Raw genomic sequence first — 72,089 nt, 5'->3', positions numbered from 1 at the left:
AGGACATGCAGCTCAGCGGCTCTCCCGCTCGCTTAAGTGGGCTAGATGCGCATCCAAGAAGTGGGCCAGGGGCCGGAAGCGTCCCGGCGAAGTGGTCGCTAACTGTCGAGCTATTGTTGATATCGGATATCCTTGACTTAACGGAGGAGGTTCGAGCGCTCTCGTCTCCCGAGCTCCTCCTGCGATCATTTGTCAAGGAACGTCTTTCTGACGAGTACAAGAAACTTGACGTCTACTGGCGGCAACAGTATGCTTACCCACTCTGCAAACTTGGAGATGGCAACACTTCTTTCTTCCATGCTGGCGCCTCTGCCCGACTATGGAAAAATCAAATTTAGGTATTTCATATTGATGGGGTCGCCCACTCCAACCATAGTGACAAAGCACGACTGCTGTTGGATTTCTACACATCTCTCTTGGGCACTGTAGCCCCCTCCTCCTGGAGCTTTGACCCTCGTATTTACCTGGATCGGGTACCCCACCTAGATGAGCTTGAAAAACCTTTCACCATGGAGGAGCTAAAAAAGGCGGTCTGGGCTATGCGTGCGAACAGTAGCCCCGGTCCAGATGGGTTCGGTCCTGTTTCCTTCAAAACCTTCTGGGACACGGTCTCGCATGATTTATTGGACTTCTTAAATCATTTCTATTCTAGTGTTGCAGACCTTGATGGGGTTAACCGTGCTTTTATCACCCTGCTGCCCAAGTGCGACGTGGTGCTCTCTGCGGAAGGGTTCGGACCCATTTCCCTCCAGAACTGTGTCATGAAGATTATCTCCCGGATATTGACCACACGACTGCAGGAGTTTATTGAGCTACCCGTGTCATTCGAGCAGTCTGGATTTATTGCTGGGAGGTGCATTGCTGACAATTTCTTGTATGCTGCTGATTTGGTACAGAGTTGCCGTCTCCGCAAACCACCCACAATCGCCTTGAAGTTGGATTTCAAAAAAAAAGACTTTGATTCAATTCAGTTGGGACCGCTCTGGATATAATGCAAGCACGTGGCTTTGGCGAACCCTGGCGCACCTGGATCCGCAATATCCTTGCCACCGGCAAAACTGTAGTCTTGCTGAATGGGGTGCCTGGCAATGGATTCAGTGTAAAAAAGGTTTGCGCCAAGGGGACTCTTTGTCGCCTTACCTTTTCTTGATTGTTGTAGAGCTTCTTCGCCAGTTGATTGCCAAGGATACCTCCTCCTCCAGGTTGGTACACCCGCTTGTCGATGACCTGCCATGTCCTGTTATTCAGTATGCATACGACACCCTCCTCTTGATCCGGGCTGAACATGGACAACTCTCGCGACTGAAATCTATTCTGGATGCATTCTCCGCCGCCACGGGGCTGTCTATCAACTTCCACAAGAGCACTTTCGTTCTGGTGGGCATTGACCCCGCCCATGCTGCCTCCTTGGCTGCTGAGCTTGGCTGCCCACTATCGACGTTCCCCCAGACGTACCTCGGCTTACCTCTCTCTGATGTGAAGCTCCCCGCTAGCACCCTGGACTTCTTGCCGATCAAGATTGAGCGACGTATCCCCGGGTGGCGCACACATGCCCTCGATCTAGGGGGCGTTTGACTTTGACACTTAGTTCTGCGGTGCTCTCTGCCATCCCTACTCATGCCATGTCCGTACTCCCCCTCTCCAAGGGCACTGTGGCCAGGATGGACCTATTGGGAAACGTAGCAATAATTCAAAATTTTCCTACGTGTCACCAAGATCAATCTAGGAGATGCTAGAAACGAGAGGGGAGGAGTGCATCTACATACCCTTGTAGATCGCGAGCGGAAGCGTTCAAGAGAACGGGGTTGATGGAGTCGTACTCGTCGTGATCCAAATCACCGATGATCCTAGCGCCGAACGGACGGCACCTCCGCGTTCAACACACGTACGGAGCAGCGACGTCCCCTCCTTCTTGATCCAGCAAGGGGGGAGGAGAGGTTAATGGAGATCCAGCAGCACGACGGCGTGGTGGTGGAAGTAGCGGGATTCCAACAGGGCTTCGCCAAGCGCTGCGGGAGGAGGGAGATGTGTCACGGGAGGGAGAGGGAGGCGCCAGGGCTTGGGGTGCTGCTCCCATGCGCCTCCCCACTATATATAGGGGTGGAGGGGGCTGGTTTCTTGCCCTCCAAGTCCATTGGGGCGTTGGCAAAGGTGGGGGAAAGAAATCCCATCATTTCCCTTCCCCACCGATTGTTATCCCCCTTTTTTAGGGATCTTGATCTTATCCCTTCGGGATATGATCTTATTCCTTCTAAGGTGGGATCTTGGTGCGCCTTGACCAGGGGTGTGGGGCCTTGCCCCCACTACCCACGTTCATGTGGGTCCCCCCATGCAGGTGGGACCCACTTCGGAACCTTCTAGAACCTTTCCGGTACAATACCGAAAAATCCCGAACATTTTCCGGTGGCCAAAATAGGACTTCCCATATATAAATCTTTACCTCCGGACCATTCTGGAACTCCTCGTGACGTCCGGGATCTCATCCGGGACTCCGAACAACTTTCGGTTAACCGCATACTAATATCTCTACAACTCTAGCGTCACCGAACCTTAAGTGTGTAGACCCTACGGGTTCGGGAGACATGCAGACATGACCGAGACGACTCTCTGGTCAATAACCAACAGCGGGATCTGGATACCCATGTTGGCTCCCACATGTTCCACGATGATCTCATCGGATGAACCACGATGTCGAGGATTCAATCAATCCCGTATACAATTCCCTTTGTCAATCGGTACGTTACTTGCCCGAGATTCGATCGTCGGTATCCCAATACCTTGTTCAATCTCGTTACCGGCAAGTCACTTTACTCGTACCGTAATGCATGATCCCGTGGCTAACTCCTTAGTCACATTGAGCTCTTTATGATGATGCATTACCGAGTGGGCCCAGAGATACCTCTCCGTCATACGGAGTGACAAATCCCAGTCTCGATTCATGCCAACCCAACAGACACTTTCGGAGATACCTGTAGTGCACCTTTATAGCCACCCAGTTACGTTGTGACGTTTGGTACACCCAAAGCATTCCTACGGTACCCGGGAGTTGCACAATCTCATGGTCTAAGGAAATGATACTTGACATTAGAAAAGCTCTAGCAAACGAACTACACGATCTTGTGCTATGCTTAGGATTGGGTCTTGTCCATCACATCATTCTCCTAATGATGTGATCCCGTTATCAATGACATCCAATGTCCATGGTCAGGAAACCATAACCATCTATTGATCAACGAGCTAGTCAACTAGAGGCTTACTAGGGACATGTTGTGGTCTATGTATTCACACATGTATTACGGTTTCCAGTTAATACAATTATAGCATGAACAATAGACAATTATCATGAACAAGGAAATATAATAATAACCATTTTATTATTGCCTCTAGGGCATATTTCCAACAGTCTCCCACTTGCAGTAGAGTCAATAATCTAGTTCACATCACCATGTGACTAACACTCAAAGTTCACATCACCATGTAACTAATACCCATGAGTTTACTAGACTCAATAATCTAGTTCACATCACCATGTGATTAACACTCAATGAGTTCTAGAGTTTGATCATGTTATGCTTACGAGAGAGGTTTTAGTCAATGGGTCTGCAACATTCAGATCCGTGGGTGCTTTATAAATCTCTATGTCATCTTGTAGATGTAGCTACCACGCACCACTTGGAACTATTCCAAATAACTGCTCTACTATACGAATCCGGTTTACTACTCAGAGTCATTCGGATTAGTGTCAAAGTTTGCATCGACGTAACCCTTTACGATGAACTCCTTTTTCCACCTCCATAATCGAGAAAATTCCTTAGTCCACTAGATACTAAGGATAAGTTCGACCGCTGTCATGTGATCCCTTCCTGGATCACTATTGTACCCCTTGACTAACTCATGGCAAGGCACACTTCAGGTGCGGTACACATCATAGCATATTGTAGAGCCTACGTCTAAAGCATAGGGGACGACCTTCATCCTTTCTCTCTCTTCTGCCGTGGTCAGGTCTTGAGTCTTACTCAATACTCACACCTTGTAACACAGCCAAGAACTCCTTTGCTGATCTATTTTGAACTCCTTCAGAATCTTGTAATGGTATGTATTCATTTGAAAGTACTATTAAGCGTTTTTTTGATCTATCCTTATAGATCTTGATGCTCAATGTTCAAGTAGCTTAATCCAGGTTTTCCATTAAAAAACACTTTTCAAATAACCCTAGATGCTTTCCAGAAATTCTACATCATTTCTGATCAACAATATGTTAACGACATATACTCATCAAAAATTCTATAGTGCTCCCACTCACTTCTTTGGAAATACAAGTTTCTCATGAACTTTGTATAAACCCAAAATCTTTGATCATCTCATCAAAGCGTTCATTCCAACTCCGAGATGCTTACTCCAATCCTTAGAAGGATTGCTGGAGCTTTGCATACTTGTTAGCATCTTTCAGGATTGACAAAACCTTCTGGTTGTATCACATACAACCTTTCCTCAAGAAAAATCATCGAGGAAACAATGTTTTGACATCCTATCTGCAAAATTTCATAAATAATGCAGTAACTGCTAATATAATTTTAAGAGACTCTTAGCATCGCTACGAGTGAGAAAGTCTCATCGCAGTCAACTCCTTGAACTTGCCGGAAAACATCTTAACGACAAGTCGAGCTTTCTTAATGGTGACACTTACCATCATTGTCTGTCTTCCCTTTAAAATCCATCTGCACCCAACAGCCTTACGACCATCAAGTAGTTCTTCCAAAGTCTATACTTTGTTTTTATACATGGATCCTCTCTCGGATTTTATGGCCTCGAGCCATTCGTCGGAATCTGGGCCCACCATCGCTTCTCCATAGCTCGTAGGTTCATTGTTGTCTAGCAACATGACTTCCAAGACAGGATTACGTACCACTCTGAAGTAGTACGCATCCTTGTCGTCCTATGAGGTTTGGTAGTAACTTGATCTGAAGTTTCATGATCACTATCATAAGCTTCCACTTCAATTGGTGTAGGTGCCACAGGAACAACTTCCTGTGCCCTGCTACACATTAGTTGAAGTGACGGTTCAATGACCTCATCAAGTCTCCACCATCCTCCCACTCAATTCTTTCGAGAGAAACTTTTCCTCGAGAAAGGAGCCGTTTCTAGAAACAATCACTTTTGCTTCCAGATCTGAAATAGGAGGTATACCCAACTGTTTTGGGTATTCTATGAAGATGCATTTATCCGCTTTGGGTTCGAGCTTATCAGCCTGAAACTTTTTCACATAAGTGTCGCAGCCCCAAACTTTTAAGAAACGACAGCTTAGGTTTCTCTAAACCATAGTTCATACGGTGTCGTCTCAACGGAATTGCGTGGTGCCCTATTTAAAGTGAATGCGGTTGTCTCTAATGCCTAACCCATAAACGATAGTGGTAATTCGATAGGAGACATCATGGTATGCACCATATCCAATAGGGTGCAGTTATGATGTTCGGACACACCATCACACTATGGTGTTCCAGGCGGTATTAGTTGTGAAACAATTTCCACAATTTCTTAATTGTGTGCCAAACTCGTAACTCAGATATTCATCTCTATGATCATATCATAGACATTTTATCCTCTTGTCACGACGATCTTCAACTTCACTCTGAAATTACTTGAACCTTTCAATAATTCAGACTTGTGTTTCATCAAGTAAATATACTCAGCATCTACTCAAATCATCTGTGAAGCAAGAACATAACGATATCCACTGCATGCCTCAGCACTCATTGGACTGCACACATCAAAATGTATTACTTCCAACAAGTTGCTTTCTTGTTCCATCTTACTGAAAACGAGGCCTTTCAGTCATCTTGCCCATGTGGTATGATTTGCATGTCTCAAGTGATTCAAAATCAAGTGAGTCCAAACGATCCATCTGTATGGACTTTCTTCATGCATATATACTAATAGACATGGTTCGCATGTCTCAATCTTTTCAAAAACGAGTGAGTCCAAAGATCCATCAACATGGAGCTTCTTCATGCGTTTTATACCAATATGACTCAAGTGGCAGTGCCACAAGTATGTGGTACTATCATTATTATCTTATATCTTTTGGCATGAACATGTGTATCACTACGATCGAGATTCAATAAACCATTCATTTTAGGTACAAGACCATTGAAGGTATTATTCAAATAGACAGAGTAACCATTATTCTCCTTTAATGAATAACCGTATTGCGATAAACATAATCCAATCATGTCTATGCTCAACGCAAACACCAAATAACAATTATTCAGGTTTAACCCCAATCTCGATGGTAGAGGGAGCATGCGATGCTTGATCACATCAACCTTGGAAACACTTCCAACACATATCGTCATCTCACCTTTAGCTAGTCTTCGTTTATTCCGCAGCTTTTATTTCGAGTTACTAACACTTAGCAACCGAACCGGTATCTAATACCCTGGTGCTACTAGGAGTAGTAGTAAAGTACACATTAATATAATGTATATCCAATATACTTCTTCCGACCTTGCCAGCCTTCTCATCTACGAAGTATCTAGGGTAGTTCTGCTTCAGTGACCGTTCCCCTCATTTCAAAAGCACTTAGTCTCGGGTTTGGGTTCAACCTTGGGTTTCTTCACTAGAGCAGCAACTGATTTGCCATTTCATGAAGTATCCCTTCTTGCCCTTGCCCTTCTAGAAACTAGTGGTTTTACTAACCATCAACAATTGATGTTCCTACTTGATTTCTACTTTCGCGGTGTCAAACATCGCGAGTTGCTCAAGGATCATCATGTCTATCCCTGATATGTTATAGTTCATCACGAAGCTCTAATAGCTTGGTGGCAGTGACTATGGAGAACCATCACTATCTCATCTGAAGATTAACTCCCACTCGATTCAAGTGATTGTAGTACTCAGACAATCTGAGCACATGCTCAACGATTGAGCTTTTCTCCCTTAGTTTGCAGGCTTAAGAAACTTGTCAGAGGTCTCATACCTCTTGACGTGGGCACTAGTCTGAAATCCCAATTTCAGTCTTTGGAACATCTCATATGTTCTGCGACGTTTCAAAACCGTCTTTGGTGCCACAATTTTAAACCGTTAGCATCACACACTGAACTATCACGTAGTCATCAAAACGTGTATGTCAGATGTTTCGCAACATCTACAGACGATGCTCGAGGTTCAGCACACCGAGCGGTGCATTAAGGACATAAGCCTTCTGTGCAGCAATGAGGACAATCCTCAGTTTACGGACCCAGTCCGCATAATTGCTACTATCAACTTTCAACTAAATTTTCTCTAGGAACATATCTTAGTAGAACTAAAGCGTAAGCTACGACATTATTTGCAAAGACCTTTTGACTATGTTCATGATAATTAAGTTCATCTGATTATTTAATTAACTCCCACTTAGATAGACATCCCTCTAGTCATCTAAGTGATACATGATCCGAATCGACTAGGCCGTGTCCGATCATCACGTGAGACGGACTAGTCATCATCGGTGAACATCTCCATGTTGATCGTATCTACTATACGACTCATGTTCGACCTTTCGGTCTCTTGTGTTCCGAGGCCATGTCTGTACATGCTAGGCTCGTCAAGTCAATCTAAGTGTTTTGCTTGTGTTCCGAGGCCATGTCTGTACATGCTAGGCTCGTCAACACCCGTTGTATGCGAACGTTAGAATCTATCACACCCGATCATCACGTGGTGCTTCGAAACAACGAACCTTCGCAACGGTGCACAGTTAGGGGGAACACATCTCTTGAAATTTTAGTGAGAGATCATCTTACTTATGCTACCGTCGTTCTAAGCAAATAAGATGTAAACATGACAAACATCACATGCAAATCATAAAGTGACATGATATGGCCAATATCATCTTGCGCCTTTTGATCTCCATCTTCGAGGCGCGGCATGATCACCTTCATCACCGGCATGACACCATGATCTCCATCATCGTGTCTTCATGAAGTTGTCTCGCCAACTATTACTTCTACTACTATGGCTAACGGTTAGCAATAAAGTAAAGTAATTACATGGCGTTTTTCATTGACACGCAGGTCATACAATAAATTAAGACAACTCCTATGGCTCCTCCCGGTTGTCATACTCATCGACATGCAAGTCGTGATTCCTATTACAAGAACATGATCAATCTCATACATCGCATATATAATTCATCAGATCCTTTTGGCCATATCACATCACATAGCATACCCTGCAAAAACAAGTTAGACGTCCTCTAATTGCTGTTGCATGTTTTACGTGGCTGTTATGGGTTTCTAGCAAGAACGTTTCTTACCTACGCAAAAGCCACAACGGTGATATGCCAATTGCTATTTACCCTTCATAAGGACCCTCTTCATCGAATCCGATCCGACTAAAGTGGGAGAGACAGACACCCGCTAGCCACCTTATGCATCAAGTGCATGTCAATCGGTGGAACCTGTCTCACGTAAGAGTACGTGCAAGGACGGTCCGGGCCGCTTCATCCCACAATGCCGCCGAATCAAGATAAGACTAGTAACGGTAAGAAAATTGAACAAATCATCGCTCACAACTAATTTGTGTTCTACTCGTGCATAGAATCTACGCATAGACCTGGCTCATGATGCCACTTTTGGGAAACGTAGCAATAATTCAAAATTTTCCTACGTGTCACCAAGATCAATCTAGGAGATGCTAGCAACGAGAGGGGAGGAGTGCATCTACATACCCTTGTAGATCGCGAGCGGAAGCGTTCAAGAGAACGGGGTTGATGGAGTCGTACTCGTCGTGATCCAAATCACCGATGATCCTAGCGCCGAACGGACGGCACCTCCGCGTTCAACACACGTACGGAGCAGCGACGTCCCCTCCTTCTTGATCCAGCAAGGGGGGAGGAGAGGTTGATGGAGATCCAGCAGCACGACGGCGTGGTGGTGGAAGTAGCGGGATTCCAACAGGGCTTCGCCAAGCGCTGCGGGAGGAGGGAGATGTGTCACGGGAGGGAGAGGGAGGCGCCAGGGCTTGGGGTGCTGCTCCCATGCGCCTCCCCACTATATATAGGGGTGGAGGGGGCTGGTTTCTTGCCCTCCAAGTCCATTGGGGCTGGTTTCTTGCCCTCCAAGTCCATTGGGGCGTTGGCAAAGGTGGGGGAAAGAAATCCCATCATTTCCCTTCCCCACCGATTGTTATCCCCCTTTTTTAGGGATCTTGATCTTATCCCTTCGGGATATGATCTTATTCCTTCTAAGGTGGGATCTTGGTGCGCCTTGACCAGGGGTGTGGGGCCTTGCCCCCACTACCCACGTTCATGTGGGTCCCCCCATGCAGGTGGGACCCACTTCGGAACCTTCTAGAACCTTCCCGGTACAATACCGAAAAATCCCGAACATTTTCCGGTGGCCAAAATAGGACTTCCCATATATAAATCTTTACCTCCGGACCATTCCGGAACTCCTCGTGACGTCCGGGATCTCATTCGGGACTCCGAACAACTTTCGGTTAACCGCATACTAATATCTCTACAACTCTAGCGTCACCGAACCTTAAGTGTGTAGACCCTACGGGTTCGGGAGACATGCAGACATGACCGAGACGACTCTCCGGTCAATAACCAACAGCGGGATCTGGATACCCATGTTGGCTCCCACATGTTCCACGATGATCTCATCGAATGAACCACGATGTCGAGGATTCAATCAATCCCGTATACAATTCCCTTTGTCAATTGGTACGTTACTTGCCCGAGATTCGATCGTCGGTATCCCAATACCTTGTTCAATCTCGTTACCGGCAAGTCACTTTACTCGTACCGTAATGCATGATCCCATGGCTAACTCCTTAGTCACATTGAGCTCATTATGATGATGCATTACCGAGTGGGCCCAGAGATACCTCTCCGTCATACGGAGTGACAAATCCCAGTCTCGATTCGTGCCAACCCAACAGACACTTTCGGAGATACCTGTAGTGCACCTTTATAGCCACCCAGTTACGTTGTGACGTTTGGTACACCCAAAGCATTCCTACGGTATCCGGGAGTTGCACAATCTCATGGTCTAAGGAAATGATACTTGACATTAGAAAAGCTCTAGCAAACGAACTACACGATCTTGTGCTATGCTTAGGATTGGGTCTTGTCCATCACATCATTCTCCTAATGATGTGATCCCGTTATCAATGACATCCAATGTCCATGGTCAGGAAACCATAACCATCTATTGATCAACGAGCTAGTCAACTAGAGGCTTACTAGGGACATGTTGTGGTCTATGTATTCACACGTGTATTACGGTTTCCAGTTAATACAATTATAGCATGAACAATAGACAATTATCATGAACAAGGAAATATAATAATAACCATTTTATTATTGCCTCTAGGGCATATTTCCAACAGGACCGTCCCCGTAGGGCCATGTTCTGGAAAGGGGCAAGTGAATGCTCTGGAGGAGACTGTCAGGTGGCCTGGCATGATGCTTGTCGTCTCCGCTCAGAGGGAGGGGGGCTTGGCTTGGTGGACATTGGGGTCCAGTATACATGCCTCCTTCTGAAAATGGTTCATAAAATCTTCAGTGGCGTGCGTAACCCGTGGACTGTCTGGGTGACATTGGTACTTAGGTGGTCATCCGGCTCCCTCGACCCCACTTGGAAAGTTTTCGCCTCACTTGTCCTGCTCTATCGTTCGCTCACATCGATGAGGGTTTGCAATGGTGAGCGCACCTCCATCTGGCATGACAATTGGACCTCGTTGGGTGATTTGGCGGCTGCTCTCCCTGTAGCGTATTCGCATTGTCTCCAGCCCGACGCAACCCTGGGGGACTTTAATCTGCTTGGTGTCGATGCGATACCTGCTCATGATTGTCTGTCCAGAACTGCGGATTTGGAACTTTGCTTGCTCCGGTCAGCGCTTGATCGAGTTCAGTTCTCTGAGGTGAACGACGAGCGGTTCCTGGCATGGGGTGAGTGTCTTCAGTTCAAGACGCGTGCGGTGTACCGCATGATCAAGCTCTCTGGGCGGGCTCCCCCTGCATGGCCTAAACTAGGACAGTTTCATCCCCGTTAAGGTCAAGGTGTTCACCTGGATTCTGCGCCATGGCAACACTCGTAAGAGGGAGTTTCTTCATCGGATCAGCTTCCTCGAGCATGACGACTGCCATTTTTGCCCAGGGCGGTCGGAGACGACCGTGCACCTCTTCCTCGAGTGCCCTCGTATACGTCCAGTGTGGGCGCGCATCCTCGGTCGTCGTAGTATACTCGTCGATAGCAGCATCGAAAGTTTGTTTGGCGGGTATTCTCTACATGTCACGCCTCCCTGAACCCTCCTCTCCTCAACACGGCGATGTGTTGTGTCCTTTGGGTCATCTGGAAGACCAGGAACTGGATGGTGTTCGATAGCATCCGTACCTCTGATCTTGACTTGCGGTGTTTGATCCAGGAGCATCTTATGTTATGGGTGGTCTGGGCTCCCTCCCGTGTCGATTGTAACCCGTTGCTCCAGTGGTGCATTAGCTGTCTGTAGCTAACCCTAGACCCCTACTTTCTCCCGCTCATTGAGCTCTGCAAAGCTATGTACTGACCGACCCATGTCTTTTTATTAATATAAAAAAAAATGTTCAGGTGGGCGATCACCCCCGGTTGATTGTTCAAAAAAAAGATGACAGACAAGTCTTCTTTTTCAAGATGATAGACAATTCTTACATGATATGCGGTGAGTTTTCTGTCTGCAAATATAAAACAGTGACAAGTAAACAACCAATTAATAATAGTGGAAGAAGCAACATCCTCGCCAAAAGGAAAGAAGGAAAAATACCTATCCTGTAGTTTCAGGAATGCAACAGATCCTCTGCATCTGCTTCTTCATCAGGGTGTGAATTGGTCCAATGCTAGAATAGACTAGACAAGGCAGAAGATATTAGCAGTAGCGAGGGGCAGTGAGTAGCAGCAGCGCTGGCTTAGTAGTAGCGCGTGTTCCACAGCCACGCTGCAGGTAGTTAGCAGTAGTGCCGGTGGGACCCGTGCTACTGCTATGTATGAGCACCAGTAGCGCGGGATAAAACCCCCGTTATTGCAAAAAGTTAGCTGCCTTTAACCCGCGCTACAACTAGGATTTTCCCTAGTAGTGTTTTTGATAACTACTCCCTCCGATCCAAACTAAGCGTCGTGGATCTGAGGGAGTAGATAGTGACCTATTATAGATATACATGATGCCTAATTGTACGAGTAATTTTCTGTTTTTTCATGATTTATGCAAAACCGCTAAATGGGGCTTAGCCCGCTATAGCTTTTCATAGCTCCTGGAGAAGCCGACGCTAAATGTCATTGCCCAATATTTAAAACATTGCTAGGGCATAGCATTGATGTGATAACATACTTGGTACAAAATGGATTTTACTCCAAGCACTAGTTATTATTCTGAAGCAATGATCAAAGTATGTAAGTACTACTCCCTTCGTTCCAAATTACTCGTCGTGGTTTTAGTTTAAATTTTAACTAAAACCACGATGAATAATTTGGAACGGAGGGAGTGGTTGCAAGATGACGGACAAGTCTTCTTTTTCTATATGACAGACAAGTCTTACATGATTTGCGTGAGTGGCCGGTAATACTTTTTAAGCTATTCCAAGTCAAAAATGCTACCCTAGAGCTTCGCTGCCGTGGCAGGACTTCTCAGACTTCAGTCAAGTCTTCTTTTCTGCTTTCGAGCTGAAGTTGGCTTTTCTGTCCACAAAATATGAAACAGTGACAAGCAAACAACCAATTAATAATAGTGAAAGAAGCAATATCCTAGCCAGAAGGGAAGAAGGAAAAACACCTATCCTGTTGTTTTAGGAATGCAGCAGGTCCTGTGCATCTGCTTCTTCATCAGGGAGTGAATTGGTGCAATGCTAGAATATACTACCTCCGTCCGAAAATTCTTGTCTTAAATTTGTCTAGATACGGATGTATCTAACACTAAAACGTGACTAGATACTTACACAAATCTAAGACAAGAATTTTCGGACGAAGGGAGTACTAGACAAGGCAGAAGAGAGAAAAACAAACAAAGGATCCAAATCTGTCACATGCAGTTTGCCTGTATAGATGGTTAGGTTGGGAGGGCTGCCTCTGGGAGGCTAAGAGCATCTCCAGCCGTTGGAGCCCCCAGGAACACCACCGAACCACAAAAGTTGGTGTCTTGGGGTGCCAAATGCTTTATCCGGCTGAAATAGGGGTGCATGGGGAGGACATCTTCCCGGCCACACCTCACCCGAAGCAAAAGTTTGTGAGGGAGATGATTAAGTGGGCCAAGAAAAAGGACACGTGGGGCGACACGATTCGCCGAAACTTCTGCCGGCGCCCCCAAAAGGCCCCCAACGTGCTGGGTTTCGCCTGGGTTTGCCTACGCTATTTCGACGTCCAGGGGGGGGGGGGGGGGGGCGCTGGGGCGTGACTGGGCCGTTTTTCGGCAAAAAACGTCGTCCGAGCTAAAAGGATGTCCTGGGGGGACGGGTGGAGATGCTCTGATGGAGGTGGCTGTTGTGATCTGAGAGCCGGACATGACCAAACTTCTTTGCTGAATGGGCAATGCAGAACCGAATGATTTACAATTTGAGCACCTGATCACAAAGCTTGCAAGCAAGAACTGGCACTTCCCTTCCACCTTGGCTTCTCCACTTGATATGAATTCTGCTTCTGTGAATTCTAGCAAGAAATTGGAAATCATCGGTCTTTGCCGTATACTGTCCACCGGTGGTAAGCTTCCTGGAAATTGAGCATGGTTGCTGACCAAGAACGACACCCTGAGTCAAGTTTCACAGTCCAAGGAATTGCTTGAGTTAATAATTTCTACATATGGCATGTGTGATCTGGGGGCATTATCATGGGGATGGATTTTTTTATCTCAGATGGCATCATGTATTTGATAGTGCCGTTAACTGCTTGAATTTTTTTTGAGCAAAAGAGGGTTTTCCCTCCGATTTCCATTAAAGAAATAATCATAAATCCAGGTATGCGGCGATAACATACCTGGTAAAACGTGGATTTTACTCCAACCTCTAGTTATAATTCTGAAGCAGTGAGCAAGATGGCAGGCAAGTCTTTTTTTAGGGGGAGATTTAGACAGACAAGTCTTACAGGATTTACATGTTAGCTATTCCAAGTCAAAGATACTACCCTAGCTAGAGCTTTCGCTGGCGTGCCATGACTTGTCTGCCTTGAGACAAGTCTTTCTTTTTTGCTTTCCAGCTAAAGTCATTATCAGAGCAGAAGTTGGCTTTTGTGTCCACAAATATATAGCAGTGGTAAGCAAATACTACCATTTTGATAATAATGAAAGAAGCAGTATGCCCTCCAATTCGACCTAGAAATTGCTTAAGTTGAGCTGGAATGAATGAAATAGGCAGAGCAATTTATCAAGGGAAAAACAACACAGTCAATCCTCTCTTAATTTTCAACACGAATGACTAGTTTGCAATCTGTTAATTGACCCATCATTCAGCACCATAGTGGCGTTGGGTGTGTGTACCTTTCAATCAGCTTACCTAGTGCCAAAGAAGGATCCTTTCTATTGAGGTGGAGTCTTGTTGCTCACCAACCAAGAAACCTAGTATATCATATCCAAGCACCACCACCAGTTACTCAGAAAGTTAAACTCCGACGCTCCTTCCAGCTCTTGGTGGCTGGGTATTCTTCCTGTTAGAATAAATCCGAGGCCACCGTCGATCATCTGAGGACCAAGCAATCATACGAGGCACGACATTGAGATTTGTTAACGAGGTTCACCGATATGGCTACATCTCCGGGGCCTGACTATGGGCGCTCCTACACCGTTACAATACCGCACCCGGTCTCCTTGGGCACCGGCACATGCCGCCGGCTTCCCCTGCGTTCCGGTGCTATTATGTTGGCATAGGTTACATCGTGTGTCTACCCTCGCTATATATGAGAGGTCTAGGATACAAGTGTCCTATTAGGACACGGCTCCATATCCTATCTAAACACAATACAACTACAAGTCCAACTGTAACCTACCTTGTACACAATATTCGACACAACTCTAACAAACTCCACCTTGGCGAATATTCCCCACCACCTTGAATTCGTCAATGTGTCAAACTTGCATGTACATTGGACTTGAGCTTATCCCGTGAGCACCGCTGCTACTCCAAAGACTCCATATGACACCACCTGCAACTTGTAGCCCCTCCTTTCCTTGACCACAGTCAATACTCGAGCAAAGTTAAGTTCCACATTACTCTAGTTTGCGGTCCCAACTTCCAGAGTATCAGTCCAACGCCATCACACACTGATCACTGACCTGCGTGAAAGTGAACAACTCACATATTGGGTGTCACACATAAGAGTTACCTGAACTCAACATCACCGCTCCTTTCTTGACCGTCTGTCTGAAACTTGAAGGAATTTCACCATTGCTTGTAACCATCCCGAGTCAAATTTGCAGTTGTCTCGCCACATGTATGACCACCAGAGCCCTGGCCCGTCTCCATGTCCCGTGCGTACTGCACGCCTCGCCACTATTACCGTGTCGAGCCTCCGCTGTCCCGGTCGAGTCTCAAGGGTCGCGAACCCACACCACTCAACCCCCACTGCAGAGTACCACCGATCATCACCGACTGATGACGAATTTCATGCTTCCATCAGACCACTGGGCTCCAGTCCAAACTGCATGTCACTCGCTTTTCCTTCTTGCTGAATAGGCTTCGATTCCCTGGATCCTTATATCGTAGCCCCTCAATCCAGCTCCACCTTCAACATGACTCCATGATGGTTGTACTTGCCACCCCGCGCCTCGTCGACTCCAAGCTCTCGTGTGCACCGTCTTGAATTAACCCCGCGCCATAGTCTTGTTGAAGCCACACAAACCCTCAGGCCTATGCCACGTGTTTCCACGCCCAGAAGTCGGCCACCATCAGCATCACGCACCTATGTCGTCATCGCCGATCCCACCACCGTCTTCTGTACCAACCGACTTGCGTCGATCCCGTCAGACTGTCCAGTCCGACCCAGCCGAAGTTCTTCGACTGTAACCATGCTCCACCCTGCACCATGACTGCTCGTACATCCGTGCATATCTTGGACGCCATGTGTATGCATGATCCCATATACGCTTGTCCGTGCGCGTCCGCAACCTATCCACGTGTTCCAAGCTATCTCAGCAGATTGACCCAGAAAAAACTTTGATGCAAACTGCACAATTTTTCTTTTTTCTGTCACTATTTGCTGTTGCTTCTCTGTGTACCTTAGCAGAACAGGACCGAACTTGGTCCATCCACAAACTGCTCTCGTGCACACACACGTGGTCCTGGTAGCCCTTTTCTTTTTGTCTCAAACAAATCATCGGTCTTGATTATGGCCTGCACGCAACGCGCTGCACCGCTTGGAGTTTCAGTCAAACGTGGACTCCTCGTGCCGGTTCCACATGGGCCTCAGGACTCAGCCTTGCCTCCGCCACGCACGGGCCTCCGCTTGGCCTCCTGCCGCATGAGTATCCGCCTGGTCTAGCACTGGCCACCACGTCGCCCCACACCCGCGACACACGAACACACCAAGCCGCACGCGCTTGCACCGGCTGGGCCGCTGCCCTAGCGCTTTGCTTGCGCGCCCTTGCGGCTACGTGTTACGCTGCCGCCGCACGCTTCCGATCTCGCCGAGATTCCGTGTCCACGTGCCACGCGCCGCCAGCCTGCTCGCATACGATCGATTGCTGCTCGAAGATCAAAACACGACCAACTCTGCATCTGCAAATTTCTGTCGATACTTTCTTCCTCCTCTGATCAACTCGACCGCCTCTCGTGACTTTTTCAACCTTGCTCATGATACCATTTGTTAGAATAAATCCGAGGCCACCGTCGATCATCCAAGGATCAAGTAATCACACGAGGCACGACACCGAGATTTGTTAACGAGGTTCACCGATATGGCTACATCCCCGGGGCCTGACTATGGGCGCTCCTCCCCATGACACCGTTACAATACCGCAGCCGGTCGCCCGGGACACCGGCACATGCTGCCGGCTTCCCCTGCGTTCCGGTGCTATTATGTTGGCAGGTTACATCGTGTGTCTACCCTCGCTATATATGAGAGGTCTAGGATACAAGTGTCCTATTAGGACACGGCTCCATATCCTATCTAAACACAATACAACTACAAGTCCAACTGTAACCTACCTTGTACACAATATTCGACACAACTCTAACACTTCCAAGCTCCCATCCATGGCTCCTCTCGTCTTCCTCCTCCTATTCGGCCAAATCTTACTCTACACAGCCATCGACACCATCAACTCCACCACACCGTTTTCCGGGTCACAGAAGATTGTGTCCCAGGGCAGCAAGTTCACCTTGGGCTTCTACTCCCCACTGAAAGAATAGGTTGAAGCGTATGCCTCTGGCAGGGACGCGCTGCGTGTTATATAGGCATCGACAGATTACAGGGTTTGGTGGTTCGGTAGAGCTGGATTGATCCTTAAGAAAAGCTATACAAGATGAGGATAAATCCTAACTACCTGTCTGTCGGTGTCAAAACCGGCGGATCTCGGGTAGGGGGTCCCGAACTGTGCGTCTAAGGCGGATGGTAACAAGAGGCGGGGGACACAATATTTACCCAGGTTCGGGCCCTCTCGATGGAGGTAATACCCTACTTCCTGCTTGACTGATCTTGATGATATGACTATTACAAGAGTTGATCTACCACGAGATCGTAGAGGCTGAACCCTAGAAGCTAGCCTATGATTATGATTGTTCTTGTCCTACGGACTAAAACCCTCCGGTTTATATAGACACCGGAGGGAGCTAGGGTTACACAGAGTTGGTTATAAGGGAGGAGATCTACATATCCGAATTGCCAAGCTTCCCTTCCACGCCAAGGAGAGTACCACCCGGACACGGGACGAAGTCTTCAATCTTGTATCTTCATAGTCCAACAGTCCGGCCAAAGGATATAGTCCGGTTGTCCGAGGACCCCCTAATCTAGGACTCCCTCAGTAGCCCCTGAACCAGGCCTCAATGACGATGAGTCCGATGCGCAGATTGTCTTCGGCATTGCAAGGCGGGTTCTTCCTCCGAATACTCCATAGAAGATTTTGAACACAAGGATTGTGTCCGGCTCTGCAAAATAAATTTCACATACCACCGTAGAGAGTACAATATTCCACAAATCTAATCTGCTAACATCACGCCACGGCCCGGTCGTTATTCGAACCGTTTTTTCCCAACCAGCTACTGCACATATTGCGAGGCGGTTTTCTTGGCACGTCTTGTTGAAGCAAAGATTGTGTCTCTTTATCACGGGATTCTCATCAATACGGGTGTGGGTAACCCAACCGTGCCATCAATTACGGCGTTTGGGGAATAAGCGGGTTTACCAGGCAAGCGGGGAGGCGCACAGTTTCCACCGCCTTTATAAAGGGACAAGGATTCATCTTTTTCACCCATGCCTTCCTCTTCCCCTGCCCACTCATACGCACTCGAGCTCCAGCGCCCAAGTACTCATCCTCTCCGCAAAGCCATTCCAAGCATGTCCGGAGCAGGGGGCAAGTGGATGGTCTCCTCCGTCATGGAGGAGGACAATACGAAGCTCCGGGGAGCCGGATACCTAGCCGCAGATATCGCGCACCGGCTCCCAGACGCAGGGCAGATCATCCCTACTCCAGAACCCCATGAGAGGGTGGTATTTCTTACCCACTTCGTCCGCGGACTGGGATTTCCCCTCCACCCGTTTGTCCGCGGGCTCATGTTTTACTATGGGCTAGACTTCCATGATCTGGCCCCTAACTTCATCCTCAACATCTCGGCGTTTATCGTCGTGTGCGAGGCCTTCCTTCGCATCAAGCCCCACTTCCGCCTATGGCTGAAGACCTTCAACGTGAAGCCAAAGGTGGTAGTCGGTCAGCAGGCGGAGTGCGGAGGCGCCATGGTGGGCAAAATGCCCAACGTCACCTGGCTCGAAGGCTCCTATGTGGAGACCGTGAAGGGGGTGGCAATCGGGGTGGTTCTACATCACCGAGCCGCGCGACACCAACTGGGTGGCGGCCCCCGAATTTCGATCCGGCATCCCCATGCGGCTCACCTCCTGGAAAGAGAAGGGCCTGTCCTGGGGTTCGTCGGTGGAGCTGACCGGACTACAGAAATGTATCAAAAATATGATAAGTAAGAAAATCAAGCTCGTCAACGTGGTCCAGGTCATGCTCTTCCGCCGAATCCTCCCGTGCCAAAGACGGGCATTCAATATGTGGGAGTTTGACCCGGCCGAGCACCAGATGTTGCGAGAGCTTTTTGACACGACGCACAAAGACGTCTGGAAGGTGCTGTTCAAGGGCGCCGAGGTACCACCTCCTCTCACCGAGGATCGTGGACTCAGCGCAAAGCGCCCCTGCAAATCCGGTAGGTCTTTTATATCTCACAAAATGTTTCTTTGCCCAGCATAATAGTGTGAGGGGTCTGAGCCTCCATGCCATTTTAACATGACTGGGTAGCGACAGCGGAGCAGATCGACTGTCCAGCCCCCCTGCCCGAAGATCCAGCAGATGCGCTCCTAACGGAGATGCTGGTTCCAGCGCCTTATGAGGCGCCAGAGAAGAAGGCCAAGAAGAAGGCCACGGGGACCAGGAAAGGTCTCCGGCGCAAGGTCATATCGGACTCATCGTCTGAAAACACCGAGGCGCACTCCTCCCACGAAAACTAGGAGGAGGAAGAGGAAAGTTCTCCCCCCCCCCCCCAGTCGGGGGAGACAAGAAAAGGAAGGCCGCCCCATCTGGGGAGGCCGAAGGGTCCAAGAAGGGAAGGACCCTCCTTCCGGACTGCTCCACAACAGCCGCTTTCAGCGACGAGGAGTGGTTGCCCAGGGACAAGCCCCTAGCGAAGTCGTAAGTATTCGGATACCATAATAGTCCTATTATGTTCTGTTTTACTGCTTCTCATCATGCCGAACATGATCATGCAGTCCCTCCAAAGCCCATATCGACGTATCCTCTTCGGATGGGTCTTTGGGCCCGTCGGCGATGAACAACGATTCACTCCCGACCGCCACCTCTCCCCGTCCTACGGACGACGCCGAGGTGTTGTCTCAAAGGGTATTGATCCAAGGGGAGATAGCCCTGGAGGCGCCCCAAGTCGACATCCCGGACTCTAGGCGCATGGGGGGCAAGACTCCCATGGGTTCTAATGACGGGGGCAACAAGTATGGCCCCCAGCCGAACACTGCGCCGGAACCTCCAGTGGTTCCGGACTCTGTCAGGCGACCCCTCGCTAAGAGGGGCAAGCCGTCCGTGCCGATGGCCTCTGTCCATCCAGAGGCATCCGGCAACTTGCTGGAAGCGCTTCGCGGTGCTTCCATTGACGAAGAGCACCACACTATCATGAGTGCGGTGGTAAAGAAGGTTCAGTCCGCCAAAAGCGGACTGACTGAAGCCTGTGCCAGCCTCCTAACAGGCTTTGAGGTAAGTAATCAAATTATGAGAAAATGTTACAGCATAGACAGTAGCCCCTGATGCTCTGCTTGGTGTTCGCAAAGAAAGGCCGAACAGAGGATCAAATAATAATCACATGAGTCTAATCAAAATATGTCTATGTGAATAAGCAGGCTTCGCTACTGGCCGCTGCTGCTCGCACGGCGGAGGTCACCGCACTGAAGCGGGACCTTGAGCGGTCCAAGGAAGAGCTCGGGAGCTCGGCCTTACCAAGAGGCAGCTCGAAGAGAACAAAGGTAAGTAATACCCCGTCTGTTTATTGATAAAGAAAAAGAAAGGTGGTTTGTTAGATCACAGGATCGTCATAAATTTTACTAGGGGCCACGACCGAAGTGGCGGCCCTGAAGAAGGCCCTGTCCTAAGCCGAAGGCAAGGCGGCCACGGAGTGCGCCGAGCGTGAGAAGCAAGAGGCCCGAGTCGGCGAGGTGCAGCAAGAGCTCCAGGACTATGTCAAGAAGTATGAGTCCTTGGAGCGTTACTCTAAGACGCAAGGGTCTGAGCTTGCAAAGGCCCGCGAGAACGCACAAAATGCCAAGGCCGAAGCCCAGAAGGCCCTCCAGGAAATTGAGGCGGTTAAGAAGATAGCGGCGGGTAAGGCATTCATTATGCAAAGCAAGCATGTGAAGGAAACTTTCCTTTTACTTACCCGAATTCAGAGCTCTCCAGAAGCGTTCGCAGATCTACCCCGCAGTGTGTCGGATGCCGCGGAGTTCTACCGGGCCGAGGAAGGGAGCTCGACGGAGAAGTTGTTCTGGTCTCAGTATACTGGGACCGAACATCCGATGCCCTTGAGCGACCATATGAAGCAACTGGTCGAGCTTCACAAGGCGGCCGAACTGGCCATGAGGGGCCTCATAGTCCGGATGTGGCCTAGCGAGCCCTGCCTGGCAGCTATTTCGGCCTGGTAAGGCGACTTGTGAATGCCTGCCCACGGCATGAAGTCATGAAGCGGTCCGTCTGCATTGAGGGTGCGCGCAGGGCTTTTGCCCGGGCGAAAGTGCACTGGGCTAAGATGGACGCCGAAAAGCTGGTGAAGGAGGGGCCGCCGGAGGGCAAGGAGCATCGCCATCCCGAAAAGTATTATGACAGTGTCCTGAAGGGTGCTCGCCTTGTGGCAGAGGAATGTGATAAGGATGTAATATTTGAATGAATGTACTCATGTGATCCTCTAATATGAAACGAGTTCATGTGCGGTATGTAACGCTTTGTTAATTTAAAATATTACCTTCTGTGCGGCCGTTTATAAAATCTGAGAGTTGGCCAGTCGTCGGCTTCTGCCCCCATGTAACTAGTACTGAGGTGTTCGGGATAAACCTGATCACTCTTTATCCCAGTTGTGGGTTCTTCGAAGGAGGTGTTCAGCACAGCGAACCAGGCAATCGGACTATAAAGCTTTATCACTCTTACTTAGCCATAGAAGTCTACATTTTAAATTTTGGCGAAGCCCCTAGTATTCGGAAGGCCGAACTTGGGGCGCTATGTACGCCTAAATCGGACAAGGCCGACTCCTCGCCCGAAGCGGAAAAAATCTTTAAGGATTTGAGACCTCTCGAACAGCGACCAGCTCTCGCCGCATCATGACAGTCAGTTTTCGGCTTTCTCTACTGAGGTGCTCGTCCGGAAGAACCGGGACACAATCGCAGTAGTTCTCCCAGTGCTACCTTAGCCGATATAGCGGAACATAAGGTACCAAAACATGGGAGCCGGGCAAACCCAACTATTGACCCAAGACATGATTCGGAGCTGATGCATATAATGCTATAAGTTCGGGGTGCCGCACTGTCGAAAGTATTCGGACTTTGCATGCCGTGTTATGGGGTACACTGAAGCCCCTGGCGCACTGGTCGTACCAGAATGTACGAGTGCCATTTGTCGTAAATAAGCAGACAAGGAAAAAAAGAAAAGCAATAATAGGCTAATGCTATACATTGTTATTTAAATAATACGTCAAAGCGTACGTATACAATTACTGCAATAAGTAAAAAAATAGGACTATCCAAGGGCAAGCTGCGTATGGGTATGTAAAAATAGGTACATCGATCGTTATCAGAGACCACCTGGGAATTCCCTTGTATGTCAGAGCTTCTTGCTTCCTTGGTATTTCCTTCCCGTAATGGGTCCAACAATCAGACTGCCGGAAAGGGCTTCCAGAGAGTAAGGTCCTGAAAAAGAGAAAATGATAAGGGTATATGGCCCCTGGGGCGGTTGAGCCGCATTGTGGGACGTGCCATAGTCGTGCCTCCGCCTATGCCCATGGTATCTTAAGTGCGTAGTTATGTACGCGCGGCACAAATTTCGCCGCTTGACTGGGACTAGGACGGAGGCCGAATTGCTAGGCGAGCTCTAAACGTGCCTGGCGATCCTCCTGCAGGGTACTCCGGACTCGCTTGAAGGTATCCGGGGTCTTTTTCGCCGAATTAGCGGTTTGACTCATAAGGCTGCTTTGCGCTTCTGCTGCGAGGGCCGCAGTGTGCTCCTCCGTGCGGAGCGAGCGTTCTGTGTTTCCATTGACTGTTATAACCCCACGAGGTCCTGGCATTTTGAGATTGAGGTATGCATAATGCGGTACCGCATTGAATCTGGCAAATGCGGTTTGTTCGAGCAGTGCATGATAGCCACTGCGGAACGGGACGATATCGAAGATTAACTTGCTTCGGAAGTTGTCCGGAGATCCGAAGACCACTTCCAGTGTGATTGAGCTCGTGCAACAGGCCTCTACACCTGGGATGACACCTTTAAAGGTGGTTTTAGTGGGTTTGATCCTCGAGGGGTCTATACCCATTTTGCGCACTGTATCCTGATAAAGCAGGTTCAGGCTGCTGCCACCGTCCATAAGGAATCGGGTGAGGTGAAATCCGTCAATGATGGGGTCAAGGACCAATGCGGCAGAACCGCCATGACGGATACTAGTGGGGTGGTCCCTGCGATCGAAAGTGATCGAACAAGAAGACCATGGGTTGAACTTTGGGACGATTGGCTCCATCGCATAGACGTCCCTCAGTGCATGTTTCCGCTCCCGCTTGGGAATATGGGTTGCGTATATCATGTTTACCGTTTTTACTTGGGGAGGAAATTTCTTCTGTCCTCCTGTGTTCAGCGGCCGGGGCTCCTCCTCGTCGTCGCTATGCAGCCCCTTTTCCTTGTTTTCGGCATTCAACTTGTCAGCCTATTTGAACACCCAGCATTCTCTGTTGGTGTGGTTGGCTGGTTTATCGGGGGTGCCGTGAATTTGACACGAGCGATCGAGTATGCGGTCCAAGCTGGACGGGCCCGGATTGCTTTTTTTGAACGGCTTTTTCCGCTGACCGGATTTAGAGCCACTGAATCCGGCATTAACTGCCGTGTCTTCGGCGTTGTCGCCGTTGTTGCGGCGCTTGTGTCTGTTGCGACGTGGCCTGCCGTTGCTATCTTTGGCATCTGAATTGCCAGGGTTTCTTGATGTGTTGTTGCTGCGAGCCAGCCAGCTATCCTCGCCCGCACAAAAGCGGGTCATGAGTGTCGTGAGGGCTGCCATGGACTTCTGCTTTTCTTGGCCGAGGTGTCGGGCGAGCCACTCATCGCGGATGTTATGCTTAAATGCCGCTAACGCCTCGGCATCCGGACAGTCGACAATTTGGTTCTTTTTAGTTTGGAACCGAGTCCAGAATTTCCTGGCTGATTCCCCTGGCTGTTGGGTTATGTGGCTCAAGTCATCGGCATCCGGTGGTCGCACATAAGTCCCCTGGAAGTTGTCAAGGAATGCGTCCTCCAAATTCTCCCAACTGCCAATGGAGTTTGCCGGTAGGCTATTGAGCCAATGCCGAGAAGGTCCTTTGAGTTTTAATGGGAGGTACTTGATGGCGTGTAGATCGTCACCGTGGATGTGGAGGAGGAAATCTTCAATCCATACCGCGGGGTCTGTTGTACCATCATATGACTCAATGTTCACGGGTTTAAAACCCTCTGGGAATTCGTGATCCATTACTTCATCAGTGAAGCATTGGGGGTGTGCGGCGCCTCTGTGCCGGGCTATATCACGACACAGTTCATACGAGTCTTGTCTGCTGTATTCGGCCCGGCCGGATTAGCTTTTAGTATATCCGGCGTGACGGTCATCGTCACGCGTTGGGGCGCGCCCCCGTGATTCATAGATCGGTCTTGCATGTCCTGCTTTGTTTTCCAATACGTCTCGCAGGTCCTGTGTGTTGCCCCGGGCCTTGGAATTTTTGTTTGACTGGCGGCGGGGTGCGGGCTGGACTTCGGCCTGATATGCCGCTTTGTCTCGGCCACGAGGTGGCCGGTCAACCACATCATACGCTGGGAGCGTAGGTTTTAATGCTTCCTCCTCGAGTTGGGGTAGCAACCTGCGCTTTGGATAACTTTTGGTTGGGCGTTCGAGTTCGTATTCCTCGACCGCTAGGACCTCAGTCTACCTATCCGTTAGCAGATCTTGGTCAGCTTTAAGCTGCGGTTGCTTTTTCTTCAGGCTTTTTGCTGTGGCTATAAGCCGGCCCTGAAAGCGCTCCTGTTCGACGGGATCCTCAGGCACGATAAATTCTTCGTCGCCGAGGCTCACCTCGTCTTCGGAGAGAGGCATGTAATTGCCATCCTCTGATTCTCCATCTGCTGCTTGTTCCTTAGGGCTAGCTTGCCCATCCTCCCGCTCGAAGCCTGGCTGGAGGGGATTGTCTTCGTCTTCGGCACTATCCGCAACGTTATTGTTTCTTGTGCCGGCATCACAGTTTTTGCTATGGCGGGGCTTAGAGCGGCACCGTTGACGCCGGTGCTTAGATTGCTTCTCGAGGGGATTATCCTTTGTTGCCTTATTGCCATCGCTTTCTTTGGGGGTGTCCACCATGTATATATCATATGATGAGGTGGCGGTCCAGCGCCCTGTGGGCGGTGGTTCCTGTTCTTCTCCTACATCGTCGTCCATACCGTCGATGTCATCGGAGCCGAAATCAAGCATGTCGGTTAAGTCGTCGACAGTGGCTATTAAGTGGGTGGTGGGTGGGGAACGAATTTCTTCGTCGTCTGCTTCCCACTCAAGCTGGACACAGTTCGGCCAAGGGCCTCCTGACAAGGAGAGAGACCTTAATGAATTTAGCACATCGCCCAGGGGCGAGTGCTGAAAGATATCCGCGGAGGAAAACTCCATGATCGGCGCCCAATCCGATTCGATAGGCACTGACACAGGCAGTTCGGAGCCCGTGGCCGAGGAAGAATCCAAGAGTCCGGCAACACAAGTCTCGTAGGAGGTGAAGTCAGTATTCGGCTCTATCGCCACTGAGTGTGCGGCCTCCGTGGCGGGGTCCATCCACCGTCCTCGGACGGCGTAGTCTGCTCCGGATTGAGGGCCGGAGTAGCCATAGGTGTGATTTCCCGAACACCGTCCGACGACAGAGCTAAGTCGTGCCCGTCGTGACTGTGCGGCGCACCTGACATGGGCTCGAATCCGTCAAAGATCAAGTCTCCCGGATGTCGGCAGTATAGTTTAAGCTTCCAAACCTGACCTGACGGCCAGGGGAGTAGCTCTCGATCTGCTCCAGATGGCCAAGCGAGTTGGCCCGCAGTGCGAAGCCGCCGAATACAAAGATCTGTCCGGGGAGAAAAACTTCACCCTGGATCGCATCATTGTCGATGATCGAAGGAGCCATCAAGCCTTATGGTGACGGCACAGTGGAACTCTCAATGAAAGCACCAATGTCGGTGTCAAAACCGGCGGATCTCGGGTAGGGGGTCCCGAACTGTGCGTCTAAGGCGGATGGTAACAGGAGGCGGGGGACACAATGTTTACCCAGGTTCGGGCCCCCTCGATGGAGGTAATACCCTACTTCCTGCTTGATTGATCTTGATGATATGAGTATTACAAGAGTTGATCTACCACGAGATCGTAGAGGCTGAACCCTAGTTGATCTACGGACTAAAACCCTCCGGTTTATATAGACACCGGAGGGGGCTAGGGTTATAGAGAGTCAGTTACAAGGGAGGAGATCTACAGATCCGAATTGCCAAGCTTGCCTTCCACGCCAAGGAGAGTCCCACCCGGACATGGGATGAAGTCTTCAATCTTGTATCTTCATAGTCCAACAGTCCGGCCAAAGGATATAGTCCGGCTGTTCGAGGACCCCCTAATCCAGGACTCCCTCACTAACCACCTGATTACAATCAACTCACGCAACACCAGATCCTACCAGATGTATATACGGCTTATAACTATACCGTATATACGTGTACAATACTTTCTAACACGCCCCCTCAATCATAACTTCACCAAGTTGAGATTGCTCTTAAAGTCTTCCAATTTTCGCCATGATAAGGCCTTGGTAAAGCCATCCGCAATTTGATCACCTGTGGGAATAAAGCGAATATCCAGTAGCTTGCTAGCTACTCTTTCTCGAACAAAATGATAATCAACTTCTATATGTTTAGTCCTTGCATGGAATACTGGATTTGCTGACAAATATGTGGCACCAATGTTGTCACACCAAATACGAGCAACTGGTGAATGAGCTACTCCAAGTTCATGCAGAAGAGTTTGAACCCAAATAATCTCAGCTGTAGCATTAGCCAAAGATTTATACTCAGCCTCAGTACTTGATCTAGAAATAGTAGCCTGTTTACGTGCACTCCAAGAGATTAGATTGGGACCATAAAACACACAGAAACCCCCTGTTGATCTTCTATCATCAGGACATCCTGCCCAGCCAGCTCCGAGAAAGCACTAACAAAATTGTAAGTTGACTTGGTGAATTTAAGGCCTATACTCATAGTACCTCTAAGATATCTTAAAATCCTTTTAACTGTTGTCATGTGTTGAGAGGTAGGAGAATGCAAAAACGGACATACTTTTTTTACAGGGAAACAAATGTTAGGTCTTGGTAAGGTTAAATATTGTAAAGCTCCTACCATGCTTCTATACCTTGTTGACTCTTCGGCCCCCAAAGGTTCTCCTTCTTCTCTTGACAACTTTTCGGATGTAGAGAGAGGCATGATTGAAACCTTGCAGCTCATCATACCTGCACGTTTCAATATATCCATGACATATTTTTCTTGGGTCAGAAGAATGCCATCTTTCACCTTCTTAACTTCAATTCCCAATAAATAATGTAAGTCACCCAGATCTTTTAAGGCAAAATCTTTCCTTAAATCTTCCAGCAATGCTACTGTTGCATCCTGTGATGAGCTAGCAACAATAATATCATCAACATAGACCAACATAAAAATGATAATCTTTCCTCTTCTATAAAAGAACAAGGAAGTATCCCCCTTTGATGGTTTGAAACGAAGTGCTTGAAGTTTGTCACATAACCTAGAGTACCATGCTCGAGGTGCCTGTTTCAGTCCATACAAAGCTTTGTCAAGTTTGCAGATATAATTTTCTTTACCCTTTATCTCATATCCAGGTGGTTGTCTCATATAGACTTCTTCCTCTAGAACGCCATGAAGAAACACATTCTGAACATCCAATTGCCTAAGGCTCCAGTCACTTGAAACTGCAACAGAGAGAACAAGTCTGATAGTAGCTGCCTTAACAACAGGACTAAAAGTATCTTCATAATCTATACCGTATCTTTGTTTAAAACCCTTTGCTACTAATCTTGCCTTGTATCTGTCAATTTGACCATCTGCCTTTCTCTTAATCCTATAGACCCACCTACAATCAATAATATTTTTATTTCTTGTCGGTGGAACTAGTTGCCAAGTTTTATTTCTAATAAGAGCATCATACTCATCATTCATAGCCATTTTCCATTTTTTGTCACTTAAAGCTTCCTGCAAATTTCTTGGCTCACTAGTGATTGTCAATCCTCCAAAACGAGGTTTTAACTTGTCATACCTGACCGTACCGTCTGTACGTACTTGAGGTTTCACAATACCATGTTGTGATCTGGTTACCCGGGTTGACACACCAGATGCTGTAGTGGAGGGTGCCACAGACGATCTCATAGAGGAGGGAGCAGCGACACGGGATCCCGTGACAGATCCGCTGTCAGCGCCAGAGGATCGCGCGTCCCGTCGTTCAGAAGCCGCGCCAGACGCGCCACATGCCGCTTCTGCATGGGGTTCGTCCAGAGACGATCGCTGCGCGGGTTCACGTGGGCCATCTTGCGCAACGCGTCCTCCAACTGCTGGCCCGCCAGGGGAGACAGGAGCGGCGTCCTCCCTGGGTGGCGAGCCCGAGGCAGATTCGCCGCCTGGGCCGCCTGCGTCTGCTGCTGAGCCCGAGGCGGATTCGCCGCCTGGGCCACCTGCGCCTGCTGCTGCCTCGGGATCGGTTGCCACAGCACCTGGATCCTCCTCGTGCTCAGCGCTATTTTTGTCTTGTTCTGACTACATAAAATGACGAAAAATAGCTGGATTTTCTCCAGAATTAGTACGAAAATTAGTCTGTTGATCAACTACAAGTTCGCCCTCGTGATCAATAGATTCAGAGAGAGATGTTTCAGGAAGCAACAATACTTCGGAACGAAGAGGGGTGCCTGCATTTGGGTTTAAGGATGCAAATGGAAATATTGTCTCATCAAATATGACATCACGGGATATATAAACACGTCCGGCAGCAACATCTAGGCACTTAAAACCTTTGTGAAGATTGTTGTATCCAAGGAATACACACTATTTAGAACGGAAAGCTAACTTTTTGGAATTGTATGGACGGAGATTTGGCCAACAAGCACATCCAAAAACACGAAGTGAATGATAATTTGGTTTCTCTTGAAACAAACGAGCTAATAGAGTTTCAAAATTAATTACTTTGCTGGGGGTGCAGTTTATCAGATATGTGGCTGAAAGAAAAGCTTCATCCCAGAATTTCAAGGGCATAGAAGCATGAGCTAAGAGGGAGAGGCCTACATCAACAATGTGTCGATGTTTCCTTTTAGCTGATCCGTTCTGCTGATGAGCATGCGGACAGGAGACATGATGAGTGATTCCTAATTGGCAAAAGAAGGAATTAAGGCGCTCATACTCGCCACCCCAATCTGTTTGCATAGTAATGATTTTCTTATTGAATAACCTTTCAACAAGAGTTTGAAACTCATAAAAAACTTTGAACACTTCAGATCGATGTTTAAGGAGGTATATCCATGTGAATTTACTGTAATCATCAATAAATGAGACATAATAGTTTTTCTTATTGATAGAATCACGGGCAGGCCCCCATACATCGGAAAACACTTGCTCTAAAGGAGCTTTGGAAACACTTAATGAACTAGGATAAGATAGTTGGTGACTTTTGCCCATTTGGCATGCATGACAAACACCTTCTTTATTCAACTCACTACTTGAGAAAGGAATGTTGTTTTGGCTAAGGACATGACGCACTATGGTGGATGAAGGGTGTCCTAGCCGGCTGTGCCACCTCTCGGTGGGCAGTTTATTGACGCCAAAAGCTTGCTTGTTTGAACTCAAAGGAGCCGATGACAGGGGGTAGAGACCACGTCTACATCTGCCCCGGAGAAGGGTTTTCCTCGTTCCCTGTTCCTTAACAAAAAAGAAACTTGGGTGAACTTCGAGATAAGTATGATTATCAGTGGACAAACGATGAACGGAAATTAGATTTTTGGTGGCATCAGGTACATGCAAGATGTCTTTTAGATGAAGATCACGAGTTGGAGTACGAACAGTAGATTGACCAATATGACTAATTTCCATACCTTCTCCGTTTGCAGTGTGGACTTGTTCATTGCCATTGTACTTGTTGCGGACCGTCAGCTTGTCGAGTGTAACACCCCGCATGTAACTTGCAATAATTGTAACTCCGACTCTTGCCATTTTCGGCTATGTGTTATGATATTCCCTCCGTGGTCGGGTTTTGTTTTTCGTTTTTGCATTTTGTTCATGTCATGCATTTCATATCATGTCATCATGTGCATTGCATTTGCATACGTGTTCGTCTCTTGCATCCGAGCATTTTCCCCGTTGTTCGTTTTGCAATCCGGCGCTCCTATCTCCTCCGGCGCACCCCTCTTGTTTTCTTTCGTGAGCGGGTGTCAAACTTTCTCGGAATGGACCGAGGCTTGTCAAGTGGCCCTAGCTGAAGGAAATATGCCCTAGAGGCAATAATAAAGTTATTATTTATTTCCTTATATCATGATAAATGTTTATTATTCATGCTAGAATTGTATTAACCGGAAACATAATACATGTGTGAATACATAGACAAACAGAGTGTCACTAGTATGCCTCTACTTGACTAGCTCGTTAATCAAAGATGGTTATGTTTCCTAGCCATAGACATAAGTTGTCATTTGATTAACGAGATCACCTCATTAGGAGAATGACGTGATTGACTTGACCCATTCCGTTAGCTTAGCACCCGATCGTTTAGTATGTTGATATTGCTTTCTTCATGACTTATACATGTTCCTCTGACTATGAGATTATGCAACTCCCGTTTACCGGAGGAACACTTTGTGTGCTACAAAACGTCACAACGTAAATGGGTGATTATAAAGGTGCTCTACAGGTGTCTCCAAAGGTACATGTTGGGTTGGCGTATTTCGAGATTAGGTTTTGTCACTCCGATTGTCGGAGAGGTATCTCTGGGCCCACTCGGTAATGCACATCACTATAAGCCTTGCAAGCATTGTGACTAATAAGTTAGTTGCGGGATGATGTGTTACGGAACGAGTAAAGAGACTTGCCGGTAACAAGATTGAACTAGGTATCGAGATACCGACGATCGAATCTCGGGCAAGTAACATACTGATGACAAAGGGAACAACGTATGTTGTTATGCGGTCTGACCGATAAAGATCTTCGTAGAATATGTGGGAGCCAATATGGGCATCCAGGTCCCGCTATTGGTTATTGACCGGAGACGTGTCTCGGTCATGTCTACATAGTTCTCGAACCCGTAGGGTCCGCACGCTTAAAGTTACGATGACAGTTTTATTATGAGTTTATGTATGTTGATGTACCGAAGGAGTTCGGAGTCCCGGATGAGATCGGGGACATGACGAGGAGTCTCGAAATGGTCGAGACGTAAAGATCGATATATTGGACGACTATATTCGGACTTCGGAAAGGTTCCGAGTGATTCGGGTATTTTTCGGAGTACCGGAGAGTTACGCGAATACGTATTGGGCCTTATTGGGCCATACGGGAAAGAAGAAAAAGGGCCTCAAGGGTGGCCGCACCCCTCCCCTTGGTCTGGTCCGAATTGGACTAGGGAAGGGGGGCGCCCCCTTCCTTCGTTCTCTTTTTCCCTTCCTCTTTTCCTATTCCATATGGGAGGTGGAATCCTACTAGGACTAGGGAGTCCTAGTAGGACTCCACACTTGGTGCGCCCCCTCCTAGGGCCGGCCGCCTCCTCCCTTGCTCCTTTATATAAGGGGGCAGGGGGGCACCCCAGACACACAACAATTGATCCTTGAGATCTCTTAGCCGTGTGCGGTGCCCCCCTCCACCATATTACACCTCGATAATACCGTTGCGGAGCTTAGGCGAAGCCCTGCGTCGGTGGAACATCATCATCGTCACCACGCCGTCGTGCTGACGAAACTCTCCCTCAACACTCGGCTGGATCGGAGTTCGAGGGACGTCATCGAGCTGAACGTGTGTAGAACTCGGAGGTGCCGTACGTTTGGTACTTGATCGGTCGGATCGTGAAGACGTACGACTACATCAACCGCGTTGTGATAACGCTTCCGCTGTCGGTCTACGAGGGTACGTGGACAACACTCTCCCCTCTTGTTGCTATGCATCACCATGATCTTGCGTGTGCGTAGGAATTTTTTTGAAATTACTACGTTCCCCAACAGTGGCATCCGAGCCTGGTTTTATGCGTTGATGCTATGCACGAGTAGAACACAAGTGAGTTGTGGGCGATATAAGTCATACTGCTTACCAGCATGTCATACTTTGGTTCAGCGGTATTGTGAGATGAAGCGGCCCGGACCGACATTACGCGTACGCTTACGCGAGACTGGTTTCACCGTTCGGAGCACTCGTTGCTTAAAGGTGACTGGCGGGTGTCTGTCTCTCTCACTTTAGTTGAACCGAGTGTGGCTACGCCCGGTCCTTGCTAAGGTTAAAACAGCACCAACTTGACAGACTATCGTTGTGGTTTTGATGCGTAGGTAAGAACGGTTCTTGCTAAGCCCGTAGCAGCCACGTAAAACTTGCAACAACAAAGTAGAGGACGTCTAACTTGTTTTTGCAGGGCATGTTGTGATGTGATATGGTCAAGACATGATGTGATATAATGTGTTGTATGAGATGATCATGTTTTGTAACCGAGTTATCGGCAACTGGCAGGAGCCATATGGTTGTCGCTTTATTGTATGAAATGCCATCGTCATGTAATAGTTTTACTTTATCGCTAAGCGGTGGCGATAGTCGTAAAAGCAATAAGTTGGTGAGACGACAATGATGCTACGATGGAGATCAAGGTGTCGCGCCGGTGACGATGGTGATCATGACGGTGCTTCGGAGATGGAGATCACAAGCACGGTGCTTCGGAGATGGAGATCACAAGCACAAGATGATGATGGCCATATCATATCACTTATATTGATTGCAAGTGATGTTAATCCTTTATGCATCTTATCTTGCTTTGATTGACGGTAGCATTATAATATGATCTCTCACTAAAATTTCAAGATAAAAGTGTTCTCCCTGAGTATGCACCGTTGCAAAAGTTCTTCGTGCTGAGATACCACGTGTTAATCGGGTGTGATAGGCTCTACGTTCAAATACAATGGGTGCAAAACAGTTGCACACGCGGAATACTCAGGTTAAACTTGACGAGCCTAGCATATACAGATATGGCCTCGGAACACAGAGACCGAAAGGTCGAGCGTGAATCATATAGTAGATATGATCAACATAGTGATGTTCACCATTGAAACTACTCCATCTCACGTGTTAATCGGACATGGTTTAGTAGCTTTGGATCACGTAATCACTTAGATGATTAGAGAGATGTCTATCTAAGTGGGAGTTCTTAAGTAATATGATTAATTGAACTTAAATTTATCATGAACTTAGTCCTGATAGTATTTTGCAAATTATGTTGTAGATCAATAGCTCGCGTTGTTGCTTCCCTGTGTTTATTTTTTGTTCCTAGAGAAAAATTATGTTGAAAGATGTTAGTAGCAAAGATGCGGATTGGATCCGTGATCTCAGGATTATCCTCATTGCTGCACAGAAAAATTATGTCCTTGATGCACCGCTAGGTGACAGACCTATTGCAGGAGCAGATGCAGACGTTATGAACGTTTGGCTAGCTCAATATGATGACTACTTGATAGTTTAGTGCACCATGCTTAACGGCTTAGAATCGGGACTTCAAAGACGTTTTAAACGTCATGGACCATATGAGATGTTCCAGGAGTTGAAGTTAATATTTCAAGAAAATACCCGAGTTGAGAGATATGAAGTCTCCAACAAGTTCTATAGCTAAAGATGGAGGAGAATCGCTCAACTAGTGAGCATATGCTCAGATTGTCTGGGTACTACAATCGCTTGAATCAAGTGGGAGTTAATCTTCCAGATAAAATAGTGATTGACAGAATTCTCTAGTCACCATCACCAAGTTAGTAGAACTTCGTGATGAACTATAGTATGCAAGGGATGACGAAAGTAATTCCCGAACTCTTCGTGATGCTGAAATCGACGAAGGTAGAAATCAAGAAAAACATCAAGTGTTGATGGTTGACGAGACCACTAGTTTCAAGAAAAGGGCAAAGGGAAGAAGGGGAACTTCAAGAAGAACGGCAAGCAAGTTGCTGCTCAATTGAAGAAGCCTAAGTCTGGTCCTAAGCCTGAGACTAAGTGCTTCTACTGCAAAGGGACTGGTCACTGGAAGCGGAACTACCCCAACTATTTGGTGGATAAGAAGGATGGTAAAAGTGAACAAAGGTATATTTGATATACAGATTATTGATGTGTACTTTACTAGTGTTTATAGCAACCCCTCGGTAATTGATACTGGTTCAGTTGCTAAAGAGTAGTAACTCGAAAACGGGAGTTGCAGAATAAACAGAGACTAGTAAAAGGCGAGGTGACGATGTGTGTTGGAAGTAGTTCCAAGATTGATATGATCATCATCGCACACTCCCTGTACTTTCGGGATTAGTGTTGAAACTAAATAAGTGTTATTTGGTGTTTGCGTTGAGCATGAATATGATCTGATCATGTTTATTGCAATACGGTTATTCATTTAAGTTAAAGAACAATTGTTGTTCTGTTTACATGAATAAAACCTTTATGGTCATACACACCAACGAAAATGGTTTGTTGGATCTCGATCGTAGTGATACACATATTCATAATATTGAAGTCAAAAGATGCAAAGTTAATAATGATAGTGCAACTTATTTGTGGTACTGCCGTTTAGGTCATATTGGTGTAAAGCGCATGAAGAAACTCCATACTGATGGGATTTTGGAATCACTTGATTATGAATCACTTGATGCTTGCGAACCGTGCCTCATGGGCAAGATGACTAAAACGCCGTTCTCCGGAACTATGGAGAGAGCAACAGATTTGTTGGAAATCATACATACAGATGTATGTGGTCCGATGAATATTGAGGCTCGTAGCAGGTATCATTATTTTCTGACCTTCACAGATGATTTGAGCAGATATGGGTATATCTACTTGATGAAACACAAAGTCTGAAACATTTGAAAAGTTCAAAGAATTTCAGAGTAAAGTGGAGAATCATCGTAACAAGAAAATAAAAGTTTCTACGATATGATCGCAGAGGTAAAATATTTGAGTTACGAGTTTGGCCTTCAGTTAAAACAATGTGAAATAGTTTCACTACTCACGCCACCTGGAACACCACAGTGTAATGGTGTGTCCGAACGTCATAACCGTACTTTATTGGATATAGTGCAATCTATGATGTCTCTTACCAATTTACCACTATCGTTTTGGGTTATGCATTAGAGACAGCTACATTCACGTTAAATAGGGCACCATCAAAATCCGTTGAGACGACGCCTTATGAACTGTGGTTTGGCAAGAAACCAAAGTTGTCGTTTCTTAAAGTTTGGGGTTGCGATGCTTATGTGAAAAAGTTTCATCCTGATAAGCTCAAACCCAAATCGGAGAAATGTGTCTTCATAGGATACCCAAAGGAGACAGTTGGGTACACCTTCTATCACAGATCCGAAGGCAAGACATTCGTTGCTTAGTATGGATCCTTTCTAGAGAAGGAGTTTCTGTCGAAAGAAGTGAGTGGGAGGAAAGTAGAACTTGATGAGGTAACTGTACCTGCTCCCTTATTGGAAAGTAGTTCATCACAAGAAACGGTTCCTGTGACGTCTATACCAATGAGTGAGGAAGTTAATGATGATGATCATGAAACTTCAGATCAAGTTGTTACTAAACCTTGTATGTCAACCAGAGTAAGATCCGCGCCAGAGTGGTACGGTAATCCTGTTCTGGAGGTTATGTTACTAGACCATGACGAACCTACGAACTATGAAGAAGCGATGGTGAGCCCAGATTCCGCAAAATGGCTTGAGGCCATGAAATCTGAGATGAGATCCATGTATGAGAACAAAGTGTGGACTTTGGTTGACTTGCCCGATGATCGGCAAGCAATTGAGAATAAATGGATTGTCAAGAGGAAGACGGACGCTGATAGTAGTATCACTATCTACAAAGCTAGAATTGTCGCAAAAAGGTTTTCGACAAGTTCAAGATGTTGACTACGATGAGAGTTTCTCACTCGTATCTATGCTTAAGTCTGTCCGAATCATGTTAGCAATTGCCGCATTTTATGAAATCTGGCAAAGGGATAAACAAAACTGCATTCCTTGATGGATTTATTAAAGAAGAGTTGTATATGATACAACCAGAAGGTTTTGTCAATCCTAAAGGTGCTAACAAAATATGCAAGCTCCAGCGATCCATCAATGGACTGGTGCAAGCATCTCGGAGTTGGAATATACGCTTTGATAAGTTGATCAAAGCATATAGTTGTATACAGACTTGCGGTGAAGCCTGTATTTACAAGAAAGTGAGTGGGAGCACTACAGCATTTCTGATAAGTATATGTGAATGACATATTGTTGATCGGAAATAATGTAGAATTATTCTACAAAGCATAAAGGAGTGTTTGAAAGGAGTTTTTCAAACATAGACCTCGGTGAAGCTGCTTACATATTGAGCATCAAGATCTATAGAGATAGATGAAGACGCTTGATAAGTTTTTTCAATGAGTACATACCTTAACAAGATTTTGAAGTAGTTCAAAATAAAACAGTCAAAGAAAGAATTCTTGCCTGTGTTACAAGGTGTGAAATTGAGTAAGACTCAAAGCCCGACCACGGCAGAAGATAGAAAGAAAATGAAAGTCATTCCCTATGCCTTGGCCATAGGTTCTATAAAGTATGCCATGCTGTGTACCAGATCTATTGTATACCCTACACTGATTTTGGCAAGGGAGTGCAATAGTGATCTAGGAGTAGATCACTGGACAGCGGTCAAAATTATCCTTACTGGAATAAGGATATGTTTCTCGATTATGGAAGTGACAAAAGGCTCGTCGTAAAAGGTTACGTCGATGCAAGTTTTGACACTAATCTAGATGACTCTAAATCTCGGTCTAGATACATATTGAAAGTGGGAGCAATTAGCTAGAGTAGCTCCATGCAGAGCATTGTAGACATAGAAATTTGCAAAAATACTTACGGATCTGAATGTGACAGACCCGTTGACTAAAATTATCTCACAAGAAAAACATGATCACACCTTAGTACTCTTTGGGTGTTAATCACATAGCGATGTGAACTAGATTACTGACTCTAGTAAACCCTTTGGGTGATGGTCACATGACGATGTGAACCATGGGTGTTAATCACATGGTGATGTGAACTATTCATGTTAAATCACATGGCGATGTGAACTAGATTATTGACTCTAGTGCAAGTGGGAGACTGAAGGAAATATGCCCTAGAGGCAATAATAAAGTTATTATTTATTTCCTTATATCATGATAAATGTTTATTATTCATGCTAGAATTGTATTAACCGGAAACATAATACATGTGTGAATACATAGACAAACAGAGTGTCACTAGTATGCCTCTACTTGACTAGCTCGTTAATCAAAGATGGTTATGTTTCCTAGCCATAGACATAAGTTGTCATTTGATTAACGAGATCACCTCATTAGGAGAATGACGTGATTGACTTGACCCATTCCGTTAGCTTAGCACCCGATCGTTTAGTATGTTGCTATTGCTTTCTTCATGACTTATACATGTTCCTCTGACTATGAGATTATGCAACTCCCGTTTACCGGAGGAACACTTTGTGTGCTACAAAACGTCACAACGTAAATGGGTGATTATAAAGGTGCTCTACAGGTGTCTCCAAAGGTACATGTTGGGTTGGCGTATTTCGAGATTAGGTTTTGTCACTCCGATTGTCGGAGAGGTATCTCTGGGCCCACTCGGTAATGCACATCACTATAAGCCTTGCAAGCATTGTGACTAATAAGTTAGTTGCGGGATGATGTGTTACGGAACGAGTAAAGAGACTTGCCGGTAACAAGATTGAACTAGGTATCGAGATACCGACGATCGAATCTCGGGCAAGTAACATACTGATGACAAAGGGAACAACGTATGTTGTTATGCGGTCTGACCGATAAAGATCTTCGTAGAATATGTGGGAGCCAATATGGGCATCCAGGTCCCGCTATTGGTTATTGACCGGAGACGTGTCTCGGTCATGTCTACATAGTTCTCGAACCCGTAGGGTCCGCACGCTTAAAGTTACGATGACAGTTTTATTATGAGTTTATGTATGTTGATGTACCGAAGGAGTTCGGAGTCCCGGATGAGATCGGGGACATGACGAGGAGTCTCGAAATGGTCGAGACGTAAAGATCGATATATTGGACGACTATATTCGGACTTCGGAAAGGTTCCGAGTGATTCGGGTATTTTTCGGAGTACCGGAGAGTTACGCGAATACGTATTGGGCCTTATTGGGCCATACGGGAAAGAAGAAAAAGGGCCTCAAGGGTGGCCGCACCCCTCCCCTTGGTCTGGTCCGAATTGGACTAGGGAAGGGGGGCGCCCCCTTCCTTCGTTCTCTTTTTCCCTTCCTCTTTTCCTATTCCATATGGGAGGTGGAATCCTACTAGGACTAGGGAGTCCTAGTAGGACTCCACACTTGGTGCGCCCCCTCCTAGGGCCGGCCTCCTCCTCCCTTCCTCCTTTATATACGGGGGCAGGGGGCACCCCAGACACACAACAATTGATCCTTGAGATCTCTTAGCCGTGTGCGGTGCCCCCCTCCACCATATTACACCTCGATAATACCGTTGCGGAGCTTAGGCGAAGCCCTGCGTCGGTGGAACATCATCATCGTCACCACGCCGTCGTGCTGACGAAACTCCCCCTCAACACTTGGCTGGATCGGAGTTCGAGGGACGTCATCGAGCTGAACGTGTGTAGAACTCGGAGGTGCCGTACGTTCGGTACTTGATCGGTCGGATCGTGAAGACGTACGACTACATCAACCGCGTTGTGATAACGCTTCCGCTGTCGGTCTACGAGGGTACGTGGACAATACTCTCCCCTCTCGTTGCTATGCATCACCATGATCTTGCATGTGCGTAGGAAAATTTTGAAATTACTACGTTCCCCAACACTAGTATACCACCCGGAGACCACCGGTCAAGTTTCGTTCCATTTGAAGGTCGTTTGGTACTCCAACGGTTAACCGGGCATCCGCAAAGTCCATTTGTGTGTGCAGCAAAAACCCCCTCAAAAACCAGCCCAAAACCCACCAAATTCTCTTCGATGCTCTAGGTCGTTCGATCACGATCGTGTGGGCGAAAACCGCACCTCATTTGGACTCTCCTAGCTCCCTCTACCTATAAAACTCCTTCCCCTCCCGTAAACGAATCGCAGACGAACCCTAACCCGCTCCTCGCGCAGCGCCGGACGCGTCCACCGCCGCCCACAGCCAATAGGGACGCGCCACGTCATCTCTCGGGCGCCCCACATCGCCGCCCGCGCCGCAGGCCCGTCGGGCCCAAGGCAGGCCCTCCCGAGCCCCAGCCTCCTCGCCCCGCGCCGCCGCCCGCCCTCTGCGGCGGTCGCCGCCGCCGGCCGCCCGCCGTGCTCCGCCGCCACGCGCCGCCAACGCCGGCCGTCGCCATCGCCGGTGGTCGCCGCGCCGCCCGGCGCCTCCTCCGCCGCCGGTCCCGCCATCTCCGCCGGCGCGCCTCCACCGCCCCTCGCCGGCGCCGGCCTCTCCCTCCTCTCTCTGGCGAAGGGCGTCCGCGTCGCCGGCGAGCTCCACTTCCCCGAGCCCGAGCTCTCTTCCCGATCCAGATCTGTACTGTAGCGAGGTTGACTTTCCAAATCCAGTTTTTTTCCCCGTCTTTTTCTGTCACGATATTTGCCCATGTTCAACAGTGCATAACTTCATGCATGTAACACTGTTTCACGTGTGTAATATGTCAAATTGTTCTCCTCGTGATGCTCTACATTTTGTTCAATTGCACCATGGTTATTAGAGGTCATCTTGATGCCCAAATCTCTGTTGCAAGAGGGCTAGTTGCTGTTATCTGCTGGTTCTTATTAGAACTTGGAGATTTGTCATTTTTGTATCATTTAATCTGTGCATCTTATGGGTATGAGCTCTACATGTGTTTTATTGTATGCCATGCCATCTTTCCAAGGGTGTATTTCATGTATTTTTGTGATTTCTGTGGTGACTAGAACAAGCATGCAAACTAGGCCCCGTAATGTTTCTGATTTCTGGGACAGTGATTTCTCCAAGTCTTTGTCTGCTGTTATTTTGTTGCCATGTAAACTTGATGCTACAGAGAGATCCATGTATAGTTTGGTGATGTTCAGTAAGGTTGTTTTGTAGCTATAGTTGTAATTGATCCATTCTTGCCCTTGTTTGTAATTATGGAGTGCCATAGCATGACTCAATCTTGCTCTACTTTTGCTATAAAATATTTCTGGCAGATTCTTAACATGATATTCATTTTTGCCAAGCTTATTGTAGTTGATCCATACATGCTATGCAATTGTTCTTGCCATGGTTAGCTTCATAAACATGCCATCTTTCTGTAGGTATGCAGTTTTGTCATGCATTGCTTCGTGGTGAGTGCATCAAGCTCACAAACATGCCTTCATATTATTGTTTCTGCCATGCTCTGTTTTCTGCTAAGTCTGAAACCTGATAACGAAACTTGCTATGTTTACATGCTTGCCATCATATCTTCTGAACATTTTTGGCTTATGGTCAGTAAGGGACTTTTGTCATATGCATTTAGTAGAACACTTTCATGCCTTGTTTTGCTATGTTAAGTTCCTATAGTATGTTGATTTCGTGCTCTGAACATTGCTACCTGATACTGTTTTCGCCATGTCCAGTAATTTCACCAAGTCTGTGAACCTGTTATCTTTTGCACTTTTGCCATGCTTGTTTGAGCTTGATATGTTGTGAACTAGCCATATCTCAGTGTTCATCTTTTGTCAAGCATCTCCTGTAGATTACTGTCATATGCTTTGCTGCTATGTTGGAGTGTTGTAGCATTGTTGCTTGTTGCATTTTAAGTGCTATCATGCTGTTAATCGCAGATTCGTGTCATTCTTGTTTTGCTTGCCATTTGCAAACCGTGCATCCGTTTCCGGTGATCTTTATATCGATTTCGACCGAAATCATCTCATCTTTCCAGTTGCATGCTTGGTTTGCCAAGTTACTGCCTTGTTCATCATTTTCCTTCCGGAGCACGCATATGCATCGCATATCATTTCTCGCATATCATACATGTTTTGCATCATGTTGCTTGTGCATTTCTCGTGGTTGGTTGTGGTTCCGTTTGTTTGTGTTCTTGTCTTGGGTAGAGCCGGGAGACGAGTTCGTGAACGAGGAACCTGTTGAGTACGCTTACGAGGATCAAGCTTTCGACAACTCTGAGAACCTTGCAGGCAAGATGACCACCCCTCGAAATCACTTCTATCTTTGCTATGCTAGTTGTTCGCTCTATTGCCATGCTGCGCTACCTATCACTTGCTATATCATGTCTCCCATTTTGCCATGTCAGCCCCTAACCATCCTTTCCTAGCAAACCGTTGTTTGGCTAAGTTACCGCTTTTGCTCAGCCCTTCTTATAGCGTTGCTAGTTGCAGGTGAAGTTGAAGTTTGTTCCATGTTGGAACATGGATATGTTGGGATATCACAATATCTCTTATTTAATTAATGCATCTATATATTTGGTAAAGGGTGGAAGGCTCGGCCTTATGCCTGGTGTTTTGTTCCACTCTTGCCGCCCTAGTTTCTGTCATACCGGGATTATGTTCCTTGAGTTTGCGTTCCTTACGCGGTCGGGTGATTTATGGGACCCCCTTGACAGTTCGCCTTGAATAAAACTCCTCCAGCAAGGCCCAACCTTGGTTTTACCATTTGCCACCTAAGCCTTTTTTCCCCCCGGGTTTTCTAGAGCCTGAGGGTCATCTTTATTTTAAACCCCCGGGCCAGTGTTCCTCTGAGTGCTGGTCCAAACTAGAGCCCTTTGCAGCGCCACCTTGGGGAAACTCGAGGATTGGTTTTAGTTGTACGGACTGCTCATCCAGTGTGCCCTGAGAACGAGATATGTGCAGCTCCTATCGGGATTTGTCGGCACATTCGGGCGGCTTTGCTGGTCTTGTTTTACCATTGTCGAAATGTCTTGTAGACCGGGATTCCGAGACTGATCGGGTCTTTTCGGGAGAAGGTTTATCCTTCGTTGACCGTGAGAGCTTATGATGGGCTAAGTTGGGACACCCCTGCAGGGTATTATCTTTTGAAAGCCGTGCCCGCGGTTATGAGGCAGATGGGAATTTGTTAATGTCCGGTTGTAGAGACCTTGTCACTTGACCCAATTAAAATACATCAACTGCGTGTGTAGCCGTGATGGTCTCTTCTCGGCGGAGTCCGGGAAGTGAACACGGTCTGGGTTATGTTTGACGTAAGTAGGAGTTCAGGATCACTTCTTGGTCATTGCTAGTTGACGACCGTTCCGTTGCTTCTCTTCTCGCTCTTTTTTGCGTATGTTAGCCACCATATATGCTTATTGCCGCTGCAGCTCCACCTCATTACACCATCCTTTTCCTATAAGCTTAAATAGTCTTGATCTCGCGGGTGTGAGATTGCTGAGTCCCCGTGACTCACAGATTCTACCAAAACAGTTGTAGGTGCCGACGATGCCAGTGCAGATGATGGGGTCGATCTCAAGTGGGAGTTCGACGAGGAACGTGGTCGTTACTATGTGTCTTTTCCTGATGATCAGTAGTGGAGCCCAGTTGGGACGATCGGGGATCTAGCATTTGGGGTTATCTTATTTTCATCTAGATTTTGACCGTAGTCGGTCTATATGTATGTATTTTGGATGATGTATGAATTATATTTATGTATTGTGTGAAGTGGCGATTGTAAGCCAACTCTTTATCCCATTCTTGTTCATTACATGGGATTGTGTGAAGATGACCCTTCTTGCGACAAAACCACTATGCGGTTATGCCTCTAAGTCGTGCCTCGATACGTGGGAGATATAGCCGCATCGTGGGCGTTACATCGAGCTCGCTGGTGATGTGATCGGTAGCCCCTGTATCAAGGTACCAATTTGTGTCCACTCCATAGGAAGAAGTGGTGGCCGACCCTGCGCTCTTGTCATTCTTGGTGAAGGAGATGTCGAAGCGGCGATAGCATTCGAGGGCGGTGTGGTTTTGCCTCTTGCAGATCTGGCAGGTGACTTTAGGAAGATCATCAGCTCCTCCGTTGCCGTTGCCGCTGCCGCGGCCACTGCCTCCATTGCCACGACCTCTGTTGCCGCGTCCACCACCTTCGTTGCCGCGACCACCATTGTCGCGACCACCTCCACCTCGGCCGAAACCACGGCCACGGGAGACGGCGTTGGCCGAGGACTGGGAGGAGTGATTGCCACCTTCGAACATAGCAAGGCGTTTCTCAAAACCAATCAACTGAGAGTAGAGTTCTGCTACCTTGATCGGTTCGGTCCTCGCAGCACAGATGGAAGAGACAAACGAGATGTAGTCGTAGTCTAGTCCAGCAAGGATGTAGGAGACTATGTCATCATCGTCGAGCGGCTTTCCTGCAGAAGCCATCTCGTCGCCCAGCGCCTTCATGCGCCCGATGTAGTCGGCGATGGTCGTGGTGCCCTTTTTGGTGTTGGAGAGGGCGATCCGCGTGTTGACGATGTTGGCCTGCGTCTGGGAGAGAAACATCTCCCTGATGGCGGTCCATGCCGCCGCGGCCTTGCTGCAGTGGGCAACCTGGATCATCGTCGAGTTGAAGATGAAGCTCAGCACCTGAGAGTCTTGCGCCAGTGCAATGAGATGCGCCGGGTTGGGCACATCGGTTGGCTTGCCATCCTTGTCAGCAAGCTTTCTCGATGAAGCTCAGCACCTGAGAGTCTTGCGCCAGTGCGATGAGATGCGCCGGGTTGGGCACATCGGTTGGCTTGCCATCCTTGCCAGCAAGCTTGGGTTCTGGGAACGGATGATCGGGGTTGAGGTGGTCGATCAGCTGCGCTCCTCGGACGGTGGCTAGGGCTTGTGCGCGCCACACCAGGTAATTGCCCCGGTGAAGCTTGTCAGCAATGGGAATGAGAGGAAAAGCGGTGGCGGCGGCGGCGCTGGAGCTAGCCATGTTTAGGGTTGGATGTTGGAGAGAAAGTAGGCTCTGAATACCATGAAAGAATAGGTTGAAGCGTATGCCTCTGGCAGGGACGCGCTGCGTGTTATATAGGCATCGACAGATTATAGGGTTTGGTGGTTCGGTAGAGCTGGATTGATCCTCAAGAAAAGTTATACAAGATGAGGATAAATCCTAACTACCTAACCACCTAATTACAATCAACTCACGCAACACCAGATCCTACCAGATGTATATACGGCTTATATAACTATACGTGTACAATACTTTCTAACACCCACCACATGGTAACACCACCACTTTCCGCTACTACATAGCCATATGGTATAGCACTGTACCGCTGGTGACCACCGTGTGGACGGCAACCACCGACGTGGTGGTGTCTGACCCGACCACCGCCTCCTTGGAAATCGCCCGCGACGGCAACCTTGTCCTCCGTGATATAGCCACGAACCGGCAGCTATGGTCGACAAATTTAAGTATAGCCTCCAACTCCACCATGGCCATCATCAGGGACAGCGGTAGCCTCGAACTAACCGATGCATCCAATTCATCCATGGTTTATTGGCAAAGCATAGAGCATCCCACAAACACCCTTCTTCCAGGGTCCAAGCTCGGGCTGAACAAAACCACGGGTCTGAGCCAGAAGCTTGTTCCTTGGAAGAACAGCGTAGACCCATCTCCTGGGTTGTTCTCTCTGGAGCTTGACCCCAATGGCAGCACACAGTACTTCATTCGGTGGAATGAATCTGTAAACTACTGGACCAGTGGCCCCTGGGACTGGGAAGGCAATAGATTCAGCCTTATGCCAGAGATGACAGGCGATTACATTTACGACTTCCAATTCGTCAACGACGCCACACAAAGCTACTTCTACTACTCGATAAAGAATGATTCATTATTAGTCTCGCGGTTCATCATTGACGTGACCGGACAGATCAAGCAGCAGGTATGGGCGGATAACTTACAGCAGTGGTTCTTGATCTGGGCCGTGCCACACACACTGTGCGATGTGTATATGCTCTGTGGTGCATACGGCAGCTGCACGGACAATGCCCTGCCGTACTGCAACTGTGTCAAGGGGTTCAGCCAGAAGGTTCAGACTGACTGGGATCTCCAGGATTACAGTGGTGGGTGCAAGAGGAACACACCATTGCAGTGCCAGACCAACTCGACTTCTGCACAGGCTCCGTCTGACAAGTTCCATATCATGGAAGATGTGCGCCTACCTGATAACGCTCAGGGTGCAGTGGCTACAGGCTCTCACGAATGTCAGGTGGCTTGTCTGAATAGTTGCTCTTGCACTGCTTACACTTACAATTACACAGGGTGCTTTGTTTGGCATGGGGACCTGATTAATCTCCAAGAACAGTACAGCGGGATTGGAGGAGGCACACTCCTCCTCAGGCTTGCAGCATCCGAGCTGCCAGATAAGCAGAGGAAGAAAACAAAGATCATTGGCTCAGTTATTGGTGGAGTTGGTGCATTTTTTATAATCCTTGCAATTGTGTTGTTCTTTCTATCTCGGATGTGCCGCCGAGACAGGACTTTTCGGATATCCAAGGCTGCTGGGGTCGCACTGACTGACTTCAGATACAGTGATCTGTTGGATGATATTCAAAGCATTGATTCACTTCTTCTCGATCTGTCAACACTAAGAGTGGCTACAAATGACTTTGGCGACGGAACTATGCTTGGTAAAGGAGGTTTTGGAATGGTTCATAAGGTACAAACCATGCCATATGTAGAATTTATCAACTTTATATATTTACCAATGAGCGTGTATTTCTTTCTTTCACAGGGAGTCCTACCTGACGGTAAACAAATAGCAGTAAAAAGGCTATCCCACAGTTCCAGACAAGGAATAGGTGAACTGAAAAGTGAACTAGTCCTTGTTGCTAAGCTTCGCCACAGGAATCTTGTGAGCCTAATTGGCGTTTGTTTGGAAGAACAAGAGAAAATACTTGTGTATGAATTTATGCCCAACAGAAGTCTTGACACCATTCTTTTTGGTACAACCTTTTCACTATTAATTTCTCAAGGAAAATTCTCACTATGGCCGAGCTTCAATAGGAGCAGTAGCCAAGTGCCACCAAACTTCCACTGCAATGCTGATACTTCTTGTTTAAATGCAGACTTTGAGAAACGCAAAGACCTAGATTGGGGGAGGAGGTTCAAGATTATCAGTGGAGTTGCTAGGGGATTACAATATCTCCACGAAGATTCTCAATTGAAGATAGTTCACCGGGACCTGAAAGCAAGCAACGTTTTGTTGGACTTTGATTATAACCCTAAGATTTCTGACTTTGGCTTAGCAAAGATATTTGGAGGGGATCAATCAGAAGATGTCACTAGACGTATTGCGGGGACATAGTAAGCACAGTCAGCATTTGATTGTTAGGCATCGAAGTAGAACCTATAGTAACAGTTATGTTCTTTTTGCAGTGGATACATGTCGCCTGAATATGCCATGCATGGTCAATACTCAGCAAAGTCGGACGCGTTCAGCTTCGGTGTTTTGGTTTTGGAGATCGTCACAGGAAGAAGAAACAATGGCTCCTGCAACTCCGAGAAATATGTTTATCTCGTCAATCTTGTAAGTACTTAAGAACCAATGCTAGTTAACTCTCTGCGCGCTGCTGAATCCTATCATTATAACCGAACAATTTACCAATCTGGTGCAGGTATGGGAGCACTGGACCAAGGGAAATGTCATCGAGTTGATCGATCCATCCCTTAGCGGCCATCCCTCTCACGTTGACCAGGTGCTGAAGTGCATCCAAATCGGACTGCTGTGTGTGCAGAACAGACCTGAAGATAGGCCGACAATGTCGTCGGTGAATGTCATGCTTAGCAACCAGAGTGCTCGTCTCCCTTCTGTTTCCATGCCAGCCTTCTGTGACAGATTGAGTGGATGCAGTGATAATTCAGAATTGGCGTCTTCAAATGGAATGACCGTCACAAAACTAGAGCCAAGATGAGCCTTGAAGCAGTTGCTGAACCAGTTTGTACTAGTGTTACTTTACTACGTATCTTTTAGAGATGAGTTTGATGTACCTGGTGCTTATGTTTCATGGCTATGATGAAAAGTCTTATGTGCCTCCAAGGTTATCTTCAGTATCAGTTTTGCTGTGAAGTGAGATTATGGTATTGCTGCTGGAGAAAATGTCAGTGGTATTATTAGCTGCGATATTTGGCTCATACAAATACATGTATCAATAGTTAATTTAGCAGCCTTTCCATTTTGGCTATCTTCTAAGATTAGCTTTCGTTCTTGTAAAATTTCACTTGCAATATAGACAAGGTTTTCATATGGATCTTGGTGGTTTTCTATGGTGCAGAGCAAACCCAGTTTTGTGCGGGTGGCGAAACAGATTTAACGTTGTCGTTGGTAGCTTGGATTTAAGACAATACTAAGACGCTTGACGAAGTGCTCATGAGCAAAGATTGAGAATAAAGACCCCTAAAACTTAGATAGGGCCCTTTGTAATCATACCTCACTGGTGGCAAGGGTTGAGCCTTACGACAGACAAACAGGTGGCCTTGGCGTTTAACAGCTTGGTCAAATGGGAGCTAGGTAATGGGAGACAAGTGTTGTTCTGGAAGGACAGATGGATCAATGGAAGTTCTGTCGCTGAGATAGCACCGATGGTATGGGCCATGATCAAGACCTAGGTGGTGAATAGGAGAACGGTTATGGATGCTATGCACTCTCATGCTTGGACTTCAGACATTGTTGGGGAAATGAACACGGACGGCCTGGTGCAATTCATCCGGCTCTGGGAACTGATCATTGGAATGAGCCTCAATTCTACCAACGGTGCAAGATCGATTGGAGACGTGGTGGTCAGAATCAAGGAAGCACATCTCTAAACTGCACCGCAAAGGCTACGACACGCTTGTCATCCTGATATGCTGGAACCTTTGGAAGCAAAGAAATGGTTCGCGCACCAACAATGCCAATGAATGGGGAGCCGCGGACATGATCGCTCATGAGTTGAGATTATGGATAGTGGCTAGGGGTAGAGGAGTCCAACATCTAGCCGAGTAGTAGATTTAGTGTGTGGAGTGGAGTTTGGGTATGCTTCCTGCTGTGGGATTAGCCACCCATTGTACTTCTTGTAATTAACCCTCTGCCTTCTATAAAGCTAAGGTACGCAATTTGCGTACTCTCGAAAAAAATACCTCACTGATGGTCAACACTGAAGCAGCATCTCATAGGAGAAACCAACCTTTGTTCAAATTTGACTAGGATGGTTACTAAGCATGGTGTCTTTAACATGGGTCAAATTGCTAGCACGATGATCAATGTATTCTCGAACTCAAGCTGGGTGTACATAGAGAATGATGCCCACGGGCTAGAATAGAAAGCCAAAAACTGCAAGGCAGATCAATTTTCCTTTCACCAACGTGTCATCCCACGCCTTTGTTCAGTTTAAGTTTTAGAATCATCACTTTGAACCAAATTCAGCATTACAGCCCCTTTGGTAGCAAAGTATTTTCAAAGTACCCTGATGATACTACAGCTTTTCTAAATACCATATTTTAATTCGCTGTAAGGTGTTTGGCTACCCATAAAAACTGCAGTATTAATACTGTGGTATTCCCAAAACCAGAGTATTTTCTCTGTCTAATAAAAAGAACCCATCACCGCCCCGTCGTCTCTGAAGATCTTCTACTCCGGCGGCCATGGACAAACCAAGAGACAGCAAATTAAAGAACAATAGTGGATACACTGTTCCTCATCCTCCCGCCTCTCTGCGCAGGTCGCCCGTTGCCCCCCTCCCGCCCCTGTGTTGTCATCCAGGAAGCTGGGCGCACGTCTTCTAATCTAGTTCACCTAACATGATTTAGCATAAGTTCGCTTCCGCGTGCAGTGGTAGCTAGCCACGAGCTACATACCTTGCCGTAGACCATGCGGTGGATGCCACGCCGCGGAGCGACCCTCACACAACGACGAATGCCGACCCTTGGCACCCCGAGGCCATGGAACGTTCTCATGGTGAAGAGGCTGCAGAGAAGCACCTGGGCGCGGCGGGACGACGATACACGAGGAGTCAGTGGCACAGAATGCTTGGAGCTAGCTGTGGACACGACGAACACCATCTTGGCTGCTCGTTTACAGTTCACTTAAGCTCCTTGTTCTTGTTCCCCTCGACCGTGATGTGGATGAAGGTCAGGCCGTTCCAGTCCACGCGCACTTGTGCAGCTTCTGACCAGCAACGCCATATGCAGAGCGTGACGTGTTACCTCCACCACGACCCAGACGGTGATGAGTCGGCTACTTCGTGTTGCTGAGCGTCCTCCACGAGAAGCTACAAGCCATGCCTATGGCCGTGCAGTGCCATTCAGTTTGTGCATGCGGATGGTAAATATGCATGGCCGATCAGTTGCACGCAACGTCGAGCTAGCTAAAACTCATTTTACATCGCTACATCGGCACTAGCCAAACGGGTCGCTGTATTATCAATACTCTAAAATAGTTTGATATGTCAAAACTGTGGTATCTTGCACCAATGGGTTAAAATACTGCAGTTTTCAATACCCTGGTTTTTGCAGTACTTTGCCATCAAACACAGCCGCATGTTTTTTTCCGTTTCAGTGTTTTCGTATCATGTGATCCAAAATAGACCCTACTACCGCTGTAACCTTTTACAAGACGTTTTTAGAGTCTATGACAGTGTCAAAAAAACGTCTTACATTAAGTTACAGAGAGAGTATAGTATATAATGATGAACTGAGCACATAGCTAGTGATCTTCTTTGATGGCGTTGTCAAGCCGAGCGCCGCTGCTCAAACCTCTGCTTCCTCCTCCTCCAGGCGCTACCAATCCACCAGCATCTGCCGTGATCTCCAGGAGCCACCGGCCAAACCACACAGCTCATCTGGGACATGGCCTTCCCCTTGATCCACACTTGGGCGCCACTCGCCATGAAGCATACATGTCCATGCCCATGCCCATGTCATCATAACAGTGTGATCCACACTTGGGCGCCACTCGCCATGAAGCATACGTGTCCATGCCCATGTCATCATAACAGTGTGATTGAAGACCAACCATGGTCCTGCCGGGGTTCCGCTCACCATGAAGGCCATGATCATGGAGTAAGTAGCCTTCGCTATGTTGTGTGCATCAGAATCAAGTATGCACACACCAGACGGCCCATTCACAGAGCATTGCCTTCCATCACATCATCCTGGTGATCACCGGCAACTGCAGACAGCTGCAGCAGCACATCGTCAACAGGAGCAGAGTCAGGACGAGACGTGAGTGACCCGACGACGAAAGAATGGACCTCCTTCTCGAGCTCGATCCAGCTCTTGCCGGTATCCTTCCTCAGACCCATCTCCCTCATCTTCTTCATAACCTTGGCCCGATCATCCCATCGGCCTTCCGCTGAGTAGATGTTTGATAGCAAGACGTAAGAAGCAGGGGACTCAGGGTCCACAAGGAGCAACTTCTCAGCCGCGTATTTCCCGATCTCCAAGTTCTGATGGAAGCTACAAGCTCCCATTAAGGCCTGCCAAAGGATAGCACTGTCCTTGAAAGGTCCGTCCTCGATGAATGACTTTGCGTCGTCTAACTGACCAGCTCGGCCAAGCATGTCGACCACACATGCATAATGTTCTACCCTTGGGAGCACTCCGTACTGCGATGACATGGAATTCAAGATCTCCAGCCCCTTCTTTGCTGATCCAACATGGCTACAGCCATGTAGTAGTGATAAGAAGGTGACATCTGTGGGATTGGCACCGCTGGCTTTCATGGATTCAAACAGTTGAAAGACTTCAGAACCTTGACCATGCCGCGCAAAGGCTGCAATGATCGAGTTCCATGAGATTGAGTTCTTGCTGGGCGTCTCATCGAACACTTGGACAGACTCTTGCAGCTCACCGCACTTTGAATACATATTGATCAGACCATTGCAGACATATATGTTCCTTCCAAAGCACTTCTTGATGACCAGTGCATGGATTTGCTTCCCAAGAGCAATTGGCGCGGAGGCACCGAATGCCCCCAGAACTGCAGAAACCATGTTTGTATCAATGCAGATTTCTTCACCCGCCATCTCAGCGAACAATTCGAACGCCTTCTCTTCCAGTCCATTTTGAGCAAATCCGACCAGAATGACTGTCAAGAAAACTTCGTCAGGCTGCCGACATGCGCGAAACACACTCAGAGCATCCTCCATTAAGCCGCATTTAGAGTAAACATCCATGAGCCCACTCTCTACATGGAGGTCGGTCGCAAGTCCAGCCTTCACAATAAGGGCATGAATCTGCTTGCCTTCCTTGGCTGCCAGAGATCCAGCGCAGGCTAACAGGGAGCTCGAGTATGTCGCATTGTTGGCGTCCACAGTGCGCCTCATCTGTCGAAACAACAGGATGCTGTCCTCGTAGAGCTCTGCTCGAGCCATCCCAGAGATCATCGCCGTCCATGTGATGACGTTCCTCCCTGTCATTCCCTGGAACGCCCTCTTGGCCGAGTCCGGAGATCCACACTCGAAGTAGGCGGTCACTAGCGCGTTCCCGATGGACACCTCGCCCTCAAACCCACGCGAGACGACCAGCCCGTGCACCATGGCACACGCGGGGAGGGACACTGCACGCGCGCTCACAGACAGGACTGTGGTGAAGGTGGCGTGGTCGCACGAGAGGCCCGAGCGCAGCATCCGCCTGAACTGTAGGAGCGCGTCGTCGGCGCCGGATGACGAGGCGGCGGCGGAGGAGATGAGCGAGTTCCAGGAGATAGAGTCCCGGACGCGCATTTCGTCGAACACCCTGGTGGCGTCGTCGTGGCGGCCGCACCTGGCGTACATGGAGACGAGCGCGTTCCAGGCGACGAGGACGTGGCGGAGGGAGGGGTGGAGCGGGCATAGGAGGAAGTGGGCGGGGTTCTTGACGACGGTGGCGTGGAGGGCGGCGCCCAGGCGGTGGTCGGCGGCGCGGCCGCAGCGGGCGAGGAGGCCGCTGAGGTAAGCGTAGTTGAGGAGTGCGGGGACAGCCATTTTCTTGAGGGTCATGTACATGCTCAGCTTTTATAATAACAATAATATTGTTTTTTGCGGGGAAGATTATTAATTTCCGAATAACAATAATATTGTTACTACTGTACCATATACGATACTGTAAAACATATTTAGCTCAAGTACTAGCTTGAAAAAACAATCTATATTGTGGGACTGAGGGAGTATTATTTTTCATCGATATTCTGTGTGGTGAAAGAAATAGGATTTTACATTTTTTGGGTAAAATATAGGATTTTACTATTTACTATTTTCTCTCGATTCCAAATTAAGTTTAAAATTTGTGTGTTGGAAAACTCAAGTTTGACCATTAATTTAATATACTAAATGTGTGTTGTCTTTCATAAGAATTATATCATGGTATTTGTATTTGGACAAAGTTTTGAATGATATGATTTTTATGACATATAACAAATATATTTTTCATCAAATTAATAGTCAAAATTAAATCATGTATTCTCGCAAAAAAAAGTTAAAATCATGCAGATCACATGAGCAGACGAATACTCACATTTACCAATGAGCTTTCTAACTTAACGATCATCCCTTTTTGCGAAAATGGCCAAAGCCGCTTTCTCATAGATCCTTTCGACACAGCGGTGCATGTCGCGGGTCGCCAAGTTGATATTTCGGGCGGCCACCACCTTTGGATCCTCCTTCTCCGGCTCCAGCAATGCTACGAGCGGATCCATGTGGCGGCGGACGACGAAAAGGGCGGGAACAGGGTGGAGAGTGACAACGATCAGCTAGAGAGGGTGGCAATGCACGGGCTTGGTGCGGAAACAATGCGGATATGACCAAATGTGCGGGCTCCAAGTGGGGATTTTGGGTGGACCGGGATTGTTGGAGTCCTACGTGGAGGAGTTCCGGACTCCCGCAAATCTTCCCCAACTTTGCATTCGGTTTGCGGGATTTTGAACACACGGACACATCAGTGGACGTATGCGGCGCCGCATTGGATGGCGAAAAAAAATCCGAATGTTTTGCGGCACAGATTGGAGATGCCCTAAGTATGGCTTAAAAAGCAAACATACAGTGAATGAGAGCAAAATAACCACATGTTCATTAATTTACAGCAGTGGTTCAAATACTGCCTTCAGTTTAGGTGTGGCTTAAAATACAAATGTCACATAAAGGAGGGTAAATGAATCATATTTTCCTGAATTTATGTCGGTAGTTCAAATAGACCATTGGATTTCAGTATTTTGGTACATCTTGTACAACAAAAATGTTGTATTTTTTGTCAAACGTTTTGGTTTGCGACATAGTTTGCATCGGCCAATCGGCTACAATGTGGGTCGTATCGCTCTTTTAAGACCACACCGATATGAGCACAGTATTCGATTTTTGAACCTTGATCATAGCAAAGAAAATAATCCAACAAAATTTCTGATTTATTGCACTTCTGAGAATTTAAAGAATCGTTTGTCACCTAGTCGTACATAGGGCGGCCAAGGGCCACAATGCCCCGAAAAATGTTGATGAATGGAACATTCTGTGATTTTAACATACAACATGCTCTAAATTACACCTAAGCTAACCTTCCAGCATTGAGATACAACAAAATACAACATGGCTCGACTTTTGCCGCTATCAAGTGTATTTGCCACCGGGTGGATGGAAAAACCCACCGGCGTTATTACCATTTTTCGACTGAAACCCCCCATGCTTGGTTACTCTGGGGCGTTCTTGGTTTCTAGGATGGAGCAATAGCAGCTTCTCACGCCCACAGCAGACAATCAACACCCAGTTCAAAGTTTGTCACGGGACTGTCGCCGAAATCCTCGCCTTGGTTTTGGACCTCATGGTTTGTGTCGACGTAGGGCTCAGATAAATCCAATGACCTTACAGAGGGGATGGCATGCTCCTTTTGGATATCTGACGATGCGGCCGCAGCTTCTTCCCGATCCAAAACAACGAGGAAGTCGTCTTCGAATTCGAATGTCAAGAACTTGTCTTGACAGGCTACACATTTCAATTAACGGTAAGATTGGCATGAATAAATGGCTTTAGAAGGTCATGCAACAGCAGGCAGCCAGTACTTACTGTCCACTAGATGAGCAAGGTGGTGGATGTTCTTTATCATAGTTCCATTTAGTTTTATGACCTGATAAAATTATTGGTTAAAAGGAACATTAGCTAAATGCAAATGCATAAGAAGATGGCTAGAAGTGGAAGAGACAAGAGGTTTACTTGTTGATTGCCCATGTGCTCATACCCGATGTTGACATCGTTCGCCAGTACCTGGAAAACATTGATAACTTAAGAACCTGATAACACTTTGCAGCACTAGGACTAGCCAATTTATCCAACCACGAAATACAACATACCTGAGATACAATTACGATTTGCTCCCCTTCGAAGGTTGATAGAGAGTATCGTGCCTTTGCCAACAGTTTTAACTGTACACAAAGATAAGATATCAACAACAGTAAGAGATTGCAGATCTTCCGAAAAGGTAAGCTGCACGCATGATGGTCATGTGGAATGATCTTACCCCTAAAGTATCTTCACACTCTTCCCTGCAAATGTACATAGATTTACGTGTTAGTAACTACAACCTTTCTGACACCAAGCATGGATTGAAAGAGGAAATAGTTGTTTACTTACTCTATAAATGGTTCTGTTAAAGGCGTGAAGACAAGGCCGGCAACTATCAGATAAGAAGGTTGACCCCCATCAACATTGAATGGCACCTAATTTGAGGATGAAGGAAATTGTGAAATCGGTGAAATTTTTACATTTCTATTTTTAGCTCATGAAAAGATCAAGGGTTATAGTGTCTTACTAAATGTTTTCTTGGATGCAAAATGGTTTGCACTTTCATGACATTGCCTTCCCGAATGATACCTAGTTGGGCAACATCACCTGCATACCTGATTAATAAAATAACAATTGTTTAGTGCAGTTCATGCTATCATTTTGGAACATTTTATTTTCTTCAGATGTTAAAGGATGTCACTAGTGTCAAATTTATATGATCCACATACAGATTAATGGAACAAAATTGCAATGCCTCAGATGGAAAGGGCTTGTAACTTTGGTATTCAGATCAAGAGGGAGCTTCGTAGGCATTACACACAAGGGTTTTAGGCAAATGAAGAGCAGTGCACATATAATTAAAGACTGCTTAGTTCTCCATGATTTTGCACTACTGAATCACTAATGAAGGTTCAGAAGGTAACATGAAATAGATACATGTCAATGGGTGATTGCATGATTTTCATTTTACCCATCCATACAAATGATAGAGAATGTGACATCTATATGCATCTGTACACATGTTGAAACAAAGCCCACTGGCTATGGCTGTCAAAATATAGATTTGTGGTATTGTGCCATTATGAAATTTCAGACCACTAGAAACTGGTGACAAAAAATGTTCTGCCCTAGAATAGAACATAAATAAATTAATAAGGTTAGGAAAATCACTTCAAGATGATTAAGAAAATGATAATACTTGTGAGGAATAAGATAAAGCACTTACTTTTGACTTGTGAGGTAGCGGAAAGCAATCCGCTCAGTGGACCGAAATGGTACTGTTCCTTCACATCCTACCGAGACACCATCGAAACTTGTTATCACATCTCCCTGGAGAAAAACAAACACCTGATCAGCTTAAAAAGGAAGCAAATGTAGCAAATACCGTTCTGGTAACTATTAATTCAGAAAGATTCATTTGCGGGAAGAAAACCTAAAGGTAGCAAATCTGTGAACTCCATCTAAGAGATGCAGATGCACTTTACCTTTCGCAGAACACTGCTTGCTGGAGCTGTAGGCTCAACCCGGCGGACAAGAACACCCTTCAGCCAATTAAAATGGCATGTTATAGGAGAATAATGAAAAATATAGAGCACTATTCAGTGGTAAGGACAAAACTGAGAGTAGTTTTCAGAACATACATTTGTTGGATATAAATCGGTATCTCTCTATTTAACTGTAGCATTTAATTATGTAGGGAAAATGGGTTATTGTGGTGTAATCTCTACCAGACATAGATAACAGAATCCTACACAACTCACTAACTACTCTCTGCTAATGCAGATGTACATCTGCATTTAGACAGTGGGCACGATACAAAGTGCTGCCGTCAATGACATGGATCTCACCAGAAACTACTGGCTAAACCATATGGAAATACATGTGCCTTTGTGTGCATGAGAGTTTGTTCGAAAATCTCTAATAAATCTCCATATCCACAAGCTGAAGCTGAACACATATCGATAGCATACCTCACTTGAAGGCACCTTCAAGCTTTCGCGCAGTGCTGGGTTTTCCAATTTCTGAAGTAGGACGCCCAGGCAAGGAAATCCTGCATAATGTCTGAACACATTGAGGACATCAACTTGAACATACAACAGCAACTTCACCCTCCGAAAACAAGCATCTCATCAGTCATCACACAGTTTTACTAATGAATGCATGTTCGGTGAGTACACAGTACAAAAAACTTGTAAATATATTTAGGGGGTTAAAAAGGCTTCAGAAAAATGCCAAAATTAATACAACGCTAAAGTTTAACAGTGGAGCCCGACCAAGCAAATGAACAGACTGTAGTAAGTTATATGCCAATGTATAATTAAGTACTTAAGGCACAGTTTTTTTGTTTTCATTTCCAAAGATATATGTACGTTACCTGTGTATTTTCCATTTTTCCGATAGTCATTCAAGAAATGGGATACGACTGTAGTTGGAATAACATATCCAATATTTTCAGCTTCATCTGACCTGAACACCTAAACAAAAGACAGCATGAAGAAAGGGAATAGAAAGACAAGAAGATAAACATTCAACAGTGCAGACACGTATCTGGGTAAGTACATTCATACCAAATGTACTTAACCATTTGATGTTCATCAAAATTACACATTAACAGGGCTTTGAGTGTATCTTTCAGGTTTGCTAATAAAAACTTTAGGAAAGATAGTCTTTTATTTGAGTAGTAAAACAAAGTGGTCATCGCTTACAAAATGTTAAATGATGCAATTCTAATCCATGATTAAATAAATCCGATCTGAGTTGATAAAGCAAAGCCATATAACCTGGAATTTTCTGAACCCAAAACCAAAACACTTCCCCTCATGTCTAGATGGAGGCCGCAACTATTTTTATTAATAGCACGGTGGCTACCTCTTGAACTTGAGACCTTATGCCTCTGATACCATCTGACGAAACATGAAACTTGTATTTCCATGAGGCCATAGACCGTATGTACTCACACTGACACATACTGGTGTGGTAAATATGCAGATAAACCCTTATACAACAGGGATATTGCATGGCTAATAAAACCACGACAAGTATTTTAGAACTGAGGGAGTACATCACTTATATGACAGTTCCACACATCAGCTACGTAAGCAAGTAATCAGTGAAAGTACCTGAAATGCTACTCCAATGCATTCCCCTTGCTCATTAAAAGCCGGTCCACCACTGTTTCCTGCCAGAAAGCAAACAATACCAAATAAGTTAAGTTATGACAAGTATTTGTGGAAGAAGAAGAAGAAGAAAAAGGAGGAGGAGGAGAAAGAGATGCTTTATATATCCACTTCAATATATATATACCGAGGAAAGCCCTTCCTAAAGCAAATCACAAGTTCAAGGTAAAAGCAAACCTGCGTTTATTGCTGCATCAATTTGAACCCCAAGAAGATCTGATGTTCCGTGCGCATATGGTGTGACCTGGGCTATTCCAAAGGTAAAATAGTATAAGTGCAACTATGTAAGTAAAGCAATATTAAATGCGAATATCAATATACACCTCTGAAATAATACTGAATTTACTGTAACTTCGGTGAGTGGCATGGAACAGAATGACCTCTATTTTGCACCCCCTTCGTTTGTTTCATAAGGCGTATACGTATTTTGGTCAAACAAGGTCATGAGACCAAGAGAATAGTACAGTTGACCTTTTGAAAGGAAGCTACTGTAATTATAAGCCTAATATTCGGAGACAGACGGAGTAACTGATAACTACTTACCTACCAAACTAGTTAAAACTATTTAGCTAATGTTAGAAGATGAGGGTTGTTTTCTGACAGCAACAAAAGCTTGTGAGCAAGTATTCCAGAAAGACATGTTGATAACTATCATAGAAAGCAGTCTAATTTTTTTCCACATCCTAGAAACATGCGCTGGAGAAAAAGAGAGTATTAGCTATCGAATAGCTATAGTGCTATACAAACATACAAGGAGTCGAGGACTTTTTGGATAGCTGAGAAATAGGACAATTATTGTATGCATGAAACACCATCACATTTCTCCTTGTTAGGGGAAGAGTCCGTTCAAAAAGTGCAATGTAAAGAAAACTTAATTTGCCAAGAGATAGCACCTCAATGCGTGATACAACGCCTTTTGTCACAGATATAGTGTCTCCACCAAGAGGATACCCGACAACAGTTACTGAATCCTGAGATAAAGCATCAGAAAGATGTCAGATGGCAAAAGAAATGGAAAAATGATATATCACTCAATATCAACCAAGTATTGTACATATCTTTACAAATGTAGCTACAAATAGTAATAATGAAGGCCTGGTTCATTTGACGCTACTGTAACGTTTTCAGTAAGTACATGGTACATTCGAACATTACATAGTTAATTACCTGAAGACATGGCAAACGACCAAGTTGAAGTGGTTCTGTACCTCGCCAGAACTCTTCATTCTCTACAGAGAGCATCGCAAGATCACATTCTGTGCCTCTAGCTAAGACCTGTAAACTACTTAATCAGACAACCAAACCAGATTTTGGAAGAAGTTAATTAAAGTTGCAACTAATAACCAAAAATCGTATTTCAAAATATATTATTAACATTAACTAGTAGCAAACCTTTCCAAATGTTAGACAATCAAATCATCGTCCGATGAACTTATTATTTTCTCTTTAGATTTGTAAGCAATCCTATGTGCCTACTGTGGAGACTCAGACCTTACCAATCTAGAGGAATGTGGTCAATCAGAAAACTTGGCAAGCCAGGTTTGATATGCGCAACAGAACATAACAGTAACAGCAGGATTCAGGAGTAAGAGGTTTACTCATTGGTGAGGGAGTGTCTTATATAAGAACGCTCTAAGCATGTGTCGATGTTCAGGTAATCCAGATTATGTGAGCACACTTTTGGATAAAATGTCGATAAAGCAGCATAGTCGCAGGGAGAGTACCTTGGCGACGTACTTTTTGTCATCTCCTCTTCGCTTTACTTTAATCTGCATATAAAAGAAGACTTAGTTTAATATTGTAAATGACATAACTAAACCATTAGCCGCCAAAAGCAAATGGTACAACATATTGAATTATTGTCAGAACTTTTGAATTAGTCTACTCTAACCCGTACTACGGTACTATTTATTCAAAACTCCAAAACTAAATAATCCCAAAACTTTCAGAGAAAGCAATTTAGAGTCAAAATACATGTTAATGGTTGAACTGAAACTTCACAGTTTTAGAGCCACGACAAGATTTTAGCCAAGTTGGTGCAGTTCTTGCATTATTGGAGCGCCTCGGAGCTGAAATTAGCTTCATTCTGTTTACATCCCATGCTATGATGTGATCATGTGGATAGTACACCCAGCTAAATAAGAATACAAGATTTTTTAGCCAGGTTTCGGGACAACTTACAGGTCATTCAAACTAAAATCAGTGAAATAATTGATTGTTCTGCCTAAGAAGAATGTTGGGAAGCAATGTTTATTCAAAAGAAGGTATATACAAAAATGTGGATCCAAGACTCTGCTATAAAATAAAAAGAAGAAATTCATAGGTATGTCTAATTAAGTACGCACCTGGGTGTCATGTTCAACGCAATGTGCATTTGTCAATAGTTTGTTATCACCAATCATAAAGGCACTGCAAAAGAAATGTGTATTAAGATAAGCAGAAATTCTAAATTCAAGACACGAGGATCACCACTGAAATTATAATTGAAATGAGTGACTGCATCCAGATATGCAGATAAAGGTTAAGGTATAAAAGTGAGACTTGCTTGTTCAAGACTTCAAAAAGTATGCAGCCTTTCAGAATGAAACAACAACCAGATATGTTTACAATTTACTTGTGAAGTTATCCAGTCAGTTTGTGAAACATAACACCAAAAAGGAACACTACATCACCCATCTAACATCATTAAATAAATATACCCCTAACTGCAGCATATTGAATCCAAATGCTTAAAGCCCGTACCCTTTCCCATCCACTCACTAAACACACAGGACGAGGGATGTCAATATTCAGTGCAAAATATAAAAAGGGTAAATGAAAAGAACTACAATAAACAATCAGAAACACTAAAAATCTGACGTCAGATTTTTAGGCATGGCAAATCTAACGTTTTCATGGCAATTTATGTTGGCGCGATGATGGCAAATTTAGTTTGCAAGCACGGCAATTTTCTACAAAAAAAATGAATTGAGGCGGATTTGCCGTGCTCGCCAACTAAATTTGACATCCTCGGAGAACATACTTTGCCATGAAAATCGTTCAATTTGCCATGGTCAAAAAACTGACGTCAAATTTGTAGCTCAGTCCTAAATAATGTAATCAACTAATCATATATAAGTATGAGGCCAATACTTGCCTCCCGGTGCTTGAATGTTGCCTTTGCTTCTGCCAAGGAAGCCCATAATCAGGTCTAATATGAGTGCAGTAGACCTAACAAGAGATCAAATAGTTAAGCCTGACAGACATGGTTAATAAAAATAAAGCACAGACTACAACACAAAATCAAGGTAACATGACCTTTTTTTTGACTTTGATCAGGCTAGAGCACTATGCTTGACAGACATACTTATACACAAAAGTACATTTATAATACCATAAGCAGCATCTAGCACACATATCAAGTTCCCTCACTAAACTAGCATTGTCTAGCATCATTGACAGCCAGGACATATTCTTGAGACCCACCTTAACAACAGCATTAAGGAATTTGTCCTCTTCAAGATCCTCGAAATCAGCAACCTAGCACAGCACATAGTTAGCAGAAAATCCATGCAACTTATGATGTCATCGATCACAACATTGAGTGCAACAAAAGAGTTTGCAGCAAAAAACAGAACATTTGTGGATATAAGAATTGGGGATATTCGTGTGATTGGTCACCATAGCTAATACGTCCACAGAAATAGATCACAGGGCAGTAAGAACACACATTAGGGATCTCAGAGACACCGAAGGAGAATTGAGAGATTCTAGACAAAAGTGCAGGCATTAGTAATTGCTGCAAAGGTGAACTTACATGGCAAACAAAAGGAAATGTGGCTCTATCAAATGGTGAATGCGGCAATTAAGACTGCAATGTTCAACTTGCATATCCCGAAAACAGATACATACGACAATGGAGAGTACTGAATTGCAGCACGAAGCACACACCCAATCCAAACAGCAAAACACTACCCTACCCTGCTTACAGAACCAGGAAGCAATTCGATACTACTCCCTCTGTCCCATAATATAAGATCGTTTTGCAAGCTAAACAGCTTGCAAAATGATCTTATATTATGGGACAGAGGGAGTAGCTCCCAACCAAAAAAAAAGGCCTACTTGGAGCCAATTGGAATGTCCATCCTAAATTGAAATCTAGTAGTTCTACTTTAAACTCTTAGCACTGTACAATGTGCACAACCAAAGACATGGCATTTCATTGCGCTTCGCACCTGCGACTCCTTGAAGTCGATGGAAAGCCCCTTATCCTTGCGCGTTGACGAGGCCAGAGAGCCCCCTCCGCCGCCGCCGCCGCCGCCAATGCCGCCGCCCCGCCGCTTCTTCGACGCCCCCTCCACCTGCGAACCACTCCAAACGAGTTCCCAGCACGTCAGACAAGCGGCCCCTCGACCCGTTTCTCGGGGACACGGGCGGTGAACGAACGGAAGAAGCGCACCTCGTCGAAGCGGCGCGTGACGCGGCGTGAGGCGGGCGGGTGGCGCGGCGCGCAGGCGACGGCGGGGCGGAAGCGGCAGGAGCATGACGGTGAGGAGGAGGAGGCGGAGGTGGAGGGGAAGGGGAGGGACGGGGAGGCGAAGAGGGCGGCGAGGGCCGCCATTGCTTCTGCTGCTGCTGCGCGTGCTTCGAGGGCGCGGTTTGATTGATTTGGGTTTCCCTCTCGCCGCGACGAGGGAGCTCAGCTCCTTATCCTCTCTTCAGCAGAGCTGAGAGAGAGTGGAGCAAGCAGGGGGGAGCACGTGCGCCCCGCGTGAGATAAGGGATTTCGTAAGGAGGCCCAGAAGTACCGCGTACCACCACGTTGGTCGGCCCATTTAGCCCTTCCTCTACTTCATTTCTATATCTTTTTTCTTTTCTCTCTCTCTCTCTCATTCTTTGTTTTTCCTTTTTTATGTTTTGTTTTCTTCAAAAATAAAATCCTCGTTTGTTCAACTTTTAATTTTCTGATAGATACAAAAAACTTTTCCCCTTTACAAGTTTTTTTAAATTTTTTCAGGTCATACATAAATGATTTTTTCAGAGATAAATGCACAATTTCCCTTCACCATTTTTTTCCATTCGTATGTTTCCCTTTTGATTTTTATTTTGTTATGATGTACATGAGTATCTATTCTGAGATACAGAAACACTTATTCTGGAACAAATGAACAGTTTTTCAACGCTACAAACATCCTTTGAGATATATGAACATTTATTTTCACACATAAGAACATCTTTAGGTAAACACATGCACATTTTTTTTTCAAATACATGGATGTTTACTTTAATATACACAAATATTTATATTTTGTAGAAATGCATATTTTTGAAAATAATTTATAAAATTAGAAGAAAGCAGACATAATTTTAAGATTTATAAAAACTAAAAAATTTAAAACATTATTTGTCAATGGGTTGCACCAAATCAACATGGCAACAGGTACCCGCTACCCGCGAACCCGACAGGTAAAAACCCTATTAGGGTAAGGGTTTGGAAAAATTAATTACCCATGGTTTTATAAATGGGAACAAATATACCCATCGGGTAAGCCAGATACAAGTATGGGAAGGCAATACCCATACCCGCGTAACTGCGCACCCATATGCTTATTCATTATGACAGTTAGGTCCTATATGTGTCATCCACTAAAAATGTGAAAACCCTAGTGTCGCTTTACCCAACCGCAGCCTCGGCCACAAAATCCCTCCCCATACCCCTTCCGCGCCGTCACTCACACCACAGAAACCCCCTTGCCCCCATCTCTCTCTCACACAACAAACTCTAGGGGGAGGAGCCATCGGCCGCCACAGTCGGTTGCCTGCAGTTGTCGGTATCAAAACCGGCAGATCTCGGGTAGGGGGTCCCGAACTGTGCGTCTAAGGTCGATGGTAACAGAAGACGGGGGACACAATGTTTACCCAGGTTCGGGCCCTCTCTATGGAGGTAATACCCTACTTCCTGCTTGATTGATCTTGATGAATATGAGTATTACAAGAGTTGATCTACCACGAGATCGTAATGGCTAAAACCCTAGAAGTCTAGCCTATATGACTGTATATGTTTCCAGACTGAGCCCTCCGGTTTATATAGACACCGGAGGGGGCTAGGGTTGTACAAAGTCGGTTACAGAGAAAAGGAATCTTCATATCTGGTCGCCAAGCTTGCCTTCCACGCCAAGGACAGTCCCATCTGGACACGGGAGAGAGTCTTCGGCCTTGTATCTTCACAGCCCATTAGTCCGGCCCATGTCCAACAGGCTGGACGCCCATGGACCCCTTAGTCCAGGACTCCCTCAGTAGCCCCTGAACCAGACTTCAATGATGAGGTGTCCGGCGCGCAAATTGTCTTTGGCATTGCAAGGCGGGTTCCCTTTCCCGTATACTCCAAGATAGTCTTCGGACGAAACGAACGTGTCCGGATCTGCAACACAGGTACCACACACTACAGGAATCAGCTACTTTGCCATCTGCCACGGCAGACGGCAAAGGCAAGGATGGCGGACGGTAAAGGCCTTTGCCGTCTGCCGCAAATGGCAAAAGGCTCCAGCAAAGTAGGCATCGGTAAAGAGCTTCTTTGCCGTCTGCTTTCTGAAGCGGACGGCAAAGGGGCCTTTGCCATCAGCGGCTGACGACAAAGAAAGCCGACGGCAATAAATGTGCTGTTAGTCCGTTAGGCGGCTAACGACAGCCTTTATCGTCCGCCGCTGACGGCAAAGAGCATCCGGCCTTTGCCGTCCGCCGAATAACGTCAGCTGGACGTCACTGCGGGACAAGCCTTTGTCGTCTGCCACTGTAGGCAAAGCCTTTGCCGTCCGCCACTGTAGGCAAACTGACCAAATGGGTCAGCTCCCAGGGAGCACAGGTGGCCGCCGCGTGGCTTCTTTGTCGTCCGCGGTAGACGGCAAAGGCGCCTTTGCCATCAGCGGCTGACGGCAAAGGTGCCTCTTTTTTTCTGTTTTTTTAATCCAGCAATTTTCACAGCAAATATATGACATATATATATATATATATTTCACAGGGCTATTTAACAGCAAACATATGACATATCCAGCACATAAGTTTCATCGTGCATACATATATAGTTCCATCCATTCATACATAGCAAGTTGCACATACACATTGTTCCATCCATACATATTACAATGCAAAGTTTCATCAAGATAGCAAGTTCCATCATAGCAAGCTAGAAGAATACTAGAGGAGAATGAAAGAAAAAACAAGCACTCCATCATAGCAAGCTAGCTTCCGTGAAGTGAATGAAATCTGCAAAATGGCAAATAAGAAAGTTAGAAAAAGGTGACTAGAAGAAGAAGTATATGCCATTTATGAGCTAACTTAGGTGAAATGGATTATTTATGAGCTAACTTAGTTGAAATGGATCGTTTATGAGCTAACCTAGGTGAAATAGATCGTTTATGAGCTAACTTAGGTATAATGCATCATTTTAGAGCTAACCTAGGTAAGATGGGTCATTTTGGAGCTAACCTAGGTGAAATGGATCGTTTTTAGCTAAGTTAGGTGAAATGGATCGTTTATGAGCTAACCTAGGTGAAATAGATCGTTTATGAGCTAACTTACGTAAAATGCATCATTTTAGAGCTAACCTAGGTGTGATGGGTCATTTTGGAGCTAAACTAGATAAAATGGATCGTCTGTGAGCTAACCTGGGTGAAATAGATCGTTTATGAGCTAATCTAGGTAAAATGGGTCATTTTAGAGCTAACTTGGGTAAAATGCATCATTTTGGAGCTAACCTAGGTAAGATGGGTCATTTTGGAGCTAACCTAGGTAAAATGGGTCATTTTAGAGCTAACACAGGTAAAATGGATCATTTTGGAGCTAGTCTAGGTAAAATGGGTCATTTTAGAGCTAACTTGGGTAAAATGGATCATTTATGAGCTAACTAAGGTATAAGGGCTTATTGCATCTGTGCCCCCAATTCCTTAGTTGTGATTAGTTTTCCCCACGCTTCAAACTTTTGCTCACTTTTCCCCACTCCCTTAGCTGAAACTCTCACAAATGTTCATAACAGACGTTTGCCGTCTTGGCCGTTAACTGACTTGTGGGGCCACGTTGGACTCTGTTGACTGTGGTTGTGGCTTCGTTGGTTGGGCCGTGTTTGTGTTCATAGGACGGGCCCGTTAGTTTGTTGGGAATAAATTAAAAAAGCCTGCTATCGATGGATGCAGCCTTCTATGCATGCCCGGCTTTGGCATCGATTTAGCCTGCTATGCATGCGAACACCGGCACGCACGCATTTAGTGACCTAGACCTAAACGCATGCATGCACGCATCGATCCTTGCCGCATGGTTGCCGGTGGATTCAGTCGCTCCGCAGCGTCGTTTCACGCGTCGCAGGCATACGTGCCGGTGGCAGAAGGGGCAGGCTGCACGCACGCTCGCGTCTATGTCGAGGCATCGGTTCACGCCGCACGAGTGCCGCTCGATTCAGTTGTGGGAGGCAGGCAGCCGCCAACGCAGAGCACGCAGAAGGGGGAGGCAGGCAGCCGCCAACGCAGAGCACGCAGAAGGGGAAGGCAGGCAGCCGCCAACGCAGAGCACGCAAAGCACGTTCGCATGGATTCACGTTCACACATTGATGATCGCATCGGTTCACGCACGCACTGAGTCACGATCTACGCCGTTTGCGCGTGTACCCACTTCGTCTCTCCTGGCTATTTAAACTGCCCTTCATTGCCTCTTCTTCTACAGATCCATCTGCGCCTCCCACTTCTCTTCTTCCCCCAAAAGCCAAAGCCGTTCCACTCAGCGAAGCATTTCAAGATGCAGTACAACGGGCCGACGTTCCAAGCGCCGCCCACCGTGCCGGAATGGCGGTACCCTGCCAACGTCGTCGTCGAGGCATCGCTGCGCGTGTGGGCGATCTCACGCTGGAGGGGTAGCACTGAGCTTGCACGGGGGTTCCTCCGTGCGGGCTTCCACCACCTCCCGCCGGGCTCGCCGCCCATGTTCAACCTCGTGGAGCAGCGTCCCCACGCCAACGCTCCAGTGGTAGGGATCGTCGTCCACTTCACCAACAGGTTCGATGCCTACTACCTGCTCGGCAAGGTGTATTGGTGTGGGTGCGAGTTCATCGCATTCACCACCCATAACATCTTCACGGACTTCGAGAGCGTCTTCCTCGCTCGCAACCGCATGCACAACCTCCCGTACTGAAGCCGACGGCGAAGAAGACGGTGAAGCCGGCGGTGTGCGTGTTGCCCTAGCTACCCTATCCCTATCTACTATGTAGTGTGAGTGTGAGTTTGGTGTGCGTGTTGCCCGACCTAGCTATGTAAGAACTTATGTTGCCCTAGCAACCCTACTATCTAAGTTAATTTATGTGTGTTATATTAATGCTTTGTTATGTTTGTTGCCCTAGCAACCCTATCTAAGTTAATTTATGTGTGTTATATTAATGCTTTGTTATGTTTGTATTTTGTTTGTCCCAAGTTTAGACACGGCTAATTGGCGTGGGGAAAATTAACCAAACTAACTAAAAATGATGTGTTCATAGATGCCTTCTAAAAATAAGAACATATTGTACATTTGTACACGGCTTTGGTTTGAGAGCTCTGTATTTTTTAGGTATTCCAAGAATACTTTGGTTTTCAGAAATATTGAAGTATCAAATACTTTGAGATGTTTGGCTTTAGTCAAAAGTGTAGTTTTATATACTTTAATATGTAGAAAACTACACTATGTTTGAAGTATATAAAAAAGAGGGTTGGACCTCTTTTTCCAATCATGAAGTATTGGTTCGCTAGGCATAATAATACTGCGGTTTGCAAATACTTTGATTCTAAAAAATGAAGGGACCCATAAAGGAAAGCAAAAAAAATCCTCAATGAGATAGAAGAGATTGGGCAATCAAATTAATGAAAAAAGCAATCAGAAACAAAAAAGGACAAAGCAATCGTTCCTAAACAAAAAAAAGAAACATCGCTTGTTTCTGGGCCTCATTTATCCTTTGTGGGCCTATTGTAGCTTGATTCTCTTTGGGCCCGCGAACTAGGTTTCTAGCAGAACTGACGAACTCGAGGACAAAAGTTTGGCAAGTGCGAGAGAGAAGAGATGAACTTGATGTATATCCCTTGTGCTGCTCAAGTACTGCTTACTGTCATCTGACGAGCTAGGGTATGATCCAACACTTGAGGTTATTTGCTAACAAAATAATCCTATCACTGAACTGGTACTTGTCTTCTGCCGAAACTGAAAGTGTCGAAACTTAACAGTAAACTGCATACATTCAGAGATCGACAGTTGCACTAAACAGAGTTGCATTTGAGATAAACAGACTTGGATTGCTAAACAGTGGCAACAACAGTAGACAAACATCTCTAACGAGAGATGGCCATCAAGTAAAAAATTCCTAGAGCAAGTATTCCTAAAGCTATCAGATTGGATTGCTTCTTCAACTCAATCAGCTGCTTGAAGTTCTTGTTCATCTTCTTCAATTCCGTCTTCAGTTCGACATGTACCACCGTCGGGTATTCCGGACGCGCTGCTGCTGCCGGAGCGGCACTGTCATGGGGCAGATTGAACTCGCGGATTGCATTCCCCCTCGAATCTAGCAAGCCCAACCCTTGAAGCCTCTGGATGTAATCATCCATCCACTCGAAATGGTGGCATTTCTTCACGATCTGAAAACGAAATCATGTAACCTAAATCCAAATCTGATAGATTTTTTGAGAAATTAGAGATAAAGGATGCGAGGAAAACTTAGATCTAACCTGCCCCTCCGGCTTGCTCTCGCATTTGACGAACTCGCGCCCAAAGTTCCCATTCTTCTCCTCCTTCGAAGTCAACCGCTTCAGTGGCGCAGTCCGTGGGCAGTCAGTGCATCGAGTCATCGGCACTGGACCATACACCGGCCACGTGGAACGGGGGGCTGACGAGGAGGTCGACATATCGCCCGAGAGGAAGAAACAGAGGAATTGCTCGAGAGGAAGAAGAACGAGAAGATGGGGAAAGAAACAGAGGAATTGCTCGAGAGGAAGAAGAACGAGAAGATGGGGAAAGAAACAGAGGAATTGCCCGATCTGCTCGATGCCTTTGTCTGTCAGATGGAGAAGAGGAGAAGGGGAAGCTATATTGACGATTTGCCACATTGTATTTTGTAGTTTGAATATTTGAACCAACTCTTAACACTGACATGTGGTGGTCATGTGCGAAAAATACAATTTCATATGTAAAGTGGGGCAGATCGTAAAAACCCGAGAAGGACAGTGCAGTAGCCAATCAGGATGCATCACGCGGATCGCGCATGCCTGCCCACATCTGACGGGTGGTGTTTGGCGCTTGGTAGGATCCGACGGCGGACGTTCGACGCTAGGGTTTGGAGCATTTCTGCGGGGTTATGAGCGAGTCAATGGGGTTATTAGGGTTTGACCAGATTTCAAATGGCCATAACTAAATTAGAAAAAATCGCAAAAATATAAAACAAACGTAGTTCGTCCGTTTATGAGACCTAGTTACCATAAAAAATATAAACTCAGTATAGGGGCATTTTTTGAAAAATCATTTTTTGAAGTGATCTGTCAAAATCAAGTTCAAATGTTTTTAAAAAATTCAAAAAAAACTCAAAATGTTGTAATTCTTGTGCACATAGCCGTCATATGTGACAAGGTTATGAGAAAAAATATAAACTTGGTGTAGATCATTTTCATGAAAAAAGGCTTCACACAAATGAGCTATCACCTATGAACATGTTCAGAGTTCGTATAATATGGAGAGAGGGTTTAGGGTTTGAAAAAAAAATCAAAAAATTCAAAAAAATCAGAAAAATCTCCATAGCTTCATTTTCGAGTGAATAAGAAGGATCTGAACTTACTTTTTCATTTTCATATCTAAAACGTGTTATTTCACGGTTTTGAATTAAAAGCATATTTTTTCAAAAAAATGTAGTAATATGAATATTAATCAATAAATAGTGAGACTTCGTTTTTACCATATATATATGGAACAAGTGTTAATAAAAATATATATGCCTCATTTAGCCAAGGTCAAAAAAAATTTGATTTCAAATAGGGCTGTTTACCCTAGCTTTCGAGCTTGTTTCTAGCACATTTCTCATTCGGACTGTTCACCTACGAATATTGGACTTCAAATGCTCGATCAAATACACCGCACAGAGCAATGAACCTCCAATGTTCAACTTCAACTTTGGCTCGAATCCAAATTTTGGCCCAAATTAAAATATTGATTTAAATTCAAATTTTGATGGAAATTTGAATTCTGACACAAATAAGAAACCAAAGTAGAAGCAACATTATTACAAGGGATCCCTTATTACAACTGATAAGTTTTCATAGTAGCTCAAATATACCAAGTTTTAAGATGCCAACATCTTAATACAAATCTACCAAGTTTTAAGCGATCGACTCGCCCTCAAATTGACAACACAAACATTTCCCAACAACTTAATTCAAATTTTTGACTTGCTCCTTGTGTTTGCAGCTGGCTTCACCGTCTTGCTCCTAGTTTCCCTAGTTGAGATGCTCTTTTCTTTCAGACTCTTGTTCCTTTTGATCTTGGGCTTTACTTGGGGTTTTCCCCGTGGAGGTGTTGATGGAGTAGTTCCACTCGCCGAGCACTTGACGACCATTTGACGGTCATCTATAGGTTCAATAATCTTTAAAGGCACAGTTGGAAAAATTACCCCCCTCCTCTTCCTCTCTTATAGCTTCAAAACCATCAAAGGCCATGGTTTCAAAATCTTCTGCTTCTTCATCTCTTGGCCATTTCTCCCTAGAGCTGGTAAATAAAATTATAAGCCATAGGCAAAAAAGACAACAAATGCAAACAAAAGGGTAGCTGCATTCTACAAAGGGTGCAAACACATACCAAGATGCTTCATTTGCTGCTGCATTCTCCACTGCTTCAATTGCTGCTGCATTCTCCACTGCATCTTCAGTCTCCATTGCTGCTGCATTCTCCTCAGCATTGGCTGCTGTCCATCTTTCCTCCTCTCCAAATGATGCATCCACTGCATTGGTACAAAGCCTAGCAATATGCCCCAGAACTCCACATTTTTTGCAAGCACGCTTCTTTGGTAGACGACCCTCCTCACCTGCTCTAATCCTCTGGTTCCTTGGTCTTCCTGGTGGTCTAGTAATGACAGCAGCGTGGAGTTTGAACCCTGGATCTACTATGTTCCATTGATCTTTCCCCAATAGTGCAGGCACATTGCCAGCATAAGCAGACATAAATTTGGCAACAGAGAAATACTCAGAGCAATATTGATCAACTTCACCATCTGCACCCCCGATAACGGTCATCAGATGTAGGGCATGGTATGCATGGCTTCCCACGGATCTGCCATTGCCTACAAGTACATTCTCTAGTACTTAGGTTCACAGGATACCTCCATACCCTATTTTTAGTGTCAGTATATGTAACCTCCCTCATATGTACCAGATCGAATACATTTCATCTTCAGTCCTCTTGCCTTCAAGTGCAATGCCTTAATCAGTGATGGGAGCATTTGATGACCAACATATTGTGTTTCTGCAATTCTTTTGCGAAGAGCCATCTTTATCATGATCATTTGCCTCATCTTGTCAAATGCTTGCCACAACAAGAGCCCTTTCACTGACTTGAACTTTGAATTGAAGCATTCTGCAAGGTTACTGGTCACATAATCTACTTTGCAGATTTCGTTGAATTGGCTTCTTGACCACATCTTACCATGATGTGCATCCATGTACTCCTTCACAAGAGGATTTTGAGCATACAACACTCTCAAATGGTGTTCATGCTTCCTTTTGCTGCATGTGTATGATGCTGGCCATAAGTTCTCATCATAAACTTTACCTTTGAACTTCTTTTTGAAATTATGCGCTAGGTGTCGCATACATTCCCTATGCTCCACTCCAGGGAATACAATTTCCACTGCACTCTCTAAACCCTTGCAAGCATCTGTGTGTATAGCTAAACCTGGGGGTGTGCCTATAATGTTGCGCAACTGCTGCAGAAACCAGACCCAACTTTCCTCAGACTCTGCCTCCACCACACCAAATGCAACTGGGAATAGCCAGTTGTGTCCATCAACTGCAGAAGCTGCTACTAGCTGTCCTCTCCATCTTCCAGTCAAATGTGTAGCATCTAGAGCCAAATAGGGCCTGCAACCATCTAGAAACCCCTGCCAGCAAGCCTTGAAACAAACAAAAGCCCTTCTGAAGCACTCCTTCTGAAATGACTTCCCTTTTATTTTGAATGGAACTGTATGCTTGTCAATCTCTACAACACTCCCTGGACTTGCCATCTCCACTTCAGCTTTGAAAGTGTAAAGCAGCTGAAAACTGCCATTCCATTGACCATTAATTCTGTCAAGAGCCTTTTCCCTAGCATTGAAAATTCTCATGTAAGGAATTTGTATCTTGTACTTCTCAAAAAGCTTCCCATGGAGTGCTGTTGGACCAAGTCCAGGTTCTTCTCTCAGCCAATCCAATATAGCATCTGCCACCCACCTAGTTTTTGCTAGCTTGGTTTTGGCCTTCCCCCTCCCCCTCTAGGTGGACATGTGTGCTTGTGTGGGTTTTTCTTTATCTGAAACAAAATAAAAGGGTAA

The 72,089-nt window shown here is 46.1% G+C and overlaps 3 protein-coding genes and 1 non-coding gene across 4 annotated transcripts; 1 reads left to right on the top strand and 3 right to left on the bottom strand.

The window, feature by feature from the left end:
- The first annotated feature begins 17,188 nt into the window (after window positions 1–17,188).
- Window positions 17,189–47,373, top strand: LOC109770698 (G-type lectin S-receptor-like serine/threonine-protein kinase At4g27290). The gene is made up of 6 exons (XM_073506666.1): window positions 17,189–17,339; window positions 44,355–45,799; window positions 45,875–46,085; window positions 46,209–46,446; window positions 46,519–46,669; window positions 46,758–47,373. The coding sequence occupies exons 1-6, from the start codon at window positions 17,189–17,191 to the stop codon at window positions 47,052–47,054; spliced, it is 2,493 nt and encodes an 830-aa protein (XP_073362767.1). The 3' UTR covers window positions 47,055–47,373.
- Window positions 43,364–43,505, bottom strand: LOC120972988 (small nucleolar RNA Z247). The gene has a single exon (XR_005767117.1). It is a non-coding gene; the product is annotated as a small nucleolar RNA Z247 (small nucleolar RNA).
- Window positions 47,374–49,590: 2,217 nt separating the features above from the next.
- On the bottom strand, window positions 49,591–52,070 carry LOC109770696 (pentatricopeptide repeat-containing protein At3g05340). The gene has a single exon (XM_020329409.3). It carries the CDS (start codon window positions 51,891–51,893, stop codon window positions 50,241–50,243), a length of 1,653 nt encoding a protein of 550 aa, XP_020184998.1. The 5' UTR covers window positions 51,894–52,070; the 3' UTR covers window positions 49,591–50,240.
- A 1,403-nt stretch (window positions 52,071–53,473) lies between these two features.
- On the bottom strand, window positions 53,474–62,265 carry LOC109770684 (protease Do-like 2, chloroplastic). Its single transcript, XM_020329398.3, has 21 exons — window positions 61,977–62,265; window positions 61,753–61,878; window positions 61,004–61,057; window positions 60,675–60,748; window positions 59,884–59,947; window positions 59,263–59,307; window positions 58,706–58,813; window positions 58,432–58,509; window positions 57,716–57,782; window positions 57,482–57,540; window positions 56,737–56,836; window positions 56,333–56,412; window positions 55,847–55,903; window positions 55,588–55,691; window positions 54,889–54,976; window positions 54,711–54,796; window positions 54,598–54,622; window positions 54,431–54,502; window positions 54,294–54,344; window positions 54,147–54,207; window positions 53,474–54,065 (listed from the first exon to the last, which is right to left on the bottom strand). Exons 1-21 carry the CDS (start codon window positions 62,136–62,138, stop codon window positions 53,821–53,823), a joined length of 1,806 nt encoding a protein of 601 aa, XP_020184987.1. The 5' UTR covers window positions 62,139–62,265; the 3' UTR covers window positions 53,474–53,820.
- Between the last annotated feature and the right edge of the window lie 9,824 nt (window positions 62,266–72,089).

Source organism: Aegilops tauschii, chromosome 1, assembly GCF_002575655.3.
Source record: "Aegilops tauschii subsp. strangulata cultivar AL8/78 chromosome 1, Aet v6.0, whole genome shotgun sequence".
Lineage (NCBI taxonomy): Eukaryota > Viridiplantae > Streptophyta > Magnoliopsida > Poales > Poaceae > Aegilops > Aegilops tauschii.
Note: the sequence above shows the minus strand (reverse complement) of the source record. Positions and strands in the feature narration are given on the sequence as shown.

Coding starts and splice junctions, on each gene's coding strand:
- LOC109770696 (XM_020329409.3), bottom strand. CDS start 51,893: ATGTACGCCAGGTGCGGCCGCCACGACGACGCCACCAGGGTGTTCGAC.
- LOC109770684 (XM_020329398.3), bottom strand. CDS start 62,138: ATGGCGGCCCTCGCCGCCCTCTTCGCCTCCCCGTCCCTCCCCTTCCCC. Junction 58,510..58,705: donor GTCGTTTGCCATGTCTTCAG/GTAATTAACTAT, acceptor GCTTTATCTCAG/GATTCAGTAACTGTTGTCGG. Junction 54,623..54,710: donor TTAACAGAACCATTTATAGA/GTAAGTAAACAA, acceptor GTACATTTGCAG/GGAAGAGTGTGAAGATACTT.
- LOC109770698 (XM_073506666.1), top strand. CDS start 17,189: ATGGCTCCTCTCGTCTTCCTCCTCCTATTCGGCCAAATCTTACTCTAC. Junction 17,340..44,354: donor CTTCTACTCCCCACTGAAAG/AATAGGTTGAAG, acceptor TCTAACACCCAC/CACATGGTAACACCACCACT. Junction 45,800..45,874: donor GTTTTGGAATGGTTCATAAG/GTACAAACCATG, acceptor TTTCTTTCACAG/GGAGTCCTACCTGACGGTAA.